Source organism: Trichomycterus rosablanca, chromosome 6 (genome assembly GCF_030014385.1).
Source record: "Trichomycterus rosablanca isolate fTriRos1 chromosome 6, fTriRos1.hap1, whole genome shotgun sequence".
Lineage (NCBI taxonomy): Eukaryota > Metazoa > Chordata > Actinopteri > Siluriformes > Trichomycteridae > Trichomycterus > Trichomycterus rosablanca.
The window spans coordinates 26,082,112-26,154,200 of record NC_085993.1 but is presented as its reverse complement, the minus strand read 5'-3'; the positions used below and the strand labels follow the sequence as shown (position 1 = coordinate 26,154,200).

The 72,089-nt window shown below is 36.8% G+C and overlaps 1 protein-coding gene across 2 annotated transcripts; it reads left to right on the top strand.

Moving 5' to 3' along the window:
- Positions 1-38,997: 38,997 nt before the first annotated feature.
- LOC134316991 (uncharacterized) lies at positions 38,998-68,381 on the top strand. Of its 2 annotated transcripts, XM_062997605.1 has the most exons (8): positions 38,998-39,507; positions 41,473-42,315; positions 42,508-42,611; positions 44,299-44,443; positions 44,732-44,833; positions 45,982-46,157; positions 46,528-46,629; positions 67,850-68,381. In XM_062997605.1, the coding sequence occupies exons 5-8, from the start codon at positions 44,798-44,800 to the stop codon at positions 68,265-68,267; spliced, it is 732 nt and encodes a 243-aa protein (XP_062853675.1). In that variant the 5' UTR covers positions 38,998-39,507; positions 41,473-42,315; positions 42,508-42,611; positions 44,299-44,443; positions 44,732-44,797; the 3' UTR covers positions 68,268-68,381. The 2 variants fall into 2 exon arrangements, 1 of the variants encoding a protein (XP_062853675.1); XR_010013151.1 differs by lacking the exons at positions 44,732-44,833; positions 67,850-68,381 and adding an exon at positions 46,743-47,701.
- Positions 68,382-72,089: the final 3,708 nt, after the last annotated feature.

Sequence of the window (72,089 nt, the reverse complement as noted above, 5' to 3'; positions counted from 1 at the left end):
AGGATGTGTTGCATGTCTTCTCACCAGGAACACAACAGTCATTGATCAATGGAATGCTGACATTATGACATGTAGAACTTTTTACTACCTTACTCGTATGAGCTTGTAAGATGGAACAGGTGTCACAATTAGAAATCGGATGTGCTGACCATGAAATTCCCCCAGTTGTACTCAAAGGTTGGGGAACACACACTGACTGGTTCTCAAAAAGTTGAGTCCTTGTGAGTGAAAAGAGATGAGAAAAGATGTTCTCTCAAGTTATCCAAGGAAATTGTTGGAATATGTCGTCCCCCTTGTCGTCTTGTTTAAGAATAAAGCTCCATTAGATTTTAAGGGTATGTTTGTTTGCTGTTTTGTCTGTAGAATGTCTGTTTTCATTTTAAAACTCGCCATTAGTAAGCTGGTTCCTGCCATGTCTGAGTTTTTCTCTGTGCAGAAATGCCAGGAACACGTGATGTCCTCAGGTAAGATGTTTCCATTATCTATGCAGTTCAGGGAGCTTGGACTGTTTGCTGTCACATGATGATTCGTCACACCTCCGTTGTTCATTCGTGTACAGTCCCATGCGTTGACACCACATCTCATTGCTACGATCAGACACAGTGTTTGAATAGGTGAGGTGAGCATGTTGTTCCAGTGGGTTTCCACAATTGCAGTCAATTAGGCGGGTCGTTGTGCAGACACTCAGCTCTCTCACCATCTGACTTCTGGGTGGTTCTGTGTGATACATAAAGAAACATAGGCAGTAAACTGTTCATCGTTGAGTTAACACTAGAAGTCCCAGAAATTTCGAGCTCCCCCCTGAAGTCCCGAAAGAGGGTCAAATGACCCTTAGTCTGAACTGACGACTCTGATGGCTCCAATTAGCATCCTTTCATTTGTAAATGTGGCCATTGCCTGAGGAATCTGCAGGGGGGAGTAGAGCTGAATTCACACTAACGTCTGTCTAATACTTGAAAAGGACTAAAAACCTGGCCTTTCTGAGCCAATGGCCTTAAAGACAGATCTTTTACTTTTTTGGGTGTCAATGACAAAAAATACCAAAATTCAAGATTAAGTCAAATAATAATGATGATTTATTAATATGAATATAAGTAAGTTTACGTCTAAGGCTTCCTTCGGATCCAGACGAGTCTTCTGAAGCTTCTCAGGAGAGAAAAGTTCAAAGCAAGAAGCGAAGCGCCAGAGAGGAAAAAAGCAAAAAGAGCCCCCACCTCTGGTCACTCTTTAGTTTTATACCTTCATTAATTGCTGATCACGTCAAAAATGCTTATGTGTGTGCGCTGTCTTTTGCACAAAATGCTGAAGCATACAAAATCTTTTTCTGTACCCCTGTACATTTTGGCAAGACACAGAGTCCTGGGTCTTCACAAAGATCAGTTTCAGTTCCCTGTTCCTAAAAAAAGAGAATTAGCCAGACATTATGTAATGGCTTTTTCCATCCAAAAGTCAGCTTTTTAAGTACAGTTATAAGTCAAAAAGTTTTACCATATAAATCAATAAATTTTACCTAAAAAATCAATTTCTAACCGAGATGACATCCTCAAAACACCATGTGAAACACAGGTCAAGAGACTTTGCATTTTGAGGGAACTGACAACACACATTTTGTTTTGAAGCACACATGAAGTGTTTTGGGAGAGATGTGACCTTTTGCTGCTGATCCGTGATGTTGTGCTGCATTATCCAGGTCATTTTGCCAAATGTACATATAGTTTGCAAAACATACAATCTGTTTCAAGTTTTCAAGTTTTTCTAAAAAAATTTATTTATGTTTTTCTTTTAAAAAAAGATGTGAAAGAAGTGGGTTCAAAATGACAGACAAAAAACAAAACAAATTAATTGTGTTGATCCACCTCAACAAAGGTCTTGTAAAAGAGTGTAAGCAAAAGAATGTAAGCTGCTCCTGAGTGTGTCTGCCCACCCCCCAGCTGCATTGTTGTGCAGGGGATATGCATAAGGTTGCTAACACCTTAGCAAATTTGCATGCAGCCTTTTGTGCTGTGGGGGATAAATAGGTGACTGCTTCACCTATTTTGTTCAAAAGAAACAAAATGCAGAGAAGGCTCACCACTCAACAGGCATTGGAACTGATCCTGAGCAACACCAACCCTTGTGACTCAGATGGAGAAGACATAGTCCTTCAACCGGATTCGGACTCTGAGCTGTCTTCAGGTTAGATTTTTCAAATTACCTATTTTTATTTCCTGACTATCTTTTTTATTTAGAACCAAAACAAAATGTTAATTTGAAATTATTTATCTTGCAGATGAGGAGACTCCTCCTCTACCAAAAAAGAGAGCTCGGTTGGCGAGTGAGCCGACAGAGACCGCAAAAGATGGCACAGTGTGGCGTGAAGTACAAGTGGGGAAACGTCTCCATTTCACCCCAATAGAACCGTACCCTACAGATGGAGAGCCAAGGGCTAAGGCCAGACGAAGTGTCTGGAGTCGCCTTCAGAGCTTCCTCTGTTTTATCACTCTTGACATGCTTCGTAGCATTCAAGAATGGACTACTCAACATGCACGTCACACGGAGCAGGTGGATTGGTTCATGGATCTCCCGGAACTAATGGCATTTATTTCAGTCACTATCTTGCGGGGGGTGACCAAGGTTCCATCACTACGTGACAGCTGGTCAGCAAACCTGGCAAACCCAAGGATCATTGCAACTATGGCCCGAAACCGCTTCCAAGACATCATGCAACACCTACGCTTTGATGACATGTTCACACGCAGTGAGCGAGCGGAGACCGATAAGTTTGCTGCAATCTCCGATGTGTGGAGATCGTTTGTCACCAACTGCATCGCATCCTACAACCCTGGTCGACACATCACTATTGATGAACAGCTTTTCCCGTCAAAGACTCGCTGCTGTTTTCTGCAATACATTGCAACAAAACCAGACAAGTTTGGCATCAAGTTTTGGGTGGCTTGCGACTTGAAATCAAAGTACATCTGTAATGTCCTCCCATATCTTGGCAAGGACCCCAGTCGTCCCAGCGGGGAGAGACTGTCCGAAACTGTAGTGATGAGGCTGATGGAACCATTCATGGACAAGGGCAGAACTGTAACCACGGACAATTTCTTTACATCATTGTCACTTGCACAACGACTGCTTAGCCGGAAAACCACTATCCTCGGCACAGTCAACAAGAGTCGCCGGGAAATTCCTCAATCCGCTAGACAGATGGACCGCACTGAATACACCACTCAGGTGTTTTCAACCACTGGTGCCACACTGACAGTGTATGCACCCAAACGAAAGAAGGCCGTCTACATTCTCAGCAGCATGCACAGCGTGGTTGAGACTGAGGATACCAACAAAAGTAAGCCAAACACGGTCACACAATACAACCACACAAAGTGCAGTGTGGATGTAATGGACCAAATGGTGCGGGAGTACAGCGTGCGTGCAGGAACACGGAGATGGCCAGTCGCCGTGTTCTACAACATGATTGACATGGCAGCACTGAATGCGCATGTTCTTTATCAGGCATGCACTGGGGTGCAGGAGAGACGGGTGGACTTCCTGGTTGAGCTTGCAAAAGAGTTAGGTGACTCTCATGTGAGTGAAAAGAAGGCACGCAAGGAGAAACTCCTTCGGCAACAACCTTCCACACCCAGCCCTGGCAAAAGGGCGAAGTGTCAGGTCAACCATCGATGCACGAACAATTGTGCAACTGAGAGATGTGTTGACTGCTACAAATACACGTGTGGCAAATGTACCAGGGACATACCCAGGCAGTGCCAGGTATGTTCCGACAGTGCAGACAGACTGCTGAGTGAGTGCTGAAATGCTAGTCACACAAGAAGGACATGCCACTCACACACACACACACGCAGCCCCCCACTGCAGCCTATTGTAAATATGTGTGGAATTGTTTTATTCCTTGTATTTTTTTTATTATTTTTATAACAAAAATAAAAAGCATGGAAACAAATAACAGTTGTTCTTTTGTATATTTTTCACACTGAAATTTCAGTCCTCTTGACTTAGACACAAATGCTTCTGGTCATTACTCACAGCTGTACCTTGCTCTAAAATTTCTAATTCTCTATTTAAAATATATAAAAAATGATTCATTGTTTCAGTGCTTTTTTGCTCAAATAAAACTAAACTAAATACAATATGTATAGTCTTTATATTATCAAATACAATAAACTGAATAGAACTAACTAGAAACTAAATGGCTAAACTCAATGGAAAACAACAACCTCCTGTGGTGCGACAGTAATCGCCTTATTTGCAGAACAAAAGACGGTGATTATAGGATGTTAGCTAAAATCCTTCAGGTCATTCGACCCGTCTCTGGGTTCCAAAGGTAGAAATGTTAAATGACCCCTCTCTGGGACTTCTAGTGTTAAACATGGTGAGGAAGCAGAAAAACAAACAAACAAAGAAAACAAGACCAAACTTTCCCTACTGACTGGGATTGCAGAAGAACAAAGGCACTACAGCAGTAACAAATATTTCACTCCTTTTAAAGAAGGTGATAGTTACAAACACTTTACCAGTAACCTACGGAATTCTCAAACAGCAATAAACAGATCACTCTAAAAGTAACAGAATTCAACAATACAGATGACTAACAGTAACCAACGGAATTCAACAATACAGATGACTCTAACAGTAACCAACAGAATTCAACAATACAGATTACTCTAACAGTAACCAACAGAATTCAACAATACAGATTACTCTAACAGTAACCAACAGAATTCAATACAGATCACTCTAACAGAAACCAACAGAATTCAACAATACAGATTACTCTCAAATGCAGTAACAATCAAACTTCTCTTCTTTCAGAGAAAATACCAGTTACAATCAGTTACAATCAGTTACAATGCATTAAAATCTTCCCTTTTACAAAGAGGCTAACAGTTACCACCAGTAACACAATGCATTAAAATCTTTCCTTTGTCATAGAGGATAACCTTTACTGACTCCTTTTATCTTTTTAGCCAAAATTAGGAGAATTAGGAGAAAGAGGAGGAGGTTAAGGGGGAAGGAAATGACAATGCAGAGGGGGACTACAAAGGTGACCAAAGGTTGGGGTAGTGTGATAAAAAGGGTGAATACAGGAGAAGGGTGACCAAAGGTTGGGGTAGTGTGATAAAAAGGGTGTTGGTTTAATAACGGGTAATACAAGGGAAGGGTGATCAAAAGGGTTTTTGGCTTTATGACACAATTAGGTGTGGGTAGACAGGATTGGGTGTGAGTAGGATACAGGGAGTGGGGGTAATATGAAAGGATCAAACAGGAGGGTTCATTTCAATATGACGAGACAGGATTTAGGGGGTTTGTAGGACACGGGAAGGGGAGTAGGTGAGGGGTGAACTATTTTCTTTCAGGTCCAAACATGAGGTTTGTGGGCGGGGGCCCATTGTTGTCCAAAACCTATTAAAAACAAGCCAATGAGTCACACCACTGCACTGGGTGACGTTCCTTTATTGCGAAGAGTTTAGTCATGTTAGTTCGTTTAGAAAACAGCTCTGAAAAGTACAAACAGAAAAAGTAATTTTGTGGAAAGCAGAAGCCAAAACACTTACAAGATACTCCTTTATGAGGTTTCCAGGGTCTTCGTTGAGGTCAACAATCAGTGCCTTCATTATGCACACTCTTTTTGTGTCAATGGCATCATTCTGCAACAAAAAACAAGGGAAATGTATATGTGGTTATAATATTGTATTGTGCAGCAGTTAACACCAGAGATGCATCACTGCACAAGCAAACTGTTTAGGCTCCTAATTTTTTATGATGCAACTTCATGCTTGTCAGTTTATAGGCAGTGTCTGGACACATTTTATTTTGGCATTAATTTGGGACACGTTCTAATAGAACAAGAAGCACATGTACTGTAAGTATTTTATTACTAGTTATATATTGCAAATAATTATATAATATATTGCAAGATACAGTACATTATGCAATTACTATAATATTGAAAGATACAGTATATTAACTAGTGTTCATGGAAACTAAGCAATATATTTGTTTTAATTATTATGCGGCACAATAAGCAACAATGACTGCAATAAAATAAAAAAATATTTACCTATTGCAACATTTCTTTGTTGGAGCAATGTGCATTGCTAAAACTGTTCAAACAGTACATTTACAGTACATAATACAAATTAGTCATTATTTTTTTGTATTTCAGTATAAATGGATATGCAATTAGTGTCAAGAATCAATGTACAAGACATATAGTTATTGTGTCCCAAGGGGCACTAATTAAAGTAATCAAGAATATTTAAGAAACTGTTTCCCATCAACCAGATAACATATTCAATATTTTGTTGCATGCCATACAACTGCACAATAACAGTAAATAAAGTAAACCAAACTGGTGAAAACATTCTCAATGAACAGACATTTGTTAGAAAAACACACACCTTGTCCATGTCCACAAAGATATTCCTAATTTTTTGTCCAGCAGCTCCTCCTTTTCTTTGCAAAACTTTCATCAGCTGGGAAGAGTGGTGATCTAACTGCTGCATGAACTTAGACCTTAGTGGGACAGTGGTGATGCGTGCAAACTCTGCTTCCACCTACAAAAATTGAATAATGACAGTAAATAAACAAATGTTTGATGTAATGACAACATGAATGTAATTATCCAACAAATGAAACTGTATTTTTACCTCCTGATTTATTTTAGTTAAAACATTGCTAAAGTGGTACATAAACAGGTAGTATGCTCCCTGCTAATGGGGGGATGAGGACACCTTTTATGAATAATTTTTTTCCCCCAAAGCCAACATTTTCATGGAAGCTATAGTAATTTCCTGGTATGACTCTCTGACCCAGTTCCAATGACCACCACAAATTACGTGACCAGAAATTTGCCACAATGTTTTTTTTTTCTGGTCAAAGGCTTCACATGGACAAAACATAATATGAGGATTTCCATTGTAACTGAGTGAACACTCCTTTAAAAGGTTATCCACTTAAACCCTAAAAAATAAAGATTTAGTTATCAACACAACATAAGGACTTACCTCACGTTCAGAAAAGAGAGCTGGCCACCTTTCTTTGAAGTCTGCAGTAAAAGGCTTGTCTTCAATCACCTCATGCCGCCTGTAAGCAAATGTCCTTTCCATTTTCTTCTTAACCACCTGCTTGTTGTTTTTCTTTTTCACCTCAGACAATAGTGACAGCCTCTCTTGCTCTAGGCTTTCTTTAGTATGTCCCACAGGATAGTCTGGATAGTAGTTCACCTCTGCCCTTCGAGGTTTCTTCACTGGATTTGGAGAGTCGTGTTGACTCTGTTTACGCTTGAGGGAATTGACACTCAGTTCTGAACATCCAATGTCTCGCAGTTTAGTGCCAAAGTTTGCCATTTTATATTTCAAACTAATTTTCCACGCAGAGAAGCCAGTAACAGAACCTTGCTTCCCTAAACATGGGTGCTTCTTCACTAGAGCTTCAGCTACTGCATCAAATTCAGCATTTGAGGGATTGGCTTTATATTTGATGATTTGTGATGTCATAAATATTCCTCAAACTGTCATTCAAACGTAAAAAAAATACATTTTCATGTAAATTTAAGAGTTTATATTCTGTCCTATTTTTATCTTCACTCCAATAAACTCATTCAATCAATTAAAAATTAAGATTAATTACCAGACACGCGTATGTATCTTAAGGGTGACCATTCAGAGGGTTCCACACTTGTAGTCAACCAGGGGATAGTTGTCAGTCAGTTCGCTTAACTCGACCAACACTATTTCTCTTGCTGAAGATGACTGGAGTTCAAATGCTCTGTAGTGCTCCCTGTACCATGAAAACAGTTTTTTGCATATGAAGATCAATGTGTCTACCATTACACACATTTGAACTACCTCTGCAAATTCAGGCAGTCCACCTAATGATCCATGCACAATAATCATTCCATTTCTATATTCAATGCCATTGCAAGAGACCCTCTGGGCTAGCGTAACTGTTGTGAGGCAAGGGTATTTTTGTCTTAGCTAAAGTGCTATGTCCTCTTTCATGACATCTACTGGAATCGTTGAGACGTGAGTCAAAGGCTGATCTCTCATAACTCCTTGTGTGCATTTGATAGCCAATCATTAACTGGTGCTTATTCGCCAAGGACAGTGTAATGTTCTTGAAACACTTGATGTGTCTGACAACCTGTTTGAAAAAACTATGCTTGGCCTCAAAGCGCATGGTCCAAAACATCACAATGGGGCCAAACAGCTTTATCATTTCTGGATAATGCTCCAGAAAGTGATGTTTTGGCAAGAATCGCTGACTGGGAAATACTTTGTATCTCTGTCTGTGCTCTGAGATTTTACACTCTAAATATGCCACAGACTCCTTACAGTGGACAGGTGCAACAACAAGCTCTACAATATATTTTAAGTCTAGAATCACTTTCCAAGCTGGCTCATCTTTAGGGATCAACTGCCCAATCATAAATGGTAATAACCTTATCAAACACCAATTTTCGTGGGTGTTGCCACCAATTGTTTTGCGACTTTCAAAATGAAATGGCACTAAATGAGGGTGATTTTTTTTGTCACCCCACTTGTATTAAGGCTACCTTTATAAAGGGTCTATAAATGGTTAATAATCTGTTTATTAGGGGTTATTAATGAGGTTGTAAATGCCTTACAAGTCATTAATAAGCAGTTATAAAGCATAAATAGAAAGGGCAACCGGAATGTCACTTGCCAAATAGTGATCCTACATCATTGTCAAATAGTGAACCCACATCGATCTGTAATGTTAAGCCTCAGATCTTGTCAGGTACTTATCTTGCTTTGTCTTCTCTATCAGTTAGCATTAAACCTGTCAGCTTCATCACGTGTTAATAAGTTTAACCATTTAACCACCATGTTTAACCATTTAACTACCAACAGGATGCATTTTAAGTCATTAACGATAATGTGGCGAACATTAACATATGAAATGACTAAATTCACATCCTAAGGTCTTAGCAATATTTACTTTTACCTTGACATTTTCAGCATACTGACATCTTCCTCATGGTTGTCACAGGTTCTGGTTTACTGCAGGCCACTCTCAGATATGTGACCTATCTAAACCATCTCAGACTTATTTTAAAGTGTAACACACTTCACCATTTGTTAATGAGTTACTAACACTTATAACTGCAAAACAGGAGCCTTATTTTAAAGTGTAACACACTTCACCATTTGTAAATGAGTTATTAACACTTATAACTGCAAAACAGGAGCCTTATTTTAAAGTGTAACACACTTCACCATTTGTTAATGAGTTATTAACACTTATAACTGCAAAACAGGAACCTTATTTGAAAGTGTAACACACCACCATTTGTTAATGAGTTATTAACACTTATAACTGCAAAAAGAGAGACATACTGTAAAGTGCAAGAACACATCACGGTTTATTTACAAACATTACTTACAAACATTAACATTTAGCTAATATAAGAAATAAATTATGAAAATTCACACTGGAAAGGCTTTTTGTATGTCCTTGAACAAATGTCCAAGTGTCCGTCTTTTGTCTTCGACTCCCATCATTCTGAAGACCCATTTCTTCCTTCTCCATGTATTTCCAAACCACATACTAAAAAAAAAGGTGAATGATCAATTTAGTGCACACAAATGACAGAAAATATGGTACATCTTGTTTCAAACTGTCATATCAGTAATTAGGTACATAGTGTAAATTTAATTTATGGATAATTATACAGAAAAGAACCTTAATGAAGTCTCCAGTATTTTTTGTTATGAGATTCCCTTATATGAATAATTAATATAAGAATAGAGATTAAAAAAAAATTCCCATAAAATATCTGTACCAACGTTCTCTGGGTTGCCATGACGACTGAAAACAGGAGTCAGGAAGTTTATAACATCCCCAGCGGTGGCAGTACGTGAAAAGGCAAGTTCAGGCCACTTGGAGTAATAGTCTGTCAATGTAATTGCATACCTGCAGGCAGGGACAGCTGTTTCAAATGGTCCAACAATGTCAAGACCAAGTTTCTTCCATGGCCCATCAGGCAATGGGACAGGTTGCAAAGGAGCAGGACGAGTACATGCTGTTTTATCATTGGACTGGCAGATCATACATGAAGCTATACTGGACTGTACTTGTGTGTCAATTTTTGGCCACCAGTAGAGATCTCGTAGGCGTTGTTTTGTGCGGACAATCCCTTGGTGACTCATGTGCTAGTGTAATCAGCGTGTGCCACAGGGAGAGTGGAGCAATGAGTCTCGAGCCTCTGAGGATGTAGTGGTCCTTAACTGAGAGCTCATCTCTTATTTTGTAGTATGGAGACAATGATTCACTCACCGACTTAATGGAGGGAGGCCATCCACTTTCCATTTGTGAGCGTAGGGTTGCCAGTTCAGGACAAGAAAAGCAGGCAGAATCAAAATCAGTCACTGGCAGGGAGCTCAATGCAGCAGAGATCTGTGCCACCAACTCAGGTTCTGCATCTAGAGTGGAATCAGGAGGCACAGGCAATGGAAGGCGTGAGAGGCAATCAGTGGTGTAGTTCTGGGAACCGGGTCGGTAGATGACATCGTAGTCGAAACAGAGCAGGCGTGCAGACCATCGAGCAACAAGCATTCCAACTCGACCAATACCTTTTGTGCTGAGCAGTGTTGTTAGTGCCTGGTGGTCTGTACGAAGAGTGAAACGACGTCCCCAGGGGAATGTTCTCCATTTTTCTGCAGCCCACACGCAGGCGAGAGCTACTTTTTCAACAATAGAATATTTCCGTTCTGTTGCAGTCAGTGTGCGAGAAGCAAAAGCTACGGGCTTCTCAGTGCCATCAGGCTGTACTTGTGCAAAGACAGCCCCAAGTCCATAATCACTAGCATCTGTAGATATGACAGAGCGTAGAGAAGGGTTGAATAAGGCAAGTGCAGGGCTGGCCACAAGGAGTTGCTTAATTTCCTCAAAGCTGGTCTGTGCTGCGGGAGTCCATGTGAAGGTATTCTTGTCACTGGCACATGCACGCATAGGAGCCACAACTGTTGCAATTTTTGTCATGTTCAACAGGAGTGCTACCATATATAATTAAGCCATCCAAATAATTTTGGACACCAGGGAGTCCTGTTAGAATGTCAGCCATAGTTTTTTGAAAGGCTGAAGGAGCAGAAGCAAGGCCATAGGGAACTCTACAGAATCTAAAAAGACCATCATGTGTAATAAATGCTGTAAGGTCTTTGCTGTCTTCATGGAGGGGCAGCTGGTAGTATGCATTAGCCAGGTCGACTGTAGAAAACATCTTAGCACCCTGTAGACTTGCAAATAATTCTTCGGCAAGGGGTAGGAGTCTGTGACTACAGCTTTGTTTGGTTCACGAAGATCTGCACACATACGTATTCCTCCAGTTTTCCGTCCTGTGACTACGATAGGTGAAACCCAAGGTGAAGCATCAATCTTTTCAATGACGCCAGCTTTCAGCAAGCGGTCCAATTCTGCTGAGACAGAAGCCCTCACGGCAAATGGTAGGCGTCGTAGTTTCTGACAAACTGGTTTCACAGTAGGGTCAACTTTTACTTTATGTACAAAGTTGCGTGCACAACCAATGTCAGGAGCAGCAGGAATGCAGGAAGCAGGAGTAGCGTCGGTAGTCAACACAGGAGCAGGTGGAGCAGTGGAAGGAGAAGCAGGTGGAGGAAGGACTGTATTGCCTTTGATGCAAATATTTAACGATTCCAGTAGGTCTCTTCCTAGGAGAGGGGTGCCCTTCTTTACTACGAAAAATTTAACTGTGGCAGTTGAAACACCTCTACTAGCTTGGACTTGCAGGCAGCCAAGTACTGGAATTATTTTTCCTGTGTAAGTCACTAAACGATTAACAGGTGGAAGCAGTGGTGAACTATTGAAGTACTGAGCATATATGTGATGTGGCAAAATAGACACTGCAGAGCCAGTATCCACTACTAAGTCATGTTCAGAGGGAAGGGAAGCAGGTGCATTGATATGTATTTTACACTTAAGTGCCTCTGGTGCATGGTAAGGGTCGTTTAAGTATAGCACAGTCAGATCAGGTAGCTGTATCTCACCCACATCAGTGGTCTTAGATAAGCGACAAACACGAGCAAAATGTCCAACTTTATGACTTACAGTCTTACAGGTTACCTTGGCAGCAGGACACTGAGGAAAGTTGGCCAGATGTTTGTCAGAGCCACACCTGAAACAGGTGCGAGAGGAGGAAGAAGAAGCTTCTTTTTAGAGTCCTGTTGACAGGGCTGAACAGCCTGTACTGAGATCCTACCATCTGTTGAAATTGCTTTAGCTTGTTGAACAGCAGATTCTACTTGTATTGCAATTGTAACTGCTTTGTCCAGTGTTAGATCTGGTTCAAGCAAAAGTCTCTCTCTAATGCTTGGGTTAGCCACGTGCTCAACTAGCTGGTCACGGATCAATTCATCTGTTTTATCATCAAATCCACAGTTTGAAGCAAGGTCATGCAGTGTAGCCATATACTGTGCAATAGTCTCATGAGATGCTTGACGATGTTTTTTGAAGGTGTGCCTTTCCACAACAACATTAATTTTGGGTGTAAATTGTTTCTTTAATGCAGCAACAGCAGAGGAAAAGGTGTCACCTGTATCTGGCAATGTGTAGAAAATGTGTTGTCCTTCGGCCCCGAGGCAATGAAGTAGCGTCGCTTTCTTGCGAACATCAGGCCACGCATTTCCGGTTGCATTAATCGCCACCAAATAGTTGTTGAAAATCCGCATCCACGTATCGAAAGTCATCTGCGGTTCTCCCGGGCAAGGCAAAAACAGGAGGCACGTTTGCCGACATGCTGACTCAGTAAAAAAAAATACGTAGGTCCACTCGTTGCCAAAATGTGGTATTGACTTATGAAAGAAAAAAAAAAAAAATACACCGAAGTCTTAAAGAACAGTTTACTGAGAAGGCAAACATATCAATAAAACACAGTCTCCTCTACAACATCACATCATACACTTATGCAGCAGCCATCATCTCTCATTCGCCCCAGCTAACAGCCGTAATGTTAGATTTTGGTTCCCCTATGGATATTTTTAGGGAACCATCCCATAACGTTATGGTAACGTTCTATTTTCGTTAAAAAAATTAGCGCTGTTCCCGGAACGTTCCGGGAACTATGAAACCTAACGTTCTCTCATGGTTTTATGAAAACTAACAGAGAACGTTATCTAAAAGTTGCCTTAAGGTTTTCTTTCTTATGTGTTTAAAGTAACGTTCCAGTAACGTTCTCGGAAGGTTTTCTTACAATCTTTAAAGTTTTTTGGTAGGAACTTACCAAAAAAGCAGCCTTTTGCTTGAGACGGTCCATGTAGATCAACCTTTACTTACAAGTACCAACTATAAAACCTAACGTTCTCTCATGGTTTTATGAGAACTAACAGAGAACGTTAGTTAAAGCTTGTATAAGGTTTTATTTCTTATGTGTATAAAGTATCGTTCCAGTAACGTTCCCGGAAGGTTTCTAAGTTAACCCAGCTAGCACAATCATCTGGCCCAGTTCCCACTTTTCTATCGGCACAGTCGGCCGAGTGTCAGAATCGGCCAGAATCAATGTAGCCAGATCCGGCCCAGTTGTTACCACAGCTGGGTTTGGCTGGTGCTCGTAGAAACGCGTGCGCGCCGACGCTGGTTGTCCGGCTGTGGCCCAGCGTCCAGTCTCTGATTCAGCGCCGGCAGAACGAGCGTCACCATAGCAACAGTGCGACGCGAACTGTTGAAAATGAGGACTCGTTCGTTCGTGTGAGGTAAATAAACGTTTTAACAGCTTTTTACTTAGTAAAATGTAAGCAGAAAGTATATTAATGAGTTTTGGATTAAGATAGAGAGCAATTTGGAAATGGAAACTGTTAGGTAATGTTATCTAGTGAGTTTCAGGTTAACTGGTAGTCTGAACTGAAACTTTTCAGGTAACGTTAGCTAAAAGGCTAACAGTTTCTAGCATTAGACAACAGCTGCTAAATAATAGAAGTTCATTGAATACTGTGGATAACGTTAACTTAAAAGCTACAATAAGCAACAAGAACAACAACAACAATAATAGTAATACAATAATAAGCAACAGACGACCTACCATCTCTGACTACATCCACAAGGTGGACCAACAAAGCAGGTGTGTATAATTTAAGAGTGGACAGTGAGTGGACACAGTATTTGAAAACTCCAGCAGCGATGCCGTGTGTGATCCAGTCATATAAGCACAACACACACTAACACACCACCACCACGTCAGTGTCACTGCAGTGCTGAGAATGATCCACCACTTAAATAATACCTGCTCTGAGGTGGTCATGTGGAGGTCCTGACCATTGAAGAATAAGGTAAAAGGGGGCTAACAAAGTATGCAGAGGAATCGATGGACGACAGTGGAACTGTAGAGCTACAAAGTGCACCTATAAATGTAAATGTAATATGTAAACCTATAGATAGATAACTTTATTAATCCCAAAGGGAAAGTCAGTAAATGGTTAGTAAACTATATGGTTAGTGGAGCTAATAGAAAAAGAGTATACATACAAAGAGGTGGTTTTAATGTTATGGCTGATCGTATATAATTTTATAACCCAAAGATTGTCCCTTGTATTTTTTGTAGATATTCAAGTGTCCACTACCATCACTGAGCCACATTTGCTTATTCACCTCTCATACATGAGTAAAAACTATGAACACTACTCTGCAGCATCTAACAGCCGGCGTAGATCATCAGCCAAGGTCACAAGATCCAGCAAGAAGGTTCTGGGTTCGATCCCCAGGTGGGGAGGTCTGGGTCCTTTCTGTGTTGTTTGAATGTTCTCCCCATGTCCGCGTAGGTTTCATCCGGGTGCTCCGGTTTCCTCCCACAGTCCAAAGACATGCAAGTGAGGTGAATTGGAGACACTAAATTGTTCATGACTGTGTTTGATATAACCTTGAGAACTGATGAATCTTGTGTTATGAGTAACTACCGTTCCTGTCATGAATGTAACCAAAGTGTAAAACATAAGGTTAAAATCCTAATAAACAAACAAACAGTACTTCTTTATATTGTATGTATATACAGTATATATATACAGTATATATATATAGTTTACTTTTATAATTATTATTTTTATATGCAATTATATGTTATTTTCTATATATAGTATTCATATAGTTGTCATTTTGGTTCACTTTTGTAATTGGTCTTATTTATAATATTCTGATTATTATTATTATACTACTTGCTGCAATTATCTTAATAAAATACTTTCTACTGCACAATCTGTAGTTAATCTGTAGGATCTGTAGTTAATCTGTAGCATAAATCTACTATTTTATCTATGATGATGTAAAGGAGAAGAAAACGGTAAATAAATAGTATCGCAGTGTTTTGGGGGCTATTCCGACCCAGCTATGGGAGAGTCGGCGGAGATCTGGCATCCGGATTTGGGCCAGTGTATTTGGCCCGATTCTGGGCAGTCATTCAAAAAGAGTCAGAGCCGACACGGGCTGCCGGTGTTACCGGAGTGTTATTGCAAGGTTGTCTAAAGTTTTCAATAATTTAAAGGTTAGTACAAGGTTCCCTTAAGGTTTCAATAATTTTAAGGTTACGGGAACATTAGGGGAACGTTCCCACAACTACAATGCACAACCAAATGGGAACGTTCTATTTCCGTAAAGAAAACTTTCCTGGGCAACCAAAATGATCCGTTCCCAGAACGTTCTGGGAACCAAAAACTAACGTTCCCGGAACGTTCTGGGAACCAAAAATTGTTAGCTGGGGCTTTCCCTTTTTCTACACAGATCACAGTTACTCCACTACAACAGTGCCATCTATCGGTACAATGAAGCAATGATATGAATAATAAACACAACACATATGCTATTGTTATTAGTATATTTCTAGTACATAGTATATCCACTTCAAATTTACACTCATAATGTGTTTTGTCTTTTAATTCATAATATGAACAAAAATGTATGTATTCATAATCATGATTTATTTATTAGGATTTTAAGGTCATGTTTTACACACTTTGGTTACATTCATGACAGAAACGGTAGTTACTCATTATACAAGATTCATCAGTTCACAAGTTTTTAATATCAGTAACAGTCATGAACAATTTAGTATCTTCAGTTCACCTCACCTGCATGTTTTTGGACTGTGGGAGGAAACCGGAGCTCATTGTATCTATCCTACAGTTTAAATAAATCAAACATGTTTACAGGTGAGAAAAACATATTCTTTTAAAGAGTGCTTACCTGTTTGTGGGTGCCTCTTAGCAGAGATGATATGGTACCATCTGCTTCTAGCCGATTTAGACGAGAAAAAAAATACAAACGAAAGATTTTGGCGCTAGAAAGTGAAGATCCAATCACAGACGATGTTATACAAAGATCCAATCACAGGCTAACTTACTGATGCCGCGGGCTGTCATCTCCTCCGGGCTTGACAGCTGATTGTAGTACGACACAACACATCATGGATGCTGATACAAATGAAAAAGAATCGAGTTCCTCTGCTGCCAGTTCCAAAGTCTTAACAGATGAGCGAGAAAGTAAGTTTGCGTGTTTATCATCTATCTATCAGCTAATTGAACTATTCAGCAACTCTAACTTACGTGGCTACGTAGCAGTTAGCTTGCAAGTCAGTTTAATTGTAAATCAGTGCATGTACATTTGAGTCCGTAACATAGTCAAAACTAATGGGGTTTTCAACTATATGGGGTCAAGTGTATATACATGCAGTAATAATTAGTTTAAATTAGGGCGGTTACCTTTCAAAACTCTAAATTTCTAGCATATGTGGAGGATATGGGTTTTCATGCAGTAGTGAGGGCACGCAAGGGTTAACGTCAGAGCCAATCACTGTGTGTTTACCTTGTTGTTTTAGCGCCCGTTTTTGCAGTGTTGTGGTGAACAGAGCGAGTGCGAGAGAAGAAACCAGTCCAGTCTAACCGTGAATATCTTAAGGTTTTGGGAAGTTTAGTCAAGTCGCTGCACCTGTTGTTGGGCTGAGGGGTTTTAGGGCTTGTTTAGTCACCTTGTGCAAAGGTACAAGAGAGGAGAACTGACTCAAAACGGAGATACAGTGTGTGTAATGGCGGACGCGTTTAACCTCGCAATAGACTGATAAAGTTTGAGGATTCGTCTGTGTTGTGTGTAAAACGTGGACTTAGGGTAGTGCTACAACTTCTGGAACGAAGTAAGGACGTGTTTATTTGACTTTACCGGAGCCATTTTGGTTTAAGTGGATATTATTAAACTACAACCAGACTGCTGTGTGAAGTGCAGGACAGAGCGCCAGTGCTTGTGACTGTTTAATTCAATTGGATACTCGTGTGGGGACAAAAGGGGGGACTGAGACATTGCAAGTGAACTGACTGTTGTCAGCTTTCTGTGTGAAAAACGATTTTTTTGTGCACACGTGTGTTCGAACTGCATGTTAAGAAACGGGGCAGCTGTTTGCTGTGTTGAACTGCCCTTTCCCTGCCATTTGGACATCCTCCCAGCTACTCCAGTCAGCAAATAAAGGGAAGTGATCAAAGTATTTTGTTTATCATCTTCTAAATGTTCTAATAGTTATTCAGAGACTTGTTATTAAGATATATTTTGTTTTCAAAAGTAACAAGAGCTTACTTGAGTGTTTTGTACGAGATGATATGTTCAAATGTAAGGAACTGAATAGTATTCATTACTAACAGTAGTAGCTGAGTAATTAAAATTTATAAAGCAAACGTTGCTTGTTACAGATATATGACAATTGTAACCGTCACATTTGTGTTTTAATTTGTTGCATTATAGCTATTAATTTGATCTATTTAACATAACTCATTACAGTTTTCTTAAATAAACATAATTTTAGTGTTAAAAGTTGTATGTTGCCTTATCCTGGAGTAGGGGCGTCTCACCTGTCCTGCTAGGTGTGCAGAAAGGGGGGGGAAGTTAACGGTTATATTAATACATATTGGTATGGTGTTAACAACAAAACTTCGGGTCGTCACCGTGTGTATTTTCCGAAGCCCACCTGCTGTCATCTATTAGTGAATTACATATTTCACGCAGATCAGGTACAACCATACTTATACCTATAAGTACAGAGACTAATTGTACTGGGGAGTGAAGACCTAGATCTGTACACTCTGCGGTCGTCCAGGGTAAGTTTAGTTTTCATTCTACCCCTACTAGGCGGGGTGAGATCCACCCGCTACAAATTGGCGTCACGAACAGGATATTACCAGGCATAATTTTTTTAGTAAATTACAGTTTTAGAGACTGTCCAAAAATGTCTGAGCTAGAAGAGTTAAAAAGGGAGTTTGCAGAAATGCAGCGAAGGCTGGCGGAACAGTCTGGAGCTTTGCAGCAGGCCAGGACAGAACAAAGAGAGGCGCTCTCTCTAGCAAAAGCTGTGATTGACCACCAAGTAGCTGCCCAGCGAACCCCAGCTGCTATATATATTCCCAGAGATCGTAAGCTTCCAGAGTTTGGTGGGAGTTCGACAAGAGCCGGTGACTTGAGTGTAGAAGAGTGGGTTACAGCAATGAAATCTGCTTTCAAGGTCATGAAAGTTCCTGAAGAGGATTGTATTGAGTTGGTTAGGCAACAGTTAAGAGATGAAGCGAGAATTACAGTCAAGTTCATGCTGAAAGGTGAAGAAACGAGTATAGAAGATATATTCTCTGTCCTTCTACAAACTTATGGAGATAAAGTTCCTATTGGTACAAGACTAAAGGAATTCTATGACAGAAAGCAGATGTCTGGTGAGACAGTGCGCTCCTATGCATATGATTTACAAGAAAAACTGAATAGAGTCGTACAGAGGGATTCCAGTCGCGTCCCTAATGCTGACGCAGTGCTCAAAGAACAGTTGGTTCTGGGTTTAAGAGATGATTTTTTGAGACGCGAAATGAAGAAGAGGGTTAAGGAGGAGAAGAGTTTGAGTTTTGCAGAGCTGATGCAGGATGCAATCACCTGGTCTGAGGAGGAGGAGGAAGTCCAGTCGCCAAGTAGCACCAGAGGTGGCGCTCGTTCCAGGGGTGTTGTAAATGCTGCAGCTGCTGCAACCACAGATAATTCCACTGAGTTAACACTTGAAAAGCTTCATGAAGCTATTCAAGAGATAGCTGCCCGTCAAGAAGAATTGTATCAGACTGTTCATGGTCAAGAAAAAGCAAAGCCTCTGCCAGAAAGACCAGGAAGGACACCCCTAAAAGATAGTGACGGAAGATACATTTGCTATTCATGCAAAGAACCTGGGCACATAAGCCGACACTGCCCACAGAGTGGAGCAGTTAAGAACAAAGTTGCAGCATCAAATCACATGATTGATACAGTCGAGGGTGTAACCAACAGCACTTCAGGTGCGCGAAATGGTTCAGACCCCTCTGTGATCTGGAGCCGAACGGCTGAATCTCTAACACACGAACTGACTAATGCTCTGCGAGAAAATGCTTTTGGAGACTGCTTGACCATTGAGGTGGAGATAGCTGGGATAAAGACAAACTGCCTCTTAGACACAGGTTCGGAAGTTACCACAATAACTGAGTCTCACTTTCAGAAGCACTTTGGAGAGAAAGAGTTGTCCTCAGCTAACTGGGTGAAGCTTACAGCAGCAAATGGATTGGACATCCCAGTCCTTGGGTGCTTAGAAGCAGACATAGTGTGCATGAGCCGGGTGCTTCCTAAGAAATGTGTGTTTGTGTTGACTGACACCAGTCCTGACGTAAAAGACATGAAAGGGCTCCCTGGCATAATTGGGATGAATGTGATTAGTGGACTTCGAGACCTCTTTATGACAGGAGAAGGGGTAAAGCAGATGGATCGGTACAGTCAGCACGCTGGAGAAACCAGCGTGAGACGTGTATTAGCTAGAGTGGAAAAACAGTCCCAGTTTCCTTGCCCAGGTGGTAAGATTGGCTTTGTCAGAGTGGCAGGGAGAGAGACAGTCACAATACCTCCGTTCAGCGAAAAGGTGCTGGTGGGGCGCTGCAGGGTACCACCCAAAGTGAATTGTCAGGTGCTGGTGGAGTCTTCAACTAAGACTGATATCCCAAAGGGGCTCATGGTTGCTAACGTATTAGCTAAAGCAGCAGGGGGTAAGGTACCAGTACGAGTTCTGAATACAAGTGGGAGGCCTATAAAGCTAAAGCCAAGATCCAGGGTGGCATCGCTGCATAAACCACAAGAAGTGTTCCCGAAGGAAACCGTGGTGTTGGAGGAGGACAATGGAGCTTTACATGTTAGAGCAATCAGACAAGATAAAAGCCAATGCCAAGAGCGTGGTGTTGGGCAGCTACCTGTCCCCATTCAAGTGAACTCTGATGGCCTTACTCAAGCGCAGTATGAAGAGCTCCTGACGCTACTTGCAAAACACAGAGATGTTTTCTCAAAAGATGATAATGACTATGGCTACACCACAGCTGTAAAACACAGTATACCCACAGGTGATGCCCCCCCAATCAAACAAAGACATCGAAGAGTTCCACCCCAGGTGTTTCAAGAATTTAAGAGGCACGTGCAGAGCCTTGTCGACCAGGGGATACTCAAAGAGAGCTGTAGCCCCTGGGCATCTCCTGCAGTGATAGTTGTCAAGAAAGATGGAACTGTAAGATTTTGCTGCGATTACAGAAAGCTAAACCAGGTCACATGCAAGGATGCATACCCACTTCCACGAGTGGAAGAGTCGCTAGATGCGTTGGGTAATGCTCAATTATTTTCCACCTTAGACTTGACGTCTGGCTATTTCCAGGTCGCAGTAAGCGAGGAAGATCAAGGCAAAACAGCTGTTACCACCCCATTTGGCCTCTTTGAATGGTGCCGGATGCCATTTGGGCTATGTAATGCCCCAGCCACCTTTCAGCGCCTTATGGGAGTAGTGCTAGGTGACCTTACCTTTGATATCTTGCTAGTATATCTTGATGATATCATAATTTTTTCTAGAGATTTTAAGACTCATTGTGAAAGATTAGATCTGGTATTCAGCCGTCTAAAACACCATGGGTTGAAGTTGAAGCCCAGCAAATGTTTCCTTCTAAGACCAGAAGTAAAGTTCTTGGGACATGTGATCTCAGCCGAGGGAATCCAAGTTGATGAGGACAAGGTCAGGGCCCTAAAAACATGGCCTGTTCCAAGTACAATTAAAGAAGTGAGACAAGTGCTTGGTTTTATGAGCTATTACAGGCGCTTTGTGCCCAAGTTTGCACACATCGCAAAGCCTCTGCATGCCTTGGTGGCAGGTGGAACCAAGAAAAGGAGAGAGCCTATGCCAATCACCTGGAGCAGAGAATGTCAAGCTGCCTTTGAAGGGTTGAAGCGGTGTTTGATGTCTCCACCTGTGCTTTCATACCCAGACTTTGCACTTCCCTTTACACTTACCACTGATGGTAGCCTTCATGGCTTGGGGGCCGTGCTTAGCCAAAAGCAGGGGGGAGTTGAACGTGTTATAGCTTACGCAAGTCGAGGTCTGCGAGGGTCTGAGAAAAATGACAAGAATTACAGTGCATTTAAGTTGGAGCTCCTTGCGCTTAAATGGGCTGTAACAGAAAAATTCAGGGACTACTTGATGTTTGCCAAGTTTACAGTCATCACTGACCACAATCCGCTGCGCTATCTGGGAACAGCTAATCTGGGAGCTGTAGAACAAAGGTGGATGGCCCAGCTGGCTGAGTACAACTTTGATGTCCACTACAAGCCTGGTAGACAAAACACCAACGCTGATGCTTTGTCCAGAATTCCTTCTCGGGAGGAGCCAGAGACAAGTGACACAGGCAAAGACTTCATCACGGTAACATCAGAAGAGGTGCGTGCATGCTTGTGGACAGCTATGGAGGAAAGAGTCAAAGAAACTGTGGTGCAGGCTGCTGTTAGAGCCTCAACACAAGGAGGAGTCAGCGGATACAGTTGGAGTGAGGTCGAAGAGCTACAGAAGTCCGACCCTGTAATCAGTCCCATGTATGTTGCTGTTATAAAAGATAAACAGCCTAGCCCTGCTGAGCAACGTGTTATGGATGCAACGTTAAAGAGATTATGCAGACAGTTTGAACGATTAAAACTACGACACGGGGTGTTGTTCCGCTTTATATACCACCCTAAGGATGGGGAAGAGATTTGGCAACTTTTGGTTCCGGAATCTCTACAACATAAAGTTTACGAAAGTCAACATGAACATGGAGGGCACTTTGGAGAGAGGAGCACCCTTGAAATGATGCGGCGTAGCTACTACTGGCCAACTATGGCCAAAGATGTCCAAAGCTGGATTAAACAGTGCAAGAGATGTGCACTTGCAAAAGACGTGCACCCGCGTATCCGTGCCCCCATGACTTGTAGCAGTGTCAGTGCTCCATTGGAAGTCCTTGCAATGGATTACACATTGCTGGAGAGATCATCAGGAGGTTACGAGAATGTGTTGGTCCTCACAGACATGTTTACTAGATTCACTGTTGCTGTGCCAACTAAAAATCAAACTGCTTATACAACAGCCAAAGCTCTTCTAAAACACTGGTTTGTTAATTATGGCTGTCCTGCTCGCTTGCACTCAGATCAGGGAAGAAATTTTGAGTCTAATGTAGTTAAGGAAATTTGCAAGTTGTATGGAATATCAAAAAGTCGCACAAGTCCATATCACCCTCAAGGAAATGGGCAATGCGAAAGATTCAACAGGACAATGCATGACATGTTGCGAACCTTGCCTCCCGAGAAAAAGAAAGACTGGAAAGAACACTTGCCCGAGTTGGTGATGGTGTATAACAGTCACGTTCACTCATCCACAGGTTATTCGCCTTTTTACCTACTGTTTGGGAGAGATGCAAGACTTCCACTAGACGTCCTTGGTGGAAAAGATCTTGAGAACAGTGACATAGACAATTTGGATGACTGGGTGAAAGATCACCACGAAAGACTAAAAACTGCCACGGAAGTTGCTAGAGCTGCCACACAAGACTCTTCCAGGAGACGGAAAAGAGCCTATGATCGCAAATCGTATGGAGCACTTGTCAGACCTGGTGACCGTGTGCTGCTGCGTAATCACAAACCTAGGGGTAGGAATAAAATTCAAGACAAATGGGAGCCACAGCCATATGTAGTGCTAAAACAAAACCACACAGATACCCCAGTGTTCACCATACAACCTGAAAAGGGAGGGGACACAAAAGTAGTGCACAGAGATCAACTCAAGCATTGCACATTTCAGTCAACCACCAGACACCGCACACAGAGTTATAGGTGTAGAAATGAAGACCTTTCAGATTCGGACCACACTGATATTATTTGCATTCCTCAGGCTAGACAGACACTCGACACAGACATTAGAGAGAACCCAGTAGTGGAGGTCTGTGAACGCACCGAAATGGGAGGGTCGGTTGCGGTTAGGGGTACAGAATCAGGAGGGGAATCTGAACATGCTGATGAATCTGAGGAGTCTGATGCTGACCATATAAATGAGTTGAGACGCTCCAAGAGACAGGGTAGGGGTACACTCCCTTGGAGATATAGAAATGACTATGTTATGAAATGATTTTGAAGTGGCACTATGTAATGTTTTATTGTGATAGTTGGCAATGTTTTGTATTCTCATGTAGACATGTTCTAAGTCTTGTTTATTGTTCTGTGTTTCAGAGTTGGAGTCTGCTGGAGGATTGTCTGATATGGCAGGGTTTAGCAAGGGGGAATGTGGAGGATATGGGTTTTCATGCAGTAGTGAGGGCACGCAAGGGTTAACGTCAGAGCCAATCACTGTGTGTTTACCTTGTTGTTTTAGCGCCCGTTTTTGCAGTGTTGTGGTGAACAGAGCGAGTGCGAGAGAAGAAACCAGTCCAGTCTAACCGTGAATATCTTAAGGTTTTGGGAAGTTTAGTCAAGTCGCTGCACCTGTTGTTGGGCTGAGGGGTTTTAGGGCTTGTTTAGTCACCTTGTGCAAAGGTACAAGTGAGGAGAACTGACTCAAAACGGAGATACAGTGTGTGTAATGGCGGACGCGTTTAACCTCGCAATAGACTGATAAAGTTTGAGGATTCGTCTGTGTTGTGTGTAAAACGTGGACTTAGGGTAGTGCTACAACTTCTGGAACGAAGTAAGGACGTGTTTATTTGACTTTACCGGAGCCATTTTGGTTTAAGTGGATATTATTAAACTACAACCAGACTGCTGTGTGAAGTGCAGGACAGAGCGCCAGTGCTTGTGACTGTTTAATTCAATTGGATACTCGTGTGGGGACAAAAGGGGGGACTGAGACATTGCAAGTGAACTGACTGTTGTCAGCTTTCTGTGTGAAAAACGATTTTTTTTGTGCACACGTGTGTTCGAACTGCATGTTAAGAAACGGGGCAGCTGTTTGCTGTGTTGAACTGCCCTTTCCCTGCCATTTGGACATCCTCCCAGCTACTCCAGTCAGCAAATAAAGGGAAGTGATCAAAGTATTTTGTTTATCATCTTCTAAATGTTCTAATAGTTATTCAGAGACTTGTTATTAAGATATATTTTGTTTTCAAAAGTAACAAGAGCTTACTTGAGTGTTTTGTACGAGATGATATGTTCAAATGTAAGGAACTGAATAGTATTCATTACTAACAGTAGTAGCTGAGTAATTAAAATTTATAAAGCAAACGTTGCTTGTTACAGATATATGACAATTGTAACCGTCACATTTGTGTTTTAATTTGTTGCATTATAGCTATTAATTTGATCTATTTAACATAACTCATTACAGTTTTCTTAAATAAACATAATTTTAGTGTTAAAAGTTGTATGTTGCCTTATCCTGGAGTAGGGGCGTCTCACCTGTCCTGCTAGGTGTGCAGAAAGGGGGGGGAAGTTAACGGTTATATTAATACATATTGGTATGGTGTTAACAACAAAACTTCGGGTCGTCACCGTGTGTATTTTCCGAAGCCCACCTGCTGTCATCTATTAGTGAATTACATATTTCACGCAGATCAGGTACAACCATACTTATACCTATAAGTACAGAGACTAATTGTACTGGGGAGTGAAGACCTAGATCTGTACACTCTGCGGTCGTCCAGGGTAAGTTTAGTTTTCATTCTACCCCTACTAGGCGGGGTGAGATCCACCCGCTACACATAGATCTGTTCAAAAATCTTGTGGTCACTTGTGGTCTGATATTGCAGTATACTGTATAACCAATTTGGGGGGGGGGGGGGTATTGGTATTGACACTTAGATATTGTAGAATATATTCATGTTAAAATGAAGAACAAATTATGAGTCTTAAATATTAAGTCTAAATTATATATGTATGTATTTATAATTACAGAATGCACTAAAGTGAGTTAAATGGCCAAAACTAATCATTTCTACCTTATACCTTGTTCAAACTTGGTGTTCACACCTGTCAGACACTATGGAAGAGAACCAAATTGGAATGAAGAATATATTATGAGCTTCAATCAAGATACAGACCCAACTGATAATTATCTTCTACGTTTGGGACTGCGGTAAAGTTAGTTTTATATTCGACATTCGTTTAACATTCGCCATTCCTATGGCTGAAAATGGTTGAAAAAACACTTAACACCTACTTATTTTACGAATTCTTGCACAGATTTAAGTAGGCTACATACTACAATAATTATTTTATAGTAATTTTGAGGTTAAATGTATTTATTTAAAGAAAGATTAAAATGAAACCGCTGATCAAGCGTCAAGTTCAGCTAACGCGTTAGGGAGCGTCATCAAACTAACAAAAACGTAGAAAACATTTACTCTGCACTTATTACAGAGAAATGAATCCATTAAAGTCTTGTAATGTATTAATGGATTCATGTCAATCTATTTTTTATAAACACAAATTATTGTATCTCACAACCTACAAACCTTGTTTTATAGACGATACCTTTATTTTTATTTTGTTTTAATTTAGAATTAAGATCAATAAATCCATGATATTTTGATATTGGAGACAAATAAATCTATTTAACTCTGATATAATTTTATATAATAATGTGAAACTATTTTTTTATACACATATTAATTTCCCTCAAAACCTGCAAACCTTGTTTTATAGATACTGTTTTAATTTATAGTTATGATCAATGAATCTATAATACTTTTATATTGGAACTAGATAAATCTATTAAACTCTGATATAATTTAATATAATAAATCCAAACTATTTTTAATATACACATATTAATGTCCCTCACAACCTACAAACCTTGTTTTTTAAATAATACTTTTATTTTTATTTTATTTTAATTCATAGTTAGAATCAATGAATCAATAATACTTTTATATTGGAACTAAATAAATCTATTAAACTCTGATATCATTTAAAATAATAAACCCAAACAATTTTTAATATACACATATTAATGTCCCTCACAATCTACAAACCTTGTTTTATAGATACTGCTTTTATTTTTAATTTATTTAATTTATACTTATGATCAATGAATCCATAATACTTTTATATTGGAACTAGAGAAATCTATTAAACTCTGATATCATTTAATATAATAAACCCAAACTATTTTTAATATACACATATTAATGTACCTCACAACCTACAAACTTTGTTTTTTAAATAATACTTTTATTTTTATTTTATTTTTATTAATAGTTAGAATCAATTAATCAATAATACTTTTATATTGGAACTAAAGAAATCTATTAAACTCTGATATCATTTAATATAATAAACCCGCATATTAATGTCCCTCACAACCTACAAACCTTGTTTTTTTAAATAATTTTTTTTTTAATTTTTTTTTTTTATTTATACTTATGATCAATGAATCTACAGTACAATACTTTTATATTGGAACTAAATAAATCTATTAAACTCTTACATGATTTAATTTAATAAACCCAAACTATTTTTAATATACTTATATTAATGTCCCTCACTAACTACAAAAAGTTGTATTTTAAATAATACTTTTATTTTTAATTTATTTTAATTTATAGTTAAAATCAGATAACCCATAATACACTTATATTGGAACTAAAGAAATCTATTAAACTCTGATATGATTTAATATAATAAACCAAAACTATTTTTAATATACACATATTAGTATCCCTCACATCCTACAAACTAGTTTTTTAAATAATACTTTTATTTTGATTTTATTTTAATTTATAGTTTATATCAATGAATACGTAATGTGTGTATCAGAGATAAATCTATTAAACTCTTACATGATTTAATATAATAAACCCAAACTATTTTTAATATACACATATTAATGTCTCTTACATCCTACAAAAGTTGTTTTTTAAATAATACTTTTATTTTTAATTCATTTTAATTCATAGTTAAAATCAGTAAACCCATAATACTTTTATATTGGAACTAAAGAAATCTATTAAACTCTTACATGATTTAATATAATAAACCCAAACTATTTTTAATATACACAAATTAATGTCCCTCACATCCTACAAAAGTTGTTTTTTAAATAATACTTTTTTTTATTTATTTTTTTATTTATACTTAAGATCAATGAATACGTAATAAGTGTGTATAAGAGAGTAATCTATTAAACTCTTACATGATTTAATATAATAAACCCAAACTTTTTTTATTATACACATGTTAATGTCCCTCACATCCTACAAAAGCTGTTTTAAAGATAATGCTTTTATTTTTAATTTATTTTAATTTATAGTTAAAATCAGTAAACCCATAATACCTTTATATTGGAACTAAAGAAATCTATTAAACTCTGATATCATTTAATATAATAAACTCAAACTATTTTTAATATACACATATTAATGTCTCTTACATCTTACAAAAGGTGTCTTTTAAATAATACTTTTATTTTTATTTTATTTCAATTTATAGTTAGGATCAATACATCCATAAGACTTTTATATTGGAGATAAATAAATCTATTAAACTCTTACATGATTTAATATAATAATCCCAAACTATTTTTAATATACACATATTAATGTTCCTCACATCCTACAAACCTTGTTTTATAGATACTGCTTTTATTTTTATTTTATTTTAATTAATAATGAAGATCAATAAACCTATAATACTTTTATATTGAAAGTAAATAAATCTATTAAACTATGATATGATTTAATATAATAATGTCAAACTATTTTTAGTGAACACATATCAATGTCCCTCACATCCTACAAATGTTGTTTTAAAAATACTGCTTGCTTTTTTTTAAATTTATAGTTAAAATTTTAAAATACATAATACTTTTATATTGGAATTAAATAAATCTATTAAACTCTGATATCATTTAATATAATAAACCCAAACTATTTTTAATATACACATATTAAAGTCTCTCACATCCTACAAAAGTTGTTTTTTAAATAATACTTTTATTTTTAATTCATTTTAATTCATACTTAAAATCAGTAAACCCATAATACTTTTATATTGGAACAAAAAAATCTATTAAACTCTTACATGATTTAATTTAATAAACCCAAACTATTTTAATTATACACATATTAATTTCCCTCACATCCTACAAACCTTGTTTTTTAAATAATATTTTTATTTTTATTTTATTTTTATTTATAGTTAGGATCAATGAATCTATAATACTTTTATATTGGAACTAAATAAATCTATTAAACTCTCATATCATTTAATATAATAAACCCAAACTATTTTTAATATACACATATTAATGTCTCTTACATCCTACAAAAGTTGTTTTTTAAATAATACTTTTATTTTTAATTCATTTTAATTCATAGTTAAAATCAGTAAACCCATAATACTTTTATATTGGAACTAAAGAAATCTATTAAACTCTCATATCATTTAATATAATAAACCCAAACTATTTTTAATATACACAAATTAATGTCCCTCACATCCTACAAAAGTTGTTTTTTAAATAATACTTTTTTTTATTTATTTTTTTATTTATACTTAAGATCAATGAATACGTAATAAGTGTGTATAAGAGAGTAATCTATTAAACTCTTACATGATTTAATATAATAAACCCAAACTTTTTTTATTATACACATGTTAATGTCCCTCACATCCTACAAAAGCTGTTTTAAAGATAATGCTTTTATTTTTAATTTATTTTAATTTATAGTTAAAATCAGTAAACCCATAATACCTTTATATTGGAACTAAAGAAATCTATTAAACTCTGATATCATTTAATATAATAAACTCAAACTATTTTTAATATACACATATTAATGTCTCTTACATCCTACAAAAGGTGTCTTTTAAATAATACTTTTATTTTTATTTTATTTCAATTTATAGTTAGGATCAATACATCCATAAGACTTTTATATTGGAGATAAATAAATCTATTAAACTCTTACATGATTTAATATAATAATCCCAAACTATTTTTAATATACACATATTAATGTTCCTCACATCCTACAAACCTTGTTTTATAGATACTGCTTTTATTTTTATTTTATTTTAATTAATAATGAAGATCAATAAACCTATAATACTTTTATATTGAAAGTAAATAAATCTATTAAACTATGATATGATTTAATATAATAATGTCAAACTATTTTTAGTGAACACATATCAATGTCCCTCACATCCTACAAATGTTGTTTTAAAAATACTGCTTGCTTTTTTTTTAATTTATAGTTAAAATTTTAAAATACATAATACTTTTATATTGGAATTAAATAAATCTATTAAACTCTGATATCATTTAATATAATAAACCCAAACTATTTTTAATATACACATATTAAAGTCTCTCACATCCTACAAAAGTTGTTTTTTAAATAATACTTTTATTTTTAATTCATTTTAATTCATACTTAAAATCAGTAAACCCATAATACTTTTATATTGGAACAAAAAAATCTATTAAACTCTTACATGATTTAATTTAATAAACCCAAACTATTTTAATTATACACATATTAATTTCCCTCACATCCTACAAACCTTGTTTTTTAAATAATATTTTTATTTTTATTTTATTTTAATTTATAGTTAGGATCAATGAATCTATAATACTTTTATATTGGAACTAAATAAATCTATTAAACTCTCATATCATTTAATATAATAAACCCAAACTATTTTTAGTATACACATATTAATTTCCCTCACATCCTACAAACCTTGTTTTTTAAATAATACTTTTATTTTTATTTTATTTTTATTTATATTTATGATTAATGAATCCATAATACTTTTATATTGGAACTAAAGAAAACTATTAAACTCTTACATGATTTAATATAATAAACCCAAATTATTTTTAATATACACATATTAATTTCCCTCACATCCTACAAAAGTTGTTTTTTAAATAATACTTTTATTTTTATTTTATTTTTATTTATACTTAAGATCAATGAATACGTAATAAGTGTGTATAAGAGAGTAATCTATTAAACTCTTACATGATTTAATATAATAAACCCAAACTATTTTTAATATACACATATTAATGTCCCTCACATCCTACAAAAGCTGTTTTAAAGATAATGCTTTTATTTTTAATTTATTTTAATTCATAGTTAAAATCAGTAAACCCATAATACCTTCATATTGGAACTAAAGAAATCTATTAAACTCTGATATCATTTAATATAATAAACCCAAACTATTTTTAATATACACATATTAATGTCTCTCACGTCCTACAAAAGGTGTTTTTTAAATAATACTTTTATTTTTAATTCATTTTAATTGATAGTTAAAATCAGTAAACCCATAATACTTTTTTATTGCAACTAAAAAATTTATTAAACTCTTATATGATTTAATTTAATAAACTGAAACTATTTTTAATATACACATATTGATGTCCCTCACATCCTACAAACCTTGTTTTATAGATACTGCTTTTATTTTTATTTTATTTTTATTTATAATGAAGATCAATAAACCTATAATACTTTTATATTGGAATTAAATAAATCTTTTAAACTCTGATATGATTTTATATAATAAACCCAAACTATTTTTTATAAACACATATTAGTGTCCCTTACATCCTACAAACCTTGTTTTATAGATACTGTTTTTATTTTTATTTTATTTTAATTCATAGTTAAAATCCATATAAATCCATAATAAGTGTAACAGATAAATCTATTAAACTCTGATATGATAAAATATAATAAAGTCAAACTATTTTTTATGAACACATATTAATGTTCCTCACAACCTACAAACCTTGTTTTGTAGATACTGCTTTTATTTGTAATTTATTTAAATTTATAGTTAAGATCAATGGATCCATAATATGTGTACATCAGAGATAAATCTATTAAACTCTAAAATGATTTAATATAATAGTCAAGCTATTTTTGATAAATACATATTAATGTCCCTCACATCCTACAAACCTTGTTTTATAGATACTGCTTTTATTTTTATTTTATTTTTATTTATAATGAAGATCAATAAACCTATAATACTTTTATATTGGAATTAAATAAATCTTTTAAACTCTGATATGATTTTATATAATAAACCCAAACTATTTTTTATAAACACATATTAGTGTCCCTTACATCCTACAAACCTTGTTTTATAGATACTGTTTTTATTTTTATTTTATTTTAATTCATAGTTAAAATCCATATAAATCCATAATAAGTGTAACAGATAAATCTATTAAACTCTGATATGATAAAATATAATAGTCAAACTATTTTTTATGAACACATATTAATGTTCCTCACAACCTACAAACCTTGTTTTGTAGATACTGCTTTTATTTTTAATTTATTTTAATTTATAGTTAAGATCAATGGATCCATAATATGTTTACATCAGAGATAAATCTATTAAACTCTAAAATGATTTAATATAATAAAGTCAAGCTATTTTTGATAAATACATATTAATGTCCCTCACATTCTAAAAACATTGGTTTATAGATACTGCTTTTATTTTTTTATTATTTTAATTTATACTTTAGATTATTGAATCCTCAATACTTTTACACTGGACACAAATAAATCTATTAAACTCTAATATAATTTAATATAATGAAGTCAAACTATTTTTAATATAAACATATTAATGTTCCTCACAACCTACAAACCTTGTTTTATAAATAATACTTTTATTTTTATTTTATTTAAATTTATAGTTAAAATCAGTAAATTCAAAATACCTTTATATTGGAACTAAATAAATTTATTAAACTCTGATATGATTTAATATAATAAACCCAAACTATTTTTTATTTACACATATTAGTGTCCCTCACATCCTACAAACATTGTTTTATAGATACTGCTTTTATTTTTTAAATTTTAATTTATTTTAATTTATTTTAATTTATTTGGATCATTAAATCCAAAATAAGTGTGTACAAGAGATAAATCTATTAAGTTCTGATATAATTTAATATAATTAAACCACACTATTTTTTATATACAGTAATCCCTCGCTATATCGCGCTTCGACTTTTGCGCCTTCACTCTATCGCGCAAGCATTATTTGCACTCTATTATTTGCAAGCATGTCTAAATATAAACCGCGGATTTCTGCTAGTGATGGGTCGGTCGCGAACGATCCGGCTCTAAGAGCCGGTTCTTTAAAGTGAACGATTGGATTCGGCTCCTGGTTGGGAGCCGATTCGTTTTTTTTTTTTTCCGTTTTTTTTCTTTTTTTTTTTTTGTTAAAGCCGCACGTGATTGGTCAAGATGCGTAGTGGGAGTTTGTGTTAAACTGCTTTGTTAGAGCCATTATTCTGAATTAGCAGATATATGGATCAAGACGAGATGGAAGGAAGTAGCGAATCAGGAAGTGAAGCGGGAGGATTAGTAAATGACGGGTGTTATGAAGAGTGGGACTATGTACGAAAGGAAAAAGGGAAAATCTGATAGTGAGGATTATGAATTGGAATCAGTGGGAAGGAATAGCTTTAGAGATGAATATAAGGTATTTATTAAAATGCTAGAAGGAGGCTCTTTTGAGGGGTGGAACCCAATACTACTAACTAGGCTCTTAAATAAGAAAATTGGAGAGATAAAAAGTGCTAAGACACTGAGAAATGGATCATTATTAGTCATTTGTAAAGATAAAGAACAGCAAGAAAAAGCAGTTAAAATAAATACAATAAATGGAAAGAAGGTACAATGCTCTATGACAAATAGTAATAAGAGAGTTAGAGGAGTTATCACAGGAATCCCAGTGATGGTAGAAGCTGATAGTTTGAAAGAAGCTATTAAAAATACTAAAGTGAAAGAGGTTAGAAGATTAAAGACAAAAAGAAATGGAGAAATATGTGATAGTCTTTCTATTGTATTAACATTTGATGAGGTAAAACTACCAGACAAGATATATATAGGATATATGTGTTATGAGGTGAAGCAGTACATCCCACCTCCGCTTCGGTGCTATAAATGTCAAAGATTTGGACATGTAGCGGCTGTATGCAGAGGTAAATTAAGGTGCAGTAAGTGTGGGGAAGAACATGAGTACAAACAATGTAAAGCAGACAATAAACTAAAATGTTGTAATTGTGGAGGAGAACACAGTGGATGTGAGATCAGTAAAAGAGCAGCTGAGGTACAAAAAGTTAAGGTAATGTAAGGCATAAGTTACTCAGAAGCTGTGAAGAAAACCCCAAGGATTATGCCAGGAAAAATGCAAAGTGAAATAGGAAACAAAGATAATAATAAATGTGAAGGTTGCAATAAATTAAATGAAGAGACACTGAAAGTCAATAAACAGGATTTTGTACTTTTCATAGCAGATGTCATTAATTGTTCAGCACAGACACAAAGTCGAACCGAAAGGATTAAAATAATAGTGAAGTCAGCTGAAAAATATTTAGATAAAAGGGATGATGTGGGAGGCTGTTAGAGACAATTTAAATGAAGATACACCACTACAACAGTCATGCTCTGCACCCAAATAATGGTATTAATTATACTGCAGTGGAATGCAAGAAGTTTAATCGCTAATGGTCAGGAGTTTAAAAAGTACATCGATGATATGCAAGAGAAACCTAATGTAATATGTATTCAGGAAACATGGTTGAAACCAGAGCTAGATTTTATAATAAAGGGATACACTGCAGTTAGGAAAGACAGAGATAATGGTAGAGGAGGAGGAGGAGTAGCAACTTTCATACAAAATAAGATAAGTTATAAAATTTCTCATATAAATACAGACCATGAAGCCATAGTAGTTAAGATATGGACTAACAAAGGTACTGTAGGTATTGCTAATTATTATAATCCATGTGGGAAAATTAATGAGAGTATTTTAGAAGAGGTGGTGGGACCTTTAACCTCCTCACCCCCGAGATTGGACGCTTTGAAAACAAACAATATCCTGTAACAACACTTGTTCATTTCAGCCTTTTAAATGACATTATACAAAAAAAAGAAGAAATTTTGCTTGCGGACTGTGAGTTATTTAGTGTCCAGTATACTGGACATTTGGAATTAAGAGCATGAAATGTGCAAGATTCTGAAAAAATTTACATATTATTATTACCATTATAACATGTGACATGTCAAGTATTGTACATTTATGGCATAATGTAATACATGTTTATAATATTAAAAAGCATATACTAGTTCATACAGAAGTTAAAATTTACATTTTAATTATTTATATGAATATTTTAAATATTTAATTTAAAACTTTTAATTTTAAAAACTCAAACCTTAAAAATGAAAACTCAAACTTTTTAATTAAAACATTTAGCTTTGTTCATTTCCCCTTTTCTTATAAACAAACTTTCCTTTTATAGATATATTTTAAAAACAAGGAACATTACTAAAACATAAAACAGAATATTCAGTTTGTGAATATTAATTTTAAGTTTTAAATTATCCACATATCTATCTTTTAATATAAATATTTTGAAAATAAATGATATCTAAATTATTCAAATCAAAACCTTTTGCATTTCAGCTTTGAGTTTTTCTTTTCTTTTTTTAACGGGACCTTGTGTGGAACTCATAAAAGCAGTTTCGTTCAACATGAATGCAAAGAAATACATTACATTTTAAACATCTTATGCTTGATTTTTTGGTGCAGCCAGGGTTTCTGCACCTCTGAAAGCTGGTGCTATCACTACCCACCACTGGCAAGTGCTCTGCCCCACTGCATCTAACATCTTGGCTTAGAATCACTTGACTCCCTATCACTATCCTGTTGATATTCATCCCACTACTCTCAACACTGCAGTCTATTACTATCATCTAGTAATTTAAGCACCTCATCTACTGTCAGCCCTTAACATACACGAAAAAGATATGTACAGCACGAAAAATGCAAAAAGTAATACTGATGCACATCTTCTAATTCATAGTTAGCATGACAAACTAAACAACATTCAATACGTTAAATCCAAATGTCCAGCTGGCTGGACATAAAACATTTGCTCGAAATTTAAGTATGCGTAAATACATATTCATCGCTTATATTGTTACCAATCATTACAAAAACCTTCTAAAAATACATCATTTCTAAAACACTTTGGTTATATGTGCACATTAATAGATAAAAACGTATGTTTTGTTCGGTCACGGAGGCAACAAGCGTCTTTCTCAACAGCTGCCATCTTCGGGTCTTTTTTCAAGAAGCTTAAAAAAAATTCTCAATGTCTTTGACCAACCAGTAGAAAGACAGAGTTGTGTTGGAGTGTCTAAAAGTGAGTGTAACAAAGTAAAACTTCCTGTCGAGTAATAAAATCCAGAAAAAAAATGTCCAGTATACTGGACATTAGGAGTGAGGAGGTTTTAAAGGGTAATATAATATGGTGTGGGGATTTTAATTCACACAGTTCTTTATGGGGAAGCAACAACACAGATACAAATGGATTAGTTATTGAAGAGTTCATTGATAATCATCAGTTAGTGTGCATTAATGATGGAAGAGGGACAAGATACAACAGCATTAATAACACTGAAGCAGCTCTTGACATAACATTCGTATCTAGGTATCTAAGTACATGGAAGGTGATCAAACACACTACAATAGGCAGTGACCATTACCCAGTAGAGACAAGAATAGGCACGGAGGTATATTGTGAAAAAAATAAAAATATTCCTAAATGGAAATGGGAAAATGCAAATTGGGAAGGATTTCAAGTATTAAGTGCAGTAAAATGCATAAAACTTGGAATGAAAGATGAAATAAATATAGATACATTTAATAAAGAACTAGGAAATGAAATAATAAAGGCAGCTAATGAAACAATACCTAAAAGCAAGGGATTAAAGAGAAATAAAATGGTACCATGGTGGAATGATGAATGTCGTATAGCAATAAAAAATAGAAACAAAGCATTTAAATGGCTTAAAAAATTGCATTCTCAAGTAGCTTTAATTAAATATAAAAGGGCTCAGGCAATTGTGAGAAAAGTAATAAGAACACAAAAACGAATTTATTGGAGGGAATACTGTAATAGTATTGGAAGGACAGTACAGTTATCAGAAGTGTGGAGCATGATTAAAAGAATGAGAGGAATAAGAGGGAATTATGAACTACCAGTGTTAATTGATGGGGTTAAAACTGCAAAGACCAGCTCTGAAAAGGCTGAACTTTTAGCAAGAACATTTAAGAGAATACATAAAACAGAGAATCTTACAGAAGAGGCTAGGTTAAACAGAAGTATAATGTTAAGAAAACACCCAACAGTATTAAGGAAAAAGGATAAGTCAGATGAACTACAAGATTTGCCTTTCAACATGTTTGAGCTTAAAAGAGCAATAAAATCGGCTAAACAAACTACCCCCGGAAAAGATGGAGTATGCTACAAAATGTTAGCAAACATGACTGATAGTACGTTAAGCGTAGTACTAAAACTATTCAACAAGATCTGGGATGCTGGTCAATTACCTACAGAATGGAAACAAGCAATAATAGTACCCATACTGAAACCAGGAAAGGATCCATCTGAGTAAAAATCTCTTATCACCACACCAAAGTGGATTTCGAAGGGGACGAAGTACTATGGACTCTATATTATGCTTAGAATCAGATATTAGGAAAGCACAGAATAACAGGGAAGCACTGATAGCTGTATTTTTCGATATAGAGAAGGCATATGACATGCTCTGGAAAGAAGGGTTACTAATTAAATTAGAATTGATGGGCATTGGTGGCAGGACTTACAACTGGGTTAAAAACTTTTTATTTAATAGAAAAATTCAAGTAAGAGTAGGTACAAAATATTCAAGAGTACACTCAGTGGAGAACGGAACACCACAAGGAAGTGTATGTAGTCCATTATTATTTAATATTATGATCAATGATATTTTTTCACAACTTGGAAATGGTATAGGAAAATCTTTATATGCAGACGATGGAGCAATATGGATTAGAGGTCGCAATATAACATAAAACAAAAATGCAGGATGCAATAAATGCAGTAGAGAAATGGGCAAACAAATGGGGATTTAAATTATCTGTAGCAAAAACACAAGTGATTTATTTTTCTAGAAAGCAGAAAAATACACCTATCCTTTTAAAATTGTATGAACAACCTCTTGAACAAGTCAAGGCAGTAAAGTTTCTTGGGATCTGGTTTGATGAAAAATTAATATGGAAGGTTCACCTAGAAAAAGTTAAAAACAAATGCAAAAAGATTGTTAATATTCTTCGTTGTCTATCTGGTCAAGAATGGGGAGCAAGCAGGATGTCACTACTAAACATTTATTGGGCACTAATGAGATCAGTATTTGATTATGGTAGCATAGCATATATGTCTGCAGCAGAATCAAATTAAAAAATCTTAGATGTGCTGCAAGCTCAAGCATTAAGAATATGCAGTGGGGCCTTTAAATCTTCTCCAGTATCAGCAATACAGGTAGAAATGGGAGAAATGCCTTTAAGGATCAGAAGGGTACAACTAATGTTAACATATTGGGTCAATCTTCAGGGACAAGATAATGCGCATCCTACCAAAAAGATACTACTAGACTGCTGGGAACATAGTGGTTCAAACATTAAAAGTTTTGGGTGGATAGGTAACGCTAAAGCTGAAAGTGTAGGGTTATATGAACTCCAGTACTGCCAAACAGTTCCATTATCTTCAACCCCCCCATGGTTATTTCCTATGCCAGATGTGGATTTAAGTATTCAAAATATATTAGAGAATAAATCAAATGAATGGGTTAAAAAAGACACAGTACAGAAATATATAGATAAACATTTTTCGAATTCTGTTCATATATTTACAGATGGCTCAAAAGATCCAGAGAAAGAAAAAGTAGGTTCAGCGGTATTTGTCCCAGCAAGCAATGCTAATATTAAGAAAAGGTTATCAAATCACTTATCAGTATACTCCGCAGAATTAATGGCAATATTACTGGCACTACAGTGGTTACAGGAAAAAGAGTTAAGTAACAATGTCATCATTTCAGATAGCTACTCAGCACTTAGTAGCATTCAGCCAGGCAGATCTCTAAGAACAGATATTTTACATCAAATTTATACCATTTTACATAAAATAGATATCAAAGGTAGGTCAGTAAGTTTTCTTTGGGTTCCTGCTCATGTTGGAGTAGAGGGGAATGAACAGGTGGATAAAATAGCAAAACAAACTTTAAAACACAAACACATAGATCTACATATTCCACTGAACAAAACAGAGGCAAAGGTCTACATTAAAAAGTATGGCAAAACAGCCTGGCAGGAATATTGGGATAGAAGTGAAACAGGAAGACATTTATACAGAATACAAAAAAAGATAGACTCGGGTAGAAGGACAGGCAGGAGACGGAGGGAGGAAATCATAATAACACGTCTAAGAATAGGGCACTCAGGTCTAAATCACACACTAAAGATAATCAATAAACATAGTACAGGAAATTGCATACACTAAGAAACTGTAGAACATGTACTGCTACATTGTAAAAAATATGAACAAGAAAGAAATAACCTTTTGCAATCTTTGGAAATGGCTCAACAACACAGTTTAACACTAGCTGGATTATTAGGGAAAACACCAAGTAATATAAATCATTTAATTATCAAGTTTTTAAAAGAAATAGAAATATATAATAGAATCTATTTTTTTTTTTTTTTTTTTTTTTTTTTTTTTTTTTTTTTTTTTTTTTATATCTCGTATTACACAGTCCAGTTGGTGGCGGTAAATGCATCTTTACGTTGGTATGCCAATCGCCATTAAATAATAATAAGAAGAAGATGCGTAGTGGCGTGCACAGACAGCGTGCACACGAACAGGAGGGAGAGAGAACTTGATAAAGTTCTGCAGACACACCGTTCGAAAAGCTAGCTCTCTCTCTACATAGCAGATGGGAGTTTTACTTACAGAAAGGTGTTCTGAGGGCAGAAAGACAAATGATTGGTTCAGAGAAATAACCAATCAAAATGCAGAGAAGGCGGGCAGTAAAAAACTAAATTAACCAATCAAAATGGAGAGAAGGCGGGCACTAAAAAGCCGAAAAAAAATAATGCGGGACTACATTAAAAAAAAAAAAATCCTAAAAAGCCGGAAAAAAATAATGCGGGACTACATTTAAAAAAAATAATAATCCTGTCAGCAGTGGAAGATCCTTTAAAAAAAAAATCCTGTCAGCAGTGGAAGATCCTTTAAAAAAAAATCCTGTCAGCAGTGAAAGATCCTGGCTGAGCGGCTGAGAAAACGTCTTTGAAACTGCACCAGTAGAGGTAAGCTTGTTTTCTATTTTTATTTAGTTATCTGGGCATATTTTGTCTAACTTGATGAACCAAGAGAGTGCCGTCTGTCTTCGTCAGGGGTGCCGTCAAAAATATTCTGACGTTACTGATATTGAAAATGAAATAAATTTAAAATACAAAAAAGTCAACTTATCATGGAAATGTAGACCATTAGCCATCTCAAACATCAAATTTTGTCTCACACGCCCCTCTGGGAGCCGTTATAATATATATATTTATATTTCTGTGCTGTTCTTATCGGCTGTAATTCAACCTTTCCGCTTCCATCAGTAGACGGAATTAATCAGTCATAATAAGAGCTGTTTATTGTCGAAATTCAAATCACTTTCAGTATCGCGGAGAGAGCAAGCCACACACACACACACAGAGAGAGAGAGAGAGAGAGTTTTTTTGTGTGTGTTAGCAGTCCGAGGGATGCAGATTGTAAGTTTTTTAATACATTTTAGACTGGGGTGACTTGAGATTTTGAATACTTTTAAAGTGTGCCGTGACTGAAAAAAGGTTGAGAAACACTGTTGTACTGTATAGTGTACTGTATAGTGTACTGTAATGTGTAGTGCTGCTCTCAGGGCAGGAGAAGTGTACTGTATAGTGTACTGTATAGTGTAGTGCTGCTCTCAGGGCAGGATAAGTGTACTGTATAGTGTACTGTATAGTGTAGTGCTGCTCTCAGGGCAGGAGAAGTGTACTGTATAGTGTACTGTATAGTGTAGTGCTGCTCTCAGGGCAGGAGAAGTGTACTGTAGGTACTCTAATTTCCTTCGGGATCAATAAAGTATCTATCTATCTATCTATCTCTATCTATCTATCTATCTATCTATGATGAATGGTTAGCATTAATGTGTTATGCTCTTATACATTTTTTATTTTATTTTTTTTGCTTTTACACTTCCATTTATGTCTATGCAAAAATGTGGTAGTGTATCATGCTCTGCAAGTATTTGACATGTATACAGTGTAAAGCTTGTTTTGGGGTAGGAATAATAATAATAATAACATTTCATTTGAAAACGGTACTTGTCTGCATTGTGCCAAGTGTAAAGTTTGGTGGAGGGGGGATTATGGTGTGGGGTTGTTTTTCAGGAGTCGGGCTCAGCCCCTTAGTTCCAGTGAAAGGAACTCTTAATGTTTCAGCATACCAAGAGATTTTGGACAATTTCATGCTCCCAACTTTGTGGGAACAGTTTGGGGATGGGCCCTTCCTGTTCCAACATGACTGCAGACCAGTGCACAAAGCAAGGTCAAAAAAGACATGGATGAGTTTGGTGTGGAAGAACTTGACTGGCCTGCACAGAGTCCTGACCTCAACCTGATAGAACACCTTTGGGATGAATTAGAGTGGAGACTGTGAGCCAGGCCTTCTCGTCCAACATCAGTGTCTGACCTCACAAATGCGCTTCTGGAAGAATGGTTAAAAATTCTTATAAACACACTCCTAAACTTTGTGGAAAGCCTTCCCAGAAGAGTTGAAGCTGTTATAGCTGCAAAGGGTGGCGACATCATATTAAACCCTATGGATTAAGAATGGGAGTCACTCAAGTTCATACGCGTTTCTCACGTGCAATAAATCACGGGCAGACGTGCGAATACTTTTGGCAATATAGTGTAAATGTAAACAAAAACGGAATGCAATTTTTTTTGCAAATCACAGAGACCTGTATTTTATTTACAGAAGAACATAGAAGACATATCAGATGTTGAAAGTGAGCAGCAACACATCGCAAAATATTTCGGACAGGGCCATGTCTACCACTGTGTAGAATCCCCTCTAGCTGCTACACAATCAACAAAAACTGGGGTTGTAGAAGTCTGGGTTTGGAAAATGTGAACAGATTAGATTAGTTTTGTTCTTGAGTCAAGATAGCTCTTGGGTTTGGAGAAGGAATTGTAAATTAAGAGAATGCCACCATAATTATGTTTTATTTCCTTTTTTAGGAAAAAAATGGAGAATATTTGGATTGAAGGTGTTAAACAAAAGTTGAAGAAGGTTACAGATCCTGATATCATCCAAGAAGTAGTTGTTGTTTCTGAGGAGGAGAAGGACTTTATGCAGTCCTACATCAAGAAATTGGAAGTGGAATCTCACAGCTACTTTTAATCTCCTGTATGTACTCACAAGGACTACTACTACTATGCCTGTGAGAGATCAAAAAAAGCAAAGGAAATCCAACCAAAACCAGGGCCAACTCTTGCAAAGCCTATGTGTCTTTTAGTATAATTAAGGATGCTGTATTTACTGGTGCTGTTGTGCACAAAATGCTGAAACACGTTGGACATGATGTCGGGATGTCGGCATACAAGAAGAGGGTGTAAAAAAATTTTTTGATCCAGAGCTACTGGTTTTCATTGACATGTGGCTTGAACAAGGTCTATCAGTGTCCGAAACACTTCTAAAAAGTGTTGATTGGGCAGAACGTCATGGCCACATGGACAAACACAATCGTCGATACTATGTTACACCAACTATGTTGACATGCTAGTCACATCAGAGCTAAAGGAGAACATTTGTTTTCATCAGCCTTTAAGTGATGATAAACCCTTGATAATTGTAGTACAGACACCCTGGCAAAAACTGATTTTAAAAGAACATAAACATCCCATGGTGTTCATGGACGCCACCTACAAAAGCATTACCTCATATGGCTGTGCGTTTTATGCACTTCTTCTGACTAATAGTACTGGAAGAGGGATTCCATTTGCATACTTTATTATCAGCCGTGAATCAACAGCCACACGCCTGGAAAAGCTTTCTAGATGTAACCCCGGGTTTCTTCCCAGGTCAGTTCACAAATGCTTTAATTCTGACTTTACTTTACAAACAATGTACAATGTATGATGACTATGATTTATGTAGTAAAACTAATTTGAGATTAAAATTTTTCAATACTTTATCTAGTCTTACAATGATAAAAAAAAAAAAAACATTATTAAATGTTGTTCCTAAAAATGCAGATTTTCTTCCCCAATTAGTTTTCAGGTCAGTGATGATTGACAAGGACCTGAAAGAGCTAAATGCCATAAGACAGATTTTTCCGTCAGCAAAGGTTCTTGTTTGCTGGTTTCATGTGCTGCAGGTAAATTTCAGAGCTATTCATAAATTTAAATGACTGCAAATTACCGCTGTTGACACTGCAAAAGTATTGACTTTGTTTATTGTAGGGTTAGGGTGAAAGTTGACTTTTTGAGCACCAATCATATTTACTGTACTTTGTAAGAATTGTAAGACTAATACTAATCCCAACCCCAGCCACCGGCACAAATAGTAATTCTCCATAAAATGTTGGAAGAGTTGATGGCAAAATGTATTAAAAATACATTTTTTAATACAACCCCAAATTAGAAAATGTTGGGACAACATGGAAAATGCAAGTAATTAAAAAACACAGTTTCTTACATTTACATGTTTTATATAACTTCATTTCATTTATTACTAAATTTCAGACCTGCAACATAATCCAAAAAAGTTGGGACAGTAAAGCATTTACCACTTTGTAATGTTGCTATTCCTTTTCACCACACTTAATAAAGCAATAAGCCACGTGCGTTACTGTGATTTTAGCACGGGGATGACGTTTTTGGCACGACGCGAAGCTGAGTGCCTAAAACTTCTTTCCCCGTGCTAAAATCATAGCAGTAACGCACGGTCTCGAGTGGCTTAACGCCAGGTAGTTCGATTAACAGTGTTGCTAGGCAACATGAGGGCGAAAATAACATTAACTTTTTCTTTTCAGTGGCGTATTAATATGGAATGATGTGAGGTGGTCCTAGGTGTGCGTTTATCGGGGATTTTACAACGGCTTCGAACGCGGCTCAGCCAATCAGATTTTAGGACCGGAACTATCCGTTTTATAAAAGACGTTTTATCACAGACGAGTCAAAGTGATTTAGTTTATTTAATTTATTTTGTCTCATTCTTTCTGCAAACACGTCTTAAGATATGCAACAATACTGGGTCATCGTTGCTGCATTCTCCACACATTCTCTATTGGGGACAGGTCAGGACTGCAGGCAGGCCAGTCCAGTACCCGTACCCTCTTCTTAATCCCTCACCCACGTGGTTATATCATTGTTGAGTGTTTAGCTTGACCTTTATGCACTGAAATGCCTCCTGATTCCTTGAATCGTTTAATGATGATATGCACTGTAGAGGGAGAAATATGCAAATCCCTTCCAATCTTTCTTTGAAGTACATTGTTTTTAAACATTTCAATCATTTTCTCAAATCATCATCATCATCAATCATTTTCTCACACATTTGTTGATAAACTGGAGATCCTCTGATCATCTTTACTCATCAGAGACTCAGCCTTTTCTTGGATGCTGCTTTTGTACAAAACCATGATTACAATCACCTGTTGACACCTGTTTGGAGTCACATCATTATTTAGTTTTTTACCTCATTAACTAGCACTAAATTGCCCCTGTCCCAACTTTTTTGGACTGTGTTGCAGGTCTGAATGGCACGAATGGGTGCATATATAAAAAAAAAAAAAAATTTAAAACAATTAAAAAGTAATTTATAGAAACCACCATTTTAAAAACCAAAAGTAATTTTTGGAAACTTTTTCTAATTTGGCATTTTAAAAAATTGTAAACATATGTTTAATTTCTTATTTAAATACCCAATAAGTAAACTGGTTCTATGAGTTTATCTTTCAATATATTCAGATAACTAACTCTATCACCCACATGATCAGAAAATATCTCACTCTATTTAAAATTATTACAAAAATATTGTTACTGATTTTCTTTAACATGTAGGCTGTGCATCGGTGGTTGGTAAAAAGGGATGGAGGGAACCTGCAAGTGGACCAGAGAAACGTGGTGATTCAAACAATGGTAGCAATGAAGATGTGCTTAACGATAAGACTCTCTCACACCCAGAAAGGAAATACAGAAACTTGGGGTAAGCAGTCTCCTGAGTAATACCTTCTTCTGTATCAAACAATGAGAATATTGTGAAAAGTTCAGTTTTCTTAATAATTCAATTCAAAAAGGTAACATGTCATATATTTTATACTCATTACAAGTGAAGTGACACATTTAAAGGCCCTTTTTTGTTTTACTTTTTATCAGTATGGCTTAGAGCTCATGGAAATCAGAAATCTAGTATCTCACATATTTCATAAGATAAAACGAATGTACAATACAAAAATGTCCAACTTCTGACAAAAATGTTTATTTATACACTTAGTACATTGCTGCCTTGGGTGTAGATTTTCTATGGGGTCCAGATCCAGAGATTTCCAGAGTCTTCCCCATGATCGTGGTTGTGTGTGCTGAACTAAACCGACAGGTACATGTTATCATGTTTAAATAGTAATTTACTCAGAATAAAAAATTTGTAATAATTTTAGATAATGGATTTCTGATTTTTCTGAGCTATTGGCCATACTGTTCAAAAGTAAAATAAAATGCTTGAAATATGTGACTTTAAATGGAATGAATATAAACTAAATGACAGTTGAAAATGAACTTTATGATATTCTGTTTTTTAAGCACTAGCACTGTATGTCTCCTCATTTTATCAGCATTTACAGTAAATAAAATCATGAAAAGATTCAGAGAAATTTCTTCATGTAAGGGACAAGGGTGAAAACCAGTACTGGATGGCCATGATCTTTAGGCCCTCAGACGACACTGCATTAAAACAGACACAATTCTGTAGTGGAAATCTACCTGCATGGGCTCAGGAACACTTCTGAAAACCATTGTCCATGAACACAGTTAATCACTGCATTCACAAATGTAACCTAAAACTCTACCATTCAAAAAAGAAAACAAATATAAACGGATTAGCTTGCGTTTGTATAAGAGTCTTACATATGTTTGATCTCTTCTGTTACATCTAAACATTACGAAACTTACAAATCTAATGATGCATGTGTTAATGTTGCTATAATTGTTGGTAATAATAATAATAAGAATAATTGATATTTATTTGAATTACTACAGTTGGTTGACATTACAACATAATTGTACCTGAATAAATATAAATGAACTGAACAGTTGTTAATACAGACCCTGCAGTCTATACATATTGTAGATCCATTGTTGTCAGTCATATATACATTTCTTGTGTTCTTAGTTAATAAACAATTTTAATTTTTTGACATACACTGTACGTTCTGTATAACAAATTCAGATTCTAATAGTGGAGCCCCTTCGAATATATTTCTTTTTTGTGCTATAAACAGCATTGTCTGTTTATTGTCTGATTTCTTCCCAGTATTTCTTCAAACTGTGCACAGATTTATCCATCATCCTGTATATGGTAAATGTGTATAGATAATAGTTAATATATAAGATATGAACTTTGTATACATTATTCTCAGCTTTTTCAAGCCATAATTGCCTTCAGATTTTCTATGCAGATGTTTCTTATGTTCTGTTTTGAAGCTGTTGTAAGGTTATAAACATTCATTTAAAGTTTTTTTTTTTTAGGAAGAGGAGTTTAATAACACATCAGCTACAAAATGCAGAGAGCTGGATTCCTACTTTGGTAGTTCACATGTATCTACCTACTTGAACAGTCAATGGATTTCTTGTGGGGAGCTGTGGTCCAGTTTCGGCAGGTCATTTAATCATGAAAACAGTGAGACTAACAACAAGGCAGAGAGGTACAGGAATGTACTGTATATAGACCTGCTTATTGTAAGAATCAACTTGTTATTATCACTGAAAATGGTGGAGCCTGTAATCACATGTCCAAAGGCATAATGTTTGTCTTGTACAAATAAATAAATATGCACACTCATACTTAAAAACTCTTTATATAACTATTTTTAATAAGGGTATTGCCTTGGGGGTTTGTAATCACAATTCCACGTTGTGCTAATCCAGTCTAGGCACTATTTAAAAATTGTAGTTGATCTATCTCTGTCTGAATCCTGCAGCTCTTGAAAAATCATTAAATACCTTTAAACATATTATTGATATTATTATTTCAAAAGTATTTACAGGGGCTGTGGCAATTTCCTTCTTTTACAGGTTCTTCCTCACAATAAAATATCAATTCCTGAAGGGGAACGCGAACAGGCGAATTGATCAGCTCCTTCAATTGCTCTGTGGGGATGTTCAGAAATATTACTGGTAATTATGATCACATTTTACATTTAGTATTAAAAAAAATCTTCTTTCAGTCATTACTTTAACTCATTTCCATTTGAACTAATTGATTCTATTTGCGTAATTTTAATTTTAAGTTACATGGATGACCTGGCAGAAATTGGAAGAATCAAGGGAGCCAACACTGATGACCTCTGTAATGTAGTAAAATCTATGATTGGAAGGGGACTAGATTCAAAATGTACAATTAATGAAAATGGAATATGTGTTGTTCCACCTGATACGAGTGCACAGTCTCATACAGTTGATTTGGTGATGGTCAAGTGTGACTGTAGAAGATACAAAACTGGTTCTTTGTGCAAACATATAGTTTTTTCACGAACAGTTGCACAGCAACAAGGAGTAGACATTCAAAACCTCAAGACTGCTGTTGCTAGAAAAGTCATTGATAGCCATGCATACATCTCAGATCATGAAAACCTCGCAGTCTTTCACAGTGATGGGAGTGCAGGAATTATAAATCACAGAAGTCCAAAGTTTTGCACATGTATAGCAAATAGTCATAGCAAAGAATGTGTCTATGTTGGTTTATGACATCCTCTACCCACCACTGACACTTTCTGAGCCGATTTTAAACTATCCACATTGCTGGAATGAACCCAAGATAAAGACAAAAGATGATTGCAGGCCATGTTGACAGACCTTATTGAATGGAGCCAGTCAGACAAGTACACTGAGAACAGGGAGCTGTACAAGATGGTTGAACTAGTTTTTTCAAACTTCAGTATTGTGTCAAGAAAAAGAAAAACAACTGCACTACATGCCTATCGCCAACAGATAAAAAAGGCACATCGTACAGTCACTATGAATTATATTTGTAGACGTAAAAGCAGAGGGAAAAAAAGTAGAAAGTAGAGCTGCAACATATTGACAGAATTCAATTAAATTGATAGAGGCATTATTGCACAAAACTTATCAAAGTTATCAAGTAATTTGTACTTTTTATTAATTTTAATTTGCCACAAAGTTTTAAAGTTTTAATGATGTTAGTTTTTATGAACAAATGGTATAGCTATAAATAAATCAAAATGAAACAATACAGTTCAGATCTTTTGTTTATATTTTATTCTTGTTTATTTGTATCACAGAAAAAATAAATATAAAATAAAGTAAAACAAACACTGATGTCAGTGTTTTTATTTTCTCATGAGGAGGCTCGTATGTTTTGCTGTACTAAAATAATTTCCAAAATGGTAACTTAAAAGAGAATAAAAATCTTTACTCTTGAACAGTGATAACATAAAAACCTAAATATTTGCAAATACAAAATGTGTCAAAAAAACAAAACTTATTCTTCTGTGGACTGTTTTGATTTCAGGACTTCCATTTTCTCTTTAAGACATGCGTCAATTAATGCAAATGCGCCTTTAATGACAGCAGGCCCAAGGCCATGTGTTGCCAGGTTGAATGTTTTCCAGTTAGTCTCCAAAGCATTCTGCACATCTTTTAAGGTCTTTCTGTAATTGACAATAAAACAATGTTTAGCTTTTGTTAATGTTTAGTTATACTGATCAGTGATTTCTTCAATTAATTGCAAACAGATTTATTACCTACAGTCCTCAGTTTTGGCCATGGCTGCATGGACTTTACCATCTTCTATTAATTTTTGATTTATGCTACAGATTAACTACAGATGCTACAGATTAACTACAGATTGTGCAGTAGAAAGTATTTGATTAAGATAATTGCAGCAAGTAGTATAATAATAATAATCAGAATATTATAAATAAGACCAATTACAAAAGTGAACCAAAATGACAGCTATATGAATACTATACATAGAAAATAACATATAATTGCATATAAGAATAATAATTATAAAAGTAAATTATATATATATATATATATATATATATATATACAATATAAAGAAGTACTGTTTGTTTGTTTATTAGGATTTTAACCTCATGTTTTACACTTTGGTTACATTCATGACAGGAACGGTAGTTACTCATAACACAAGATTCATCAGTTCTCAAGGTTATATCAAACACATGAACAATTTAGTGTCTCCAATTCACCTCACTTGCATGTCTTTGGACTGTGGGAGGAAACCGGAGCACCCGGATGAAACCTACGCGGACATGGGGAGAACATGCAAACAACACAGAAATGACCCAGACCGCCCCACCTGGGAATCGAACCCAGAACCTTCTTGCTGGATCTTGTGACCTTGGCTGATGATCTACACCGGCTGTTAGATGCTGCAGAGTAGTGTTCATAGTTTTTACTCATGTATGAGAGGTGAATAAGCAAATGTGGTTCAGTGATGGTAGTGGACACTTGAATATCTACAAAAAATACAAGGGACAATCTTTGGGTTATAAAATTATATACGATCAGCCATAACATTAAAACCACCTCTTTGTATGTATACTCTTTTTCTATCAGCTCCACTAACCATATACGTAGTTTACTAACCATTTACTGACTTTCCCTATGGGATTAATAAAGTTATCTATCTATAGGTGCACTTTGTAGCTCTACAGTTCCACTGTCGTCCATCAGTTACTCTGCATACTTTGTTAGCCCCCTTTTACCTTATTCTTCAATAGTCAGGACCTCCACATGACCACCTCAGAGCAGGTATTATTTAGGTGGTGGATCATTCTCAGCACTTCAGTGACACTGATGTGGTTGGTGGTATGTTACTGTGTGTTGTGCTTATATGACTGGATCAGACACAGCATCGCTGCTGGAGTTTTCAAATACCGTGTCCACTCACTATCCACTCTTAAATTATACACACCTGCTTTGTTGGTCCACCTTGTGGATGTAGTCAGAGATGGTAGGTCGTCTGTTGCTTATTATTGTATTACTATTATTGTTGTTGTTGTTCTTGTTGCTTATTGTAGCTTTTAAGTTTACGTTATCCACAGTATTCAATGAACTTTAATTATTTAGCAGCTGTTGTCTAATGCTAGAAACTGTTAGCCTTTTAGCTAACGTTACCTGAAGTGTTTCAGTTCAGACTACCAGTTAACCTGAAACTCACTAGATAACATTACCATAAACAGTTTCCATTTCCAAATTGTTCTCTATCTTAATCCAAAACTCATTAATATACTTTCTGCTTACATTTTACTAAGTAAAAAGTTGTTGAGATTAAATGTTTATTTACCTCACACGAACGAACGATTCCTCTTCTTCAACGGCTCGCGTCGCACTGTTGCTATGGTGACGCTCGTTCTGCCGCCGCTGAATCAGAGACTGGACGCTGGGCCACAGCCGGACAACCAGCGTCGGCGCGCACGCGTTTCTACGAGCACCAGCCAAACCCAGCTGTGGTAACAACTGGGCCGGATCTGGCTACATTGATTCTGGCCGATTCTGACACTCGGCCGACTGTGCCGATAGAAAAGTGGGAACTGGGCCAGATGATTGTGCTAGCTGGGTTAACTTAGAAACCTTCCGGGAACGTTACTGGAACGATACTTTATACACATAAGAAATAAAACCTTATACAAGCTTTACCTAACGTCCTCTGTTAGTTCTCATAAAACCATGAGAGAACGTTAGGTTTCATAGTTTTATAGTTGGTACTTGTAAGTAAAGGTTGATCTACATGGACCGTCTCAAGCAAAAGGCTGTTTTTTTGGTAAGTTCCTACCAAAAAACTTTAAAGATCATAAGAAAACCTTCCGGGAACGTTACTGGAACGTTACTTTAAACACATAAGAAAGAAAATCTTAAGGCAACTTTTAGATAACGTTCTCTGTTAGTTTTCATAAAACCATGAGAGAACGTTAGGTTTCATAGTTCCCGGAACGTTCCGGGAACAGCGCTAATTTTTTTAACGAAAATAGAACGTTCCCATAACGTTATGGGATGGTTCCCTAAAAATAACCATAGGGGAACCAAAATCTAACGTTACGGGAACGTTCTGTGTTAGCTGGGAAAACACTTAATGACGGTTAATATGGCATTGCAGCCTGCAAATATTCTCTTGCTGAAATGATTTAAATGTATTTTTTCGTTGAATAAAAATGTATTGAAACGAATAATAACTTAAAATGTAGTATATATTGTTATGTTAATTATATCTACTAAATAGATAGTTAATAGTGGCGCAATAACCAGGTTAGATTTGCTTTGATCTGTAAAGTCGCATGCAGGATCAGTACACGTGTGTATTAGTGTAACATCGGGAACATCACTACCCCACTCAGATCCTCTCTAAACCACATCAGGTGAACATGTTGGTTTTTCTAGCGCGCATGATAACGCAGGTTTAAACTCTTACAGACTTTATTCTTTATTCTATGTTTTTTTTTTACCATATTTTGATTAGATGTGCGTTTAAAATATTTAGCCTAAACTCTTTTTTTTTTCGTTTCACAGTGTATATCTAGCCTAGGCTAGAAGCTAAATTTAAACCTTTTTTAATAGAGAAAAGACGCGCATCCCTGCTCTGTTCTGTATTTAACATTAAACACGCATTTCATTGGTCTTAAAGCTGTCTCATCTTCGTCATTATAAAGCAATAATATATCGAATCATAGCCTAACAATAAAGCTTGTTTATATAGCTCTAAAAATCCAGATTAAGTAATTTTCAAAAAAAAAAAAAAAAAATGGCGATATCACCGCATACCGCGATATTGAGACAGGTTGAATATCGCAAGGGGAAATTCTTTCACCGCGACAGCCCTATTGAGCACAACTGCTTCAATTCTTTTGCGCTAGTTCAGTTGTGATTTATTGACAGTATGTCTAAATTAAAGTTAGGACCATGTTGTTCGGTTGGCGGATGTTCTTTCAGGCCAGGTACAAACTTGCTTTCAGAAATTAAGGTGAACAGATTTCCAAAAGAACGCACAGCGAAACGCTTGGATTGCTGCTTTAAATAGAGACGGCTGGATACCCAGCATCAACTCTTATAATACATGTAATATATATTATTTCATAATAAAATATTGTAAACAAATGTACTCAGTTGAACGCTGTTCTCATGGTGTCTTGTCCCTGACGTTTAGCTTAAGTGTATTAAAATACGCAGGCGCTTAATATTTTAATAGAACAGAATAAACATAAACCTAACATAAGCCTTAAAAAGTTTACATTTTCCTTAGAATACGATGTAAAAGCCATAACTTTATAGGACTGGGGAAATGTCACTATATGGAATTATATTAATAGCTTAATTAGCTGTAATAATTATCTTAGCTTAATTATTAAATGACACGCAGACCTGTAAAGACACATGGTTCTACTTTTGTAATACAAAAAGTAAACATACTATTTATGAATACATTGTGCTTACTGTAAAATATTTCATGTATTTCCAGTTAGGCTATAAAAAAATCGTTTTAGCATTAGCTAATATGTTCTAATTCAGATGATAAGTAATTCACTGTGGTTTGTCATATTTTTATCATATTATAATGGCTCTTAGCTCAACAGACACAAAAGGGAAGATGACACAATAATTATTTTAATAATTAATTGTATGCGTCCAAACTGCGGTATGCTTTCACTGCCTCTCTGGTGTAAACACACTCCGTTTCAACAAGGTAGTGACACACGGCTTGGTATGTTACCTCAGGCAAACGTTTTAGGTCAGCGGAAAAACACTGACTTCTTAAATTCTCCCCAAAAGGGGCTGGTAAAGATACTTGATGATCTATCATTAATTTCTGCTAATATCGCGTTTGTTCCGCGTTCAGGAGACTCGCAAAGTACAAGCTCGTCATGTTGACAGCTGGATGGATGTTTAAAAATGGCGCTACCGGAAAGGCGAAAGGAACAGACATGCGCAGTAGCGTTATTATTGTTTATCCTCATTGAAACGGTCTATACAGTACACTTCTCCTGCCCTGAGAGCAGCACTACACTATACACGATAATTTAGCGTTAGCTAGCCAACCTACTAAAGGTGCACTCTCTTGGTTCATCAAGTTAAACAAAATAAGCCCAGATAACTAAATAAACTAAATAAAAATAGAAAACAAGCTTACCTCTACTGAAGGTGCACTTCACTCCTGTGAATGTTTCTCACCTTAACATTTCATCCTTTGAATTTCATGCTATTACTGTTACTTTTCCAATTACTCTTCATATCATTGTCATCTACAGACCACCAGGCTCATTGGGAGACTTCATAGAAGAGCTGGATGTTCTTCTGAGTTTCTTCCCTTCAGATGGAACTCCTCTGACTCTTCTTGGTGACTTTAATCTCCCTACACTTCAGTCCTCCTGTCTTCTTCCTCTTCTTTCATCTTTCAACCTCCTCTTTAACCACAGCCCTCCGACACACAAAGGAGGCAATCTTCTGGACCTGGTCTTCAGCCGTCCAGCTTCTGTTCTGGACCTCACCGTCACCCCACTTCACCTCTCCGACCATCACTTTGTGTCCTTTTCTCTCTATCTCCCAACTCTTTCTACCTCCAACCACACTTACACCCTTAAAACACGCCCCAATCTTCACTCTTTATCTTCCTCCCTGCTGATCTCCAACATCCTAACTTCACTACCGAACCCTGACATGCTTGCTACCCTTCCACTCAACTCCGCAACTAATACTCTACTCTCTTCTCTTTCAACATCCCTCGATCAGCTCTGTCCTCTTACTTTCAAACGAGGAAAACCTTCTCACCCTGCTCCTTGGCTTTCAGATGCATTGCGCAGCAACAGAAGAGAATTAAGGGCAGCTGAGAGAAAGTGGAGGAAATCTAAGCTTGGTGTTGATCTCCACTCCTACCACGATCTGCTGTCCAGGTTCTCATCCGACGTGACTGCTGCAAAAACATCTTTTTACAAAGCCAAGCTTGAACAATCTGCTGCTGACCCACGTAAGCTTCATGCCATCTTTTCCTCTCTTCTGAACCCTCCTCCTCCTCCCCCATCTGCCTCTCTTACTGCTACTGACTTTGCAACATTCTTTCAGGACAAGATTGACAAAATCAATCAATCCTTCTCTCCGACTGACCCACTTTCAACTGACCCTCAACCCACCAATTCACTCACCAGCTTCACCCCACTCACCATGGATGAGGTTGCACAGCTCCTCTCATCCAGCAATCCCACTACATGCACACTCGACCCTATACCATCCACCATCCTCAAAGACATCTCACAGGACCTAATCCCCTTCATCACACCCATCATCAACAACTCCCTGACATCAGGTGTTGTCCCTACTGCTTTTAAGAAGGCTCAGGTTATTCCCCTTCTTAAGAAACCTACACTAGACACTACAGACATTAACAACTACAGACATGTCTCACTCCTCTCTTTTCTATCCAAAATTCTTGAATGTGCTGTCTATAACCAACTATCTGCCTTTCATACTCTGAATGACCTCCACGATCCGTACCAGTCTGGCTTCAAGGCAGCGCATTCTACGGAAACAGCACTTGTAGCTGTTACTGAGAAGCTTCATGCAGCCAAAGCAGCCAAACTGTCATCAGTCCTTATTCTTGACCTCTCTGCAGCCTTCGACACAGTGAATCACAGCATTCTCCTGTCCACTCTCTCCAACCTTGGAGTAACAGGTTCAGCATGGCAATGGATGGCCTCCTACCTCGAAGGGCGCTCCTACCAAGTGTCATGGAGGGGATCCATATCTCCCCCATGCACTCTCTCAACCGGTGTTCCTCAGGGCTCTGTACTTGGCCCACTTCTTTTCTCTATCTACACCCGCTCTCTGGCTAAGGTCATAGCCTCCCATGGCTTCTCCTACCACTCCTATGCAGATGACACTCAGCTCGTTCTGTCATTTCCTCCTTCAGACACAGCTCAGACCTTAAGTCTCAGCTTGCATCTCAGCATGTCTGCGAGATATCTCACAATGGATGTCAGCTCATCATCTAAAACTTAATCCCAGCAAGACAGAGATGTTGCTCATTCCCGGAGATCAGTCTCCAACCCAGGACCTAGTCATTTCTCTTGATGACTCCCAGATCAGACCATCTGATAAGGTTCGAAGCCTTGGTGTTGTCCTGGATAACCAGCTGACCTTCTCTCCTTATATAGCCAACATGACAAGATCGTGCCGGTTCCTCCTGTACAACATCAGGAAGATTCGGCCATTTCTCTCCAGGGAAGCTACCCAGATTCTGGTCCAATCACTTGTAATCTCACGGTTGGACTGCTGCAACTCCCTCCTGGCAGGAGCTCCCATGTCCACTATTAAACCCTTGCAGCTCATTCAAAATGCAGCTGCCCGTCTAGTTTTTAACCAGCCCAAACACTGCCACATCACCCCACTGCTGCGTTCTCTTCACTGGCTTTTTGTAGCTGCACGCATTCAGTTTAAAACACTGATGCTCGCCTACAAAGCCAAAAATGGACCAGCCCCAAGCTACCTTCCTGGTCTAATCAAACCCCGCTCTGTACCACGCAACCTCCGAGCCACTAGTCTTGCTCGACTTGAGCCTCCACCCAGGACTAAAGGAAAACAAGCATCAAGGCTCTTCTCTGTTCTAGCACCCAAGTGGTGGAATGAACTTCCTTTGTCCGTCCGAACATCTGAGTCTCTTGCTGTCTTTAAAAAACGATTAAAAACCCACCTTTTTACTAAGCACTTAAGCTGACTTGTACTTATTTACTAAAACATTTTTTCCATTTCCAAAAAAAAAATAAAATAATAATAATAATAATACACTTTGGTTCTAACAGGTTTCAGCAGATTTGTGTTCTTCGACTGTTGTTTACTTAAACTTGAGAAATGATATGTTCACTATGGAAGCACTTCTGTAAGTCGCTCTGGATAAGAGCGTCTGCTAAATGCAGAAAATGTAAATGTAATTGTATATCAAGTAGTAGATGCTTCACAGGAGCATCCTCCTTGGTGCCATCTCTTGGAAGATTTTTATGACCTCACTGTGGTTTATTTGTATGTCTTGCTCAATGGCAAGCAGGATTAGGTCAGAGAGTCTGTCTTTCCCACAGAGACTCCTGAGCCTGTTCTTTATGATCTTCAGTTTTGAAAATGATCTTTCCACTGAAGCTGTTGATGTTAACAATGTTAACTATTATTATGCCAATAAAATCAAATAAACAGCTAAATAACATTTTCCTATTTATTCATAATTTTTTGTATGCTGTTCTATATCATAGAGCATTATATTTAGCCTTCTACATATATTAGTTTGTAATGTTAATTACCTAGCAAAATTATTCCTCATTTGTAAACCTCAACTGTTGAAGTATAAATGCTTGCATGAAAATAACTCCTTGACTAAAGGTGACTTTTCCTACACAGCGTTATGGCCAGGATGCTGTAATTATAAAATATTGTATGTTTGTATCTATTTTCAACACTTTACTGTGAGAGCTACTTGACATTCTCCTGCAAAATGTTTGCGCTCATGCTTTTTTTTCTTCAGGCTTTCACATCAAAATAAGTAAGATTTTAAATAAAAACTAAACTAGTGAAGTTTCTTTATTAGGATGATGTGAAGACGATTGAATGAAGACTCCGCTGACACTATCTTGTTACACAAAGAGTTTATTTATTACAGAACAGGACCATGTCAAATCAGGCGCTCGCGATCTTCCCGGGGAGTAGTTAGCCAATTCTTCTCTGCCTCTCCACGTAAGCTGCTCTCTTTAAATACTTGAATATATGTACAGAACACATATGGAATCTATTAACACAATCTAGCTTCTTAGAAATCAGACCTTGTTCATAGAAAAAGAAACATGGCCTCTCATCTCCAGCAGATCCCTTAGCACCAAACGAAGGTCTCTAGCAGAAATGGAATGTCTTCGTGTTCCCTAACAGTGGGGCCACAAAATGGATCCCATATGTGTTCTGACAAGGGGTACGCTGGCCCCTTATGAAATAAAACATCATATGTGAATATACCTCACTAGTGAACTTGTCCAATTTGTAAAACAGTAAAACTGTCTTTAAATTCTCTGTCTGTCTGTCTGCTGCAGTTTGTCCCCCTCTTTCTTCATTAAACATGACAAACGTCAGTAAACAGCTGGACAAGGCTTTGAAATCACGTATTTCATGACTCATGAGTACAAAACGTGTGTGCTATGCATTATGCATGGATGCTCTTTGTATGAAACACTGTCATTACCTGTCTGTCTGATGCTGCGGGTCAGAGGAGAAGTGTGTAGCAGCGGTTTGGCCTGGCGCTCAGCACTGCATGAGTGCTAACCGGAGGAGGAGGGAGGGGCAAGGCAGGAGCTTGTGAGCGCCGCGGATCAGATTGGGGCAGAATTCTCACAAGAACTCAAATAAATGCCCATCAGATATCAAAACACTTTTGGGGGGAATTGATGACAGAGAGGGTAATTTTTATTTTTAAATATTGATGAATGTAGAAAAAAATTGGGCTCCAGCAGAAAGATCACTTTTCTCATCCAGGGCAAATGGGCAGGTGCTTGAGCACCACTAGGGGTCTATCTGTGCATGTGCCTGGATGATATAAATGGAAAAGAATTGTGTTCCTCTGCTGCCAGTTCCAAAGGCGCCAACAGATGAGCCAAGTTCCAACAGATGAGCGAGAAAGTAAGGTTTGCGTGTTTATCATCTATCTATTTATCAGCTAATTAAAGTATTCAGCAACTCTACCTCACCTTATGTGGCTGCGTACAGTTAGCTTGCAAATCAGTTTAATTGTAAATCAGTGAATGTACATTTGAGTCCGTAACATAGTCAAAACTAATAATATCCCCATTCACACTTAGATTTTCAACTATATGGGGTCAAGTGTATATAAATGCAGTAATAATTACAGTTTAAATTATTAGGGCCGTTACCTGTCAAAAATTTCTAGCATAGATCTTTTCAAAAATCTTGTGGACACATGTCTGATATTGCAGTATATAACCAATTTAGGGGGGATATATTATAAGCTTTAACAAGTCCAGAAGTAAATACATGTTTAAAAACAGTACGAGTGCCTCAAATGGACAAAACAAAAAAACTTCCACTATCGTTGACTAACTAACTAATAATGATTAATAATGGTAGTATATACTGTGGTGTTTACCTTTCTAAAGCTCAAAACATACACCATAGATCTGACTCAGACTTGGTATTGACATTTAGATATTGTAGAATAGATTCAAATTGGAATGAAGAACAAATTATCAGTCTTAAATATATAGGTTCTTCAGACTGATGGAGAATGTGCTGTAGAGAGTGCTGGGTCAAATTATTGGCATGCATCAAGCAGGGAAGCAGACTTGGTATTGACATTTAGATATTGTAGAATAGATTCAAGTTGGAATGAAGAACAAATGATCAGTCTTAAATATATAGTCTAAGTTATATATGTATGTATTTATAATAACTGAATGCACAGAAGTGAGTTAAATGGCCAAAACTAATCATTTCTACCATATACCTGGTTCAAACTTGGTGTTCACACTGGTCAGACACTATAGAAGAGAATCAAATTGGAATGAAGGATATATTTGTTACATCTGAGGCTGCTGGTTCCCCTCCTCACCAGCAGAGGGCACCCTCACCTGAATACTAGCTGGCTGGTGGCTCAGATGATCTATCGGTGGCCGTCTCTGAATCTATAAAAGCCATGTGTTTTGTTTGCATCAGTGCGAAGTCTTGTATTTGTTATGCAGTACATTTCTGAGCGTTTCTTGAAATCTCTTGCTTTTCCGAATTTGACCCTTGCCTTGTGTTTTACGGCTTATCAATTTGTTTTCTGTTTTGGCATTGTTTGTTTGGTACTTTTGATTGATTACCCGGTTTCGACCCTGCTTGTTTTTGACTACTCTTTGGATTTAATAAACCTGCACTTGACTCCACTATCTGGTCTGAGTCTCATTTGTGACAGGTACACTTCATGTGGGAATTTTAAACAAACAGAGCAGACATTTAGTTTTCCAGATTTTGTCCGTTACATTCGAAATCCGTTAAATAGGATCAAATAAATCAAGGTTTCACTTTTTGACTTTGGTGCTTAAAAAATTATTATTTTTCTTTTGCATCGTTGTGATGTAGTAATCCATGAATTGACTTTCATCTCCATCAATGAGCTGGACTGTAATGACTGATATCTTTTGGTTTCCTTAGATAATTATTCCCTCAAGCCACAACTTCTGCTTTTTCCTTGAGCGTCAAAGAGGAATTAAATATCTAGTCATAATGAACAACGGGACACATTTTTTAAATAATTTAATTTAGAATTAACTAGGGCTGTTGTTAATTGCGTTAATGAACACGGTAAAATTTTGATTGCGATTAAAAAAATTAATCGAGATTAAAATTTGTAATCAAACCATTTTTATTGGGCTATGTTTGTGCCACGTAAATATGTGTCTCTGGTAATTCGCGCTGCTTTAACGCAGCAACATTGTGTTTGTGGTAATTTGCGGTCGTGAGTTACAAATTACTCGAGCTGCTGCTGCTTCATATTGTGAAATATCGGGTATTTTAAATAATAATTTTCAAAAAGCGTTAGAAATCATCACTAGACAAAATTAGAGTTATTAATTGACGCTTTAATCGCCAGGTCGTTATTATTATATTAAAATATTTTCGTTAAGTAAAATTAAAATAACTACAACTGTGCATTAAAAATACCAGAGGCAGGAATTTGGACTTAAAGTCTAACTTCTGAGTGAGTACTTTTAATTCATTCTGATCAGCTATCAGCATATGCAATTTGTTGAGGGGGCCCCAAATTTTTTTTTTGCACTGGGGCCCATGAGCTCTTAGTAATGCCACTGGTGTTGCATCTAGAATTGGTTCATATTATGAGCACCTGTTTTCAGTGGCAGGATTATGAACAGGAAAAGATCCTCACTTTTACCAGATAATGTGAACAGACTCATTTTAAATAACTGGCTGAAAGATGGATAGCTGTTAACAACTCTATATAGACATTGGCTGGCTTTCTAAAAATACTTTAGATTTAATAATTTTATCATAATTTTATTAATGTTTTTATTGGTAAACATGTTCTTGCAATAAAAATGTGCATAACTGTTCAAATTTTGCTTAGTTATTAGTCAATTTCCTGCAATTTCCCTCTGGGATCAATAAAGTATTTCTGATTCTGATAATCACGATTAATCTCGATTAAAAATTGTAATCACGTGACAGCCCTAGAATTAACACATGCAGTAAAAATGTAAGGAAAGGGGGTCAAATATACTTTCAGGAAACACATTTAACAATTTTGATAGTTTATTATGTTTAAGATATCCTACAAGATGTTCTAAAAAGGGTTCATCAACCTTTTTGAAACTGAGAGCTACTTCAAGGGTACTGAGTAATAGGAAGGGCTACTTGTTACAAACTTCCTGAATAACAAAGTTGCACGGATCACCTTATAATGATAATATTATTATTAATAATAATAAATATTCATATATGTAAAGATATCTACTGCATATACTTTGTTCATACTTTATTAATTCAAGCACAGTGTTTTTTAAGGTGTTTTAATGGTTTTGCAAATTTCTTTTACTTTGTTCTTAGTGACCTTATAAAATGAATTTTAAGTTTTAGATTAGCTCAGGTACACGATTTGAAATTAATTTTGTGGTGTTTTTGTGGTTTTGTACATTCCTTTTTATTTTGTTCAAAGTGACAGTGCATAAAGCATTTTCAGCATCAGACAAGAACTGCTTAAAGCAAAGTTCAGTGGTTTTTTAGTGTTTTTGTACAATCCTTAAGAACGTAGCCTTAAGTACGGAACTCTCATGCTGAGTTTCAGGCGGCACACACGAGACAAAATTGCTCGCACATCTTATTATTCTCCTTTCACATTCTCTCTAGCACATAATCTCACTGAGCCCTCTAAAGGGGAGGAGCAGTAATACCTGACAGTGCACAGTGTTAGAGTCCATCTCAAATGCATGTAATCTATAAACACATCTCCCCCGTTACTCATGAAAGCATTACTCCATCATATAAACTTATTATTTATTTTCTGTAACGAAACATTACATAGGAACAGTGTTGACATAAGAACATGGAAATAAAATTTTCTACCCTGTAGTTCAAAAATAGTAACAGCTGTAAGGTTGATATAAACTAAACAACCTCTTGCAGGTTCTACTCTTAGGAAAAAGTTTTTACAAACGTTCTATATTTCAAAATCAGCATTTACAGAGCTTGTACTATGCATACCTGTCAAGTTTTGGATTTAAAAATAAGGGAAATTTTCCGCCGCGCGCTTTGAGTCGTCCCACCAGCCCAACCGAGGTTCAGTATCCCTTACATTTTAAGACAGGTTTACAAGAAATCTAAAATAACCACCTGTGAAACACTTACAAACTACAATTAGATGATCAGAATCTGATAGGCCTACCTTTGCATAACTCTGCCCCATCCTGCTCCTCTTTAGAAAGGTAAATTCGATGTCCCGTTTCTCTAGATATTTACATGCAGTCTTTACTTTTTTGGCAGGAATGCCCTCTCTCTCCTTGCATCCATCCATCTCTCCCTGTTCCAGGTTTGTTCCCGCTGTCCGCACTTGCAGCAGCCTGGGTGGCAGTTCTCGCGAGGTTAGTGACTATTCTGCCCCTGCTCGTGTGTGTGGCTACAAGTTCGACAGATAGATAACAGTTTCCCAAGAAAAAAAACTGTAAACTGTAAAGCAGACATACAAAATGTGTCTTAGTTACATTTGTTTCCTGAGTGCATTTACGTCACTGTACATTAAAATAAATAGAACCGAATCATTAGCTTAAAGCTAACTTCTATAGAAAAAACCATATAGATGCTAGCGGTTAGCATTTACAAATTACTCAAGAGATTTAGAACTTATTTTCATACATTAACCAAGGTTTACATCAGAGATAGTCTAAAAATAAAGTTATACAGTAACTAAACATAAAAATACTCACAGGCAAATGTTTTCCTGGCCATATAATGCCGAGTAAGAAAACCGCAACTGATTAGTTACCTCATACAGTCCAAACTACCCACTGGAACAGTAAAGGCACAAATGAACGCCAGGGGTCTCCCTTTGCCCAATGTAAATAACAGAACATCACAATGACATTTCAGTTTGGAGAGGCACAGGAGTGTTTTTTGAAATTATAGTATAATACGGGAAATTTACGGGAAAATAATAATACGGGAGGTTCCCGGCCAAAACGGGAGACTTGACAGGTATGGTACTATGTTATAAATTAACCAATGTAATAAGCATATTTGTCAACAAAAATAAGGCTTCTGTAGCCAACATAAGTTTTAACTTAAAGCATTAAACAAAAGTAAATATCACAGCTGTGGCGCGGTAATTGTGAAGCATGTCAGTTACTGCAGATTTCCATGGTTGTTGAGCTGCTTGAATACAGTGTTTAAGAACTCTGTTAAAGCGTTCCACGCAGCCATTAGCTTGAGGGTGGTAGATACTCCTTCTAATGTGTTTGATGCCCCTTTCTGTCAAAAACTCAGCGAAAACAGATGATGTGAACTGCGAACCGTTATCTGTTGTAATGACACAGGGGTTTCCTTTATTGAAGTCAGGAATTTAATGATGGGTCTGTGTTACGCCCCTGAGAGAGGGGATTATAGAAAATTATAAAGGAAAAAGACACAGGACACTTTGAGTGGGACGATCCATGCTGGGAGGCTGCCGATCTGAAAAAGTAGAGCACACACTCTCACACACACACACACAGAGATCAGAGATAATAAAAGCACGCTCTCGGTGTGGATGCAGGGGTCGGAATCGAACCGGAGTTGCTGACTGCGGAGCCCAATGCTCTACTCGCTAGTCCAACCGGCTTGTGACGTGCTGAACTCCCCAACACCCAAAACGTTGAGCGATTAAGGGTTAGGCTGAACTGCGACAAACCACGCCACAGAAAACCAGCTAACAAACGCCCAAAGAAAACCAGCACGAGGGCTGCGCAAGCTGCACCAAACTTTGCCTACTAAAGAAGGATCCCTGTTTACCTCAGCCTTGCAGCTTACACACCCGACCGTTCTAGAAAACGCCCGGGGTACCTTCTGACCCTAACAAAAATGCGTGAATGCGCAGCCATGCAACCAACAATATCAAAAGGTGCGACAAGCCGCCACTGCGCAGTACCTGCTTAAGTAAGGCAGGTACAGCTGCAGTATGGCGCCACATCAATGTCAAAACTAGAGGGCGCAACTTTTAACATTTCGCGTGTGTAAATATCCCTCTTACGAGTGCAAATGTGAAACTCGCGAGCACAAAAAGAGGAATTGCGTGCACACTGATCATAAAATCGCTCTCAAACTGTCTTTTTCACTCTCGAATGTTGTTTTTCTGCTCGATTTCATTGTTGTGCTCGCACGCGAAAGCAAATTCCGCTCGGCTGCTCTTTCTGCGCGAGAGAAGTTTTTGCGCTCAAGTTTTGAAAGGGGTGGTTTTGACAGTTTGGGGGCGGAGTCAGGGCCGTCTCTATCAGCGAATGCTATTGGCTCTATGCATGCAAGCTCTGTGACGTGTTTCTGTTTAGCCTTAGTCGGACAGTCTAGCTTCTGGTTTGTGAGAACGCCTAAGAAGTTCTAAACGCAACATGTTGTATATCGGTGATTTTCAAACACAAGATCGAGGTGGATCGGAACATTCTCAGGGTTCATGTTGAACGCTGCATTCGACAGGTAAAAGAGCATAAGTTGCTCGACACAGTGATTGCTATGTTTGTTTACTGTGTTTTGCCTGCATGTGAACTATCGGATTGGACCACTTGACAAGGCATGAAGCTAAACACTCGACTTTATCTGCAATTTTTTTAAAGAACGTGTACATTTAAATATTGTAAATATATATTATAGTTTATACTCTATTTCTGTGTTTAAACTAATATTATTATGTAAACATATCTTTTATATCTACACTCTTTGATTATTTTATCAGTTCTGATTATTTTATCTATACTGTGTTAGCCTCCTATCTGTTCTTAATAATCAGGACCACCACAGAGCAGGTATTATTTGGGTGGTGGATCATTCTCAGCACTGCAGTGACACTGACATGGTGGTGGTGTGTTAGTGTGTGTTGTGTTGGTATGAGTGGATCAGATACAGCAGCGCTGCTGGAGTTTTTTAATATCATGTCCACTTACTGTCCACTCTATTAGACACTCCTACCTAGCTGGTCCACCTTCGCTCATCTATTGCTGCTGTTGTTGAGTTGGTCATCTTCTAGACCTTCATCAGTGGTCACAGGACGCTGCCCACAGGGTGCTGTATTTATCATCTTATTTACTCATACCAGCACAACACACACTAACACACCACCACCATGTCAGTGTCACTGCAGTGCTGAGAATGATCCACCACCTAAATAATACCTGCTGTGTGGGGGTCCTGATTATTTAAGAACAGGGTGAAAGGGGGGCTAACAATGCATGCAGAGAAACAGATTACAGGCAGTAATTGTAGAACTACAAAGTGCTTCTATATGGTAAGTGGAGCTGATAAAATAGACAGTGAGTGTAGAAACAATGAGGTGGTTTTAATGCTATGGCTGATCAGTGATAGATAGATGGTTGGATGGATAGATAGATATCAGAAGAAACAATAAATGAGCTGGTGTTTCAATACTTGTCCATATTGAGTGTGTAAAACAGTTTATCTCCACCTTTGCTGTTTCTCAAGTTTTATGAATCTGGCAGTTGTTTAGCATTTAATTCATGATGAATAGACCACTTAAATGGTGTTAAAGACTTAAATAAAATCTTTTTACATTTAACTTTAAATGAAAGTAATTTTTTTCTCTTTTGTAACATGATACAAGGTTTTGAATTGAACAGCATATATATTTGATAACCCATTGCTGCCAGCTTGACACTGATAAATTCTGTAATGATTATGTCTTGATAACCTGCCGTAAGAAACATAAGAATAAAAAATCAAAGTTTATCCTCACATTTACTACAAAAATGTTTTTTGGAGAAAGACATGTTAATACTGTAACATCAAATTAATCAATTGACATGAAAATTTAAAGGTCTGACATAACATTTTAATAAATAAAAGATAACTCATTAATATATTGGCAAACAAAACTTTTTACACTTAATCAAAAGTGACGGTAAATTGGTAATATATCCAGTCAGATATGTTAAGTTTGTTTTATGTTTTATTAGGAATTTAAAGTCATGTTTTACACTTTGGTTACATTCATGACAGAAACGGTAGTTACTCATCACACAAGATTCATCAGTTCAATTCATCAGTTTTAATATCAAACACAGTCATGGACAATTTAGTGTCTCCAATTCACCTCACTTACACACTTCTGGACTGTGGGAGGAAACAGGAGCACCCGGAGGAAATCCACATGGATACAGGGAGAACATGAAAACTCCACCTGGGAATTGAACACACATACATTATATATATATATACAGTATATATATACACATATACCTGACACTGTGCAAGGAGAAGATGCATCAAAATGAAATTGTAATGGTATGCTTCAAAGCTAACTAAAACATAAATCTCAATACTGGTCTGTCAAGCTAGATGTAGTGTTTGTCTAGTCTAGCAAAACAACCACTAACCAGTTTACCACTAGCCTACTTGCATGGTTATAAGAAAATGTTTGCAAACGTACTTACCTTTGTATTTGTCAATGTAGCTGGAGTTGTACATTTAAAATCGTTCACTGTCAGACGAGGTTAATCTTAAAGACAACAAGTGTAAAAGAGAGCCATGCCTAACGATATCTGCTTGTTGACGACCGGCGTCTGAATACCGGAAGTTGATCTGCCCGTGTACGAGAACCTGGAAGAAAGGCGTGCATAGAGCCAAAAGCATTCGCTGATAGAGCCGGCCCTGACTCCGCCCCCAAACTGTCAAAACCACCCCTTTCAAAACTCGAGCGCAAAAACTTCTCTCACGCAGAAAGAGCAGCCGAGCGCAATTTGCTTTCGCGTGCGAGCACAACAATGAAATCGAGCAGAAAAACAACATTCGAGAGTGAAAAAGACAGTTTGAGAGCGATTTTATGATCAATGCGCACGCAATTCCTTTTTTTGTGCTCGCGAGTTTCACATTTGCACTCGCAAAAGGGATATTTACACACGCGAAATGTTAAAAGTTGCGCCCTCTAGTTTTGACATTGATGTGACGCCATACTGCAGGTTGTCAGCCCTAATTAGCCTGTCTGCTACTTAAGGCTTTTGTTTTAGACAACCTGTAAGGCCTGTGATGCTGGGAAGTGGAGGTAGGTCTACCAGACGCCGCAGGAACCCTAATATGTCCAGCTGTTTACTGACATTTGTCATGTTTAATGAAGAAGGAGGGGGACAAACTGCAGCAGACAGACAGACAGAGAACTAATATATGTAGAAGGCTAAATATAATGCTCTATGATATAGAACAGCATACAAAAAATTATGAATAAATAGGAAAATGTTATTTAGCTGTTTATTTGATTTTATTGGCATAATAATAAGTCCACTGTTAACATTAACAGCTTCAGTGGAAAGATCATTTTCAAAACTGAAGATCATAAAGAACAGGCTCAGGAGTCTCTGTGGGGAAAACAGACTCTCTGACCTAATCCTGCTTGCTATTGAGCAAGACATACAAATAAACTGCAGTGAGGTCATAAAAATCTTCCAAGAGATGGCACCAAGGAGGATGCTCCTGTGAAGCATCTACTACTTGATATACATGCTACTTGAACGATCCTGCTCCCTTCACCTCAGTAGAGAGCCTCGCCTTCTTAGTACATAGTTGTATTATATAGAGTATATTGAATGCTTTATTTTTATTTCCTTTATTCAGAGCAGAGTTTTGATAAGTTTTAAGTTAGAATATTTTTTGATGATTATTTAATATATTGTTTGGTTATTAAAAAGCGCACACAATATGGTCTTGTTTTTGCCTGTTTTTCATTTATTTATGCAATTTGATAATTTGAGTTATTTGATTAGATGTATTGATTGTGTTAACAAAAACAAATATATAAGTAAATTATCCTACTGTTTTTTTTTTTTTAATTTTATTAATATTTTTGGCGATGGGTGCCCTTTTTTTGGCTTGAGCACCTGCCCCCAAAAATGTCTGTGCACGTGCCTGATATCATCCATGATTCTTCTTCAGAAAAAAGACATAAGCTGCGTCCGGAATCGTATACTTCCATACTCCATAGTACGCGAAATGTGGACGCGAGAGCGGTTAGTATGTCCAAATACATAGTATACACAAAGAGGTACGCGAGAAGTACCCGGAATTACTTATTGGGCAGCCATGTTTGAGTATGCAAGCAATGCACACTTGCGGTCCGCTAATGTATCCCAAAGTGCAACTGGAGCTGCGTAGGCGTTTGAAGCGGAATAAGAAACAAGAAAGATAGCGAAAAACGGAGTCCTCTGTTCACAAGTGTAAGTAAGATAAATAAAATAAATTTTTTAAAGTGCATACTTCCTCCAATCTATGCGATTCCGGACGCAGCTGTTGTGTTGTACTACAGTCAGCTGTCAAGCACGGAGGAGACGATAGCGCGCGGCATCAATAAGTTTGCCTGTGATTGGATGTTTGTATAACATCGTCTGTGATTGGATCTTTACTTTCTAGCGCCAAAATCTTTTGTTTGCATTTTTTTTTTCTCTGCTTAAATTGACTAGAAGCAGATGGCACCATATAATCTCTGCTAAGAGGCACCCACAAACAGGTAAGCACTCTTTAAAAGAATATATTTTTCTCACCTGTAAACATGTATGATTTATTTAAACTACAGGATAGATGCAATGAGCTCCGGTTCCTCCCACAGTCCAAAACATGCAAGTGAGGTGAATTGGAGATACAAAATTGTCCATGATGGTGTTTGACATTGATCTTGAACTGATGAATCTTGTGTAACGAATAACTACCGTTCCTGTCATTAATATAACCTAAGTGTGTAACATGACGTTAAAATTCCTAATAAATAAATAAATCATGCTTATGAATACATCCATTTTTGTTCATATTTATGAATAAAAAGACAAAACACATTATGCGTGTAAATTTGAAGTGGATATATGTACTACAAATATACTAATAACAATAGAATATGTTTTTTAATTTCATTCATTAAAAATATTTTAGGAGAATTTTTTTTAATCTCTATTCTTATATTAATTTTTCATATAAGAGAATCTCATAACAAAAAATGCTGGAGACATCATTAAGGTTCTTTTCTGTAAAATTATGCATAAATAAAATTACACTGTGTACCTAATTACTAATATGACAGTTTGAAACAAGTTGAAAAACCATATTTTCTGTAATTTGTGTGCACTAAATCGATCATTCACTTTTTTTTTAGTATGCGGTTCGGAAATACATGGAGAAGGAAGAAATGGGTCTTCGGAATGATGGAAGTTGAAGACAAAAGATGGAGACTGGTGCAGAAACAATCAAGGTACCACCTTGTCCCTCTGATCAGAAAGCATGTTAAGGCAGAAAGCAGCATAATCAGTGATGAGTGGAGGGCATATAAGGTTGTGTTGAGAAACATGGGGTACAAACACTATACCACAAACCACAGCAAGTGGTTTGTGGATCCCCGATCTGGTAGCCACACACAACACATTGAACGAGCCTGGGGGATCATCAAAGGACATATTTATAGACTGAAAGCAAATCGCACAGAGACTTTGTTGAAGGAGCACCTCAAGGTACTCGAATGGTCATCCTGGCTTGGCTCTCGTCATCCTGATGGGCCACTTGGACATTTGTTCTAGGACATGCAAAAAGCCTTTCCAGTTTGAATTTTCATAATTTATTTCTTATATAAGCTAAATGTTAATGCTTGTAACTAATGTTTGTAAATAAATGGTGATGTGTTTTGCACTTTACAGTAAGTCTCTTTTTTGGCAGTTATAAGTGTTAATAACTCATGAACAAATGGTGAAGTGTTTTACACTTTAAAATAAGGCTCCCTTTTGTTGGTTGTTAGTGTTAGTAACTCTTCAACAAATGGTAAAGTGTTTTACACTTTAAAATAAGGCTCCTGTTTTGCAGTTATAAGTGTTAGTAACTCATGAACGAATGGTGATGTGTGTTACAATGGTTAAATGGTTAAACTTATTAACACGTGATGAAGCTGACAGGTTTAATGCTGACTGATAGAGAAGACAAAGCAAGATAAGTATCTGACAAGATCTGAGGTTTAACATTACAGATTGATGTGGGTTCACTATTTGGCAATAATGTAGGTTCACTATTTGGCAAGTGACGTTCCGATTGCCCTTTCTATTTATGCTTTATAACTGCTTATTAATGACTTTTAAGGCATTTACAACCTAATTAATAACCCTTAATAAACATTTTTTTTCAACCATTTATAAACCCTTTATGAAGGTAGCCTAATTTTAAAGTGGAACCCAAAGTTGTACCAGCACATTATTATCAAATCATGTAGAATTTATTTAAATTTTTTTGTTTTGTACAAATATACTCAGATATAATTTAGTAACGTATTAGTCTAATATACATTTGCAATTTTACTCTGCATACTACTTAATTGTTTTCATATTGTTTTTATGTTTGTCCTCACACACCACATCATGATCATGAATGACATCACTTGTAACACTTAAAAAAAAGATGACATTGAACCAGTGTTAATTTCGTTGACGAATGATTTTCGTCATAGTTTTCGTCAACTAACCTTTTTTTCATGACAAAAACGAGACAATAACTAAATAGAAACTACATAAAAGGATAAAAACCATGACGAAATGAATTGACACTTATAAATAAAACGAGACGAAAAACGAGACGAAAATGTTTGGCAGGGACGACATCCAATAACTGATTTAGTTTTGTGGAAGGTAGGGACAAGTTAGAAAGAGATCCAATCATAACTACTTTAGCGTATGTGGAGAGGCGGGACAAGCCGGGTAGCCATCCAATCAGTACTAATCTCTTTTGCAGTACAGCGGTAAGACCACACTTGCACAAATTTGATCTAAACCCGGGAAGACCAGACTAGCCTGTGAACTCATGGAACTAGATTAACTCGACAATGTCAACAGGGAGAAAGAGGAGAGCCGATATATGGACACATTTCTCATTTGACGTCGTGAAAAACAAGAGGATGTGTAAACCATGTGGGGCGACGATCTCGGGTAAAAACACAACAAATCTGAAACGACATCTGGCACTGCTGGCAGTATAATGGCAACATAATGGCACTGCTGCTTTTACAGTACCCAGTTTTATAAAGAATGTAATATGCAATTTGTTATAAACAATGCATATATTTTTCAGGCAGAGCAGGCCTACTGGTCATTAATATTTTGTTATTGTTATGCTCAATAAGCAAGGTCAGGTAAATAAAGATGTTTGAAATAAGTTAATTCTGTTTTTGTGTGTATTGCACATTCAAACATTAATAATATTCCATAACTGGTTAAAAAATGTTTAATTTTGTGTAAGTGTATATAATGACTTAAATAATTCAAGGGAACTGATATATAAAGCATTTACATTTTACACCCTTTATATTTTAGTCGACTGAATCGACTGTAGATTTAGTCGACTATATTCTTATGATAATTAGTCGACTAAAACTAGACTAAAACTAAAACAATTAAGATGACTAAATTATGACTAAAACTAAATGACATTTTAGTCAAAAGACTATGACTAAGACTAAATCAAAATGTGCTGTCAAAATTAACACTGCATTGAACTGTGCAGAAACATCGGTGTCTGTCTAGTAACTGTAGCATATGGAGAAAGAGAGACAGAAAATACCACAAGAGGAAACTTTTTTATTATTGATACATATGTAAAATTTTAACAAATACTAAATACAAATAAAACACAACACTTTGATTTGTGTTTCTTCTGTGGAGAAACACAAAATGCACACTCATCTAATAAAATAACACATGACAACGTAAACACAGATGTTATCATTGTTGATCAATAACAGTAGAATAACAATAGAATAAAACTGTGTCAGACGCTAGTCTTTAATTATTACTGCTTGCCACTAGTTTAAACTAATAGGCCAATAGGTACACTTACCAGTTTTCTGAAGGAGCACAGTGGCTATTTCCTTTATGATGTTCTCCACGCCCCTAACACTTGTCAAAAAGGAAATAGGCTCATCTTTGAGGATGCATTTAGCAAACTGTAAAAACAAAAACATAATGTCTTTTTCATTTTGACTGAGAAAATCAATGTTATGCTGCTGGATACACTGACACCAATAATAATAATAATAATAATAATAATAATAATAAGTTCAACTTATATAGCGCCTTTCACCAAGCTGAAGGTCGCTGTACAGTAATAGAGAGTGTGTGAGGATAGGTTAGAAATATAAGTTCAGGAAGTAGAATGAAGGATCTGCCGCCCATAGTGGACATCCTAAATCTAGGAACAGAAAGCTGATTTGTGTCTGATGACCTTAGTCTGCGTGATGGTGTGCGATGTAAGATAGGCGGGGGCGAGACCATGAAGTGCTTTAAAAGTGAGGACCAGAATTTTATATTTAATGCTCATGGAAATTGGCAGCCAATGTAGTTTTTCCAGAACAGGGTTGATGTGGTCAAACTTTCGGGTAAATGTCAGGACCCTAGCAGCCGCATTTTGTATAGTTTGCAGGGGACGGAGGGTTTTGGTGGGAAGTCCGTGCTATAAGGAATTGCAGTAGTCAAAACGGCTGGTGACGAAAGCGTGTATCAGTGTTTCCGCCACCTCAAATTAAAGAAAGGGACGGAGACGAGTAATATTGCGAAGGTGAAGAAAGGCTGATTTGGATATTGATTTCACATGAGGCCCGAATGAAAGCAGAGGGTCAAACAGAACACCAAGATTTTGTACCCAGTTAGAAGGTGTGATGGAAACATTCCCAATGAGGAGGGGAGAGTTTGTGAAGTTTTAGTGCCCACGTAAAGAAGCTAATTTTTAAGCAGCAGAGAGTTCGAATGCAGCCAAGATTGAAGTTCCTGGATACACGAGGTGAGTAAGGAGGGAGAAAAAGAGATGGATGGTTTGAAGTAGAGATGCATGAGTACCGATACTGGTATCGGGTATTTGCCCGATACCACGCTCATTAACTCGTACTCGCAAACGAGGCTCCAATACTAAACATCCGATACCGTGTCTATTGCTGCGTTACGCGTAGTTCACACTACACGATTTTTGCCCTGATTTTCGCTCGGCGGCTGGTTGGTGCTAGATGGGCTCTCGATCGCTAAGTGTGAGTGCGCGTGTGCCAACCGCGAACTTGCGCCCACCCCCCCTCCCCTTCGTCAACCACCGCACAGAAATCATTGAGAAAGCTTCTGACAAGCTAAAATAACGTTGTGCACATCATACATACGATGCAATTTTGCTGATTGAAAATATTACTTTAAAAAAATAATACAGTCCAACCACATCTGAGCCGATTTTATTAGCACATTATATAAGTTCGTGGTTCACTTTGGTAAATCATAAGTGGTTCTTGCTTTTTGATGTAGATGAGAGCAGAAAACATTACTTCACAGAGTCAAGCATAGACAAAAGTTAATCAATTACTAAGCTGGTTAGTTCAGGATAATCTG

Coding starts and splice junctions, on each gene's coding strand:
- LOC134316991 (XM_062997605.1), top strand. CDS start 44,798: ATGATCGTGGTTGTGTGTGCTGAACTAAACCGACAG. Junction 44,834..45,981: donor GTGCTGAACTAAACCGACAG/GTACATGTTATC, acceptor TTTTTTTTTTAG/GAAGAGGAGTTTAATAACAC. Junction 46,630..67,849: donor GATGTTCAGAAATATTACTG/GTAATTATGATC, acceptor CTTTTTTTTTAG/TATGCGGTTCGGAAATACAT.